General features: G+C 40.3%; 1 pseudogene; it reads right to left on the minus strand.

Annotated features, from left to right (window-relative positions):
- Nucleotides 1–23009: 23009 nt before the first annotated feature.
- On the minus strand, nucleotides 23010–23109 carry LOC138815588 (U6 spliceosomal RNA; annotated as a pseudogene).
- Between the last annotated feature and the right edge of the window lie 48980 nt (nucleotides 23110–72089).

Here is a 72089-nt window from a genome sequence, read left to right on the forward strand (position 1 = left end):
AGTCTCAGATGTCTTCTTAAGGAAGTCGCAGATGTACTTTTGATGAGGTTCCAGATGGCTTCCCAAGGAAGCCCTACACGACCTCTCAAGGAGGTTCCAGATGGCTTCCCATGGAAGCCCTACACGGCCTCTCAAAGAGTTCCCCGATGGCTTCCCAAGGAAGCGACACTTGACCTCTAGAGGGGGTCTTCAAAACAGGTTGGCAAGCTTGCCCAGACGTATCCTTAGAGGACCTAAATGACTTTTGTCCATGTTGGTCCTCTGGAGACAAACACTCGAGGTGGACTCTCAACCCTGAGTGCTGACACTCTCTCCTATGGGGATTTTTCTCTGGGGCCAAGGCCTGATGCAATCCAAATGAATTATGTCAATGGAGTCTCCAAAAATTAGGACCTCTATAGTTCAAGAGAATTCATCGAGACACAGTTAATATAATAAATGTTCTCCAAACCATCAAACCCCAAAATTATGATATCAAAAGCTCCAAACATCAAAGGGCAAGCCTTTTTTCCCCTTCACTTTGTCTCTCCTTCACAGTCCTATACTTCCTTCGAGGTCTTTCCCTTTTTCTCTTCTACCAGTTCCTTCTTCTCTTAAGGCCTCTCCAATCTCCACAGGCCTGAATTGCTTTACCTGGGTCATCAGTTGACATCCTTCACCTCCTGCTCTCCCTCAACATCCTCTCCTCCCAGGTCTTTCCCCTTCTGCTATCATACCACTTTTTTCCTTCCAGGACTTTTCCCTTTTTCTCTCCCCTTCTGAACAAGCAGCCTATATAAAGTCTGTAGCCCTTCTCTACTCCAACTGCCTAACAGTTTTCAACTGTGATATCCCAAACTGCCCACAGCCCAATCACTTCTTAACAGCTCAACACGTGGAGATTAATACACCAGCCTCTCCCACAGAATGCACCACCTTCTTTGGTGGCATACTTTGTCCTCTCCAGCTTGCCAGGAGATGGGGCCACGCTGATTATCGGACCCTATATATTATTAGGACCCTGCTGATTATTACAGTATCTTCCTTGTGAACTGGTAGCAATTGAAATTGGAAATTCGATTGTGATATTACAAACTCATTGTGACATCACAAACCCATTTTGACATCATCACCACCACGACATCACAAAGCCATTGTGACAACATTGTCATTGTTACATCATGATTCCATTGTGACATCTCAAATCTATTATGACCTCTTAGCTCCTTTGAAATCACATGCCCTTTTCAACATCACAGTCCCTTTGTGTATCCATATCCTTGTTGTTAAGTAATGACAATTGAGATCAGACATGCCACTATAACATCAAAAAGTGTTTGTGACATCCTCAACAGTGTGACATCACTTTTTCATTATGGAAACATCAGCTCATTGTGACATCACCAAACTGAATGACATATTACACTACGACAACAATTCTCTTTGTAACATCATAGACACATTGTGAATGCCTATTCTGTGATTTCATTGTATTTCAAATATGGTATGACAGTTGATATGAGAAACGCACTTTTGTGCCTACATAACCATTTTGACATCATAAACACTTTGTGATATCACAGTGCCGTTGTGCTATCACTATCACAAAGTGACATCACAAAACTCTCCTGTCCTCATAACTTTTGTGACATGCTGACACTGTGATATCTTAATCCTTTTTGCCCTCATAATTTGTTTTCAACCTCATATTTCATTTATGACATGAGATACCAGAAATCCACTGTGAATCATGACCATTGTGATATCACACACAGATGTCATGATCATCGTGTCATATTGTGACTTCACAAAAAGTTTTGATGTCACAGTTAGTTCTGATGCCATACAGATAAGGGGTAATCGTAGGTCTATGATGTCATACTTTATTGGTGATATCCAAATGGTATAAAGGATCCCATTTGTCATGAAATCACAGAGAATAAGAATTCACAAACAGACTGTGGTATCTCCAAAGGCAGGTGTTGTCACAAATGTGATGAAGTCCTAAGAGGCTTGTGATGTCACAGAGTGACACTATGTTCATGATGTCTGTCAGTATGATGTCATAATGATCATGATGTCACAGTGGATTTCTGATGTCACATATCATAACTGAAATATTATAAGGTTTAAAGCAGATTACAAGCTTATAAAGGGCCTAAGACATCACAATTGCAGCACATCTCAAGACTTATGAGTTCAGGGCAGGTTTGTGATGCCATGGTGTATTAGTGATATCACCATGGCACTGTGATGTCACAAAGTGATTATGATGCTATATATTTATGAGATCACAATGATTTTCTGATATCAACCCACATGCCACATTTGAAATAGAATGAAATAAGAGAATAGGCATTTACAATGTGTCTATAACATCACAATGACAATATAATGTCATAATGCTATGAGGTCATTGTAAATTGGTGATGTTGCAAGGAAATAATGATGTCATAATGAATATGTGGTGATGAGGTCACAAAGGATTTGTGATGTTACAATGGCATATATGAATTCAATTGTCATGTGTTCACAATGAGGATAGGGTCTGTGATGTCACAAATGCCATGTGTGTTTTCAAAGTTACTTATGGGTCATGATCCTTTATGATACACAGTTGTGATGAGGTCATCGTGGGTTTTTGATGTCATGATGATTTTGTAATATCTCAAACACATGTCCAATTTCAATTGTTAGTATTTCACAATGTGCATAAAGTTCACAGAAGGAGTTTGAATTCTTAATGGACATGAATTTTTTAAAAAGTTATGAGGTCATATTAGGTTTGTGAATAGACAATGGGACAGTGATATCACCATGACAATATCAACTCACTACATCATGTGAAAATATTCTTTTGGTGTCACAATTAGTTGATGATGCCACATTGGTGATGAAGTCACAAGATTGGTGATGTCACAATATGTTGGGCATGTCACAATGACATGATGGTTCTCAATTGTCTTTAACTTACAATGAGTATATGAGTTCACAAAGGTACTGCGGCTTCTCCAAAAGTATGTGTTGTCACAAATATATTGAAATCCTAAAAGTTTTGTGATGTCAAAATTTGGCAAAATGGTTATGACATCTGGCAGTGTGATGTCACCATGGTCATGATGTCACTGGGAATTTGTGATATCAAATATCATATGTGAAATCTAACGAGGTCAACAACAGATTATGAGGACAAAAAAGGCCTAAGGTACATGTCACAAAAGTTATGATGACAGGATAGGTTTGTGATGTCACGGTGGGTTAGTGATATCACAATGGCAATGTGATGTACAATGGGATTGTGATGTCACAATGGTTATGAGTTCACGATTTGTTTATGATATCAACCTACAGGCCACATTTGAAATAGAATGAAATCAGAAAAGGCATTCATACTGTGTCTATGATGTCACAATGACAATGTGAAGTTCTAATTCTATCATATCATTTTAGTTTTGTGATTTCACAATGAGCAGATGATGTCACAACTTCAATGTGATGTCACAATTGTGATAATTTCACAAACTGTTTTTGATGTTAGTCATGTATGATTCTCAATTGTTAATATTTCACAGTGGGGATTTGGGTACACAAAGGGACTGTGATGTCACAAAGCTATGTATTTTTTCAATGGTTATAAGAGGTCATAATAGATTTGGGATGTCACGATGTGATCCTAGTGTCAAAACAGCAATGTGATTTCACAATGGGTTTGTGATGTCACAGTGGTAATGAGGTCATAATGGGTTAGTTATGTCATGAGTTTGTAATATCACAATTATTTGTCCAATTTCAATTGCTCCTAGTTCACCATGAGGACACTGTAATAACCAGCAATGCCCCTATAATCCACAAGGAACAGATAGTCATCATAGCCTCCTGGTCTGGACCACCCGAGAGGGAAGTGCATACAACTGCAGGGGGAAGGACATGCTGCTGAAGGAGATAGGATGTCAAGCCGCACATGGTAAGCTGCCAAGAAGTGATTGGGCATGGACATTTGGGAAGTTCTGATTGAAAATGCTTATGCAGGAAATATATTCCAGTGGGGGAAGGGCACAGCCTATATATATAGGCTGCATGTTCAGAGCAACAAAGGGGAGAGAAAAAGGGAAAAGTCCTGGAAAGAATGAAGTGATTAGACTGTAGGAGGGTAAAGAACTGGAAGGAGAGGAAATTGAGGGAGAGCAGGTGGTGAAGGACGGCAACTGGCCACCTGGACAAGGCAGGGCAGGCCTGTCAAGAGCAGAGTAGCTGAAGAGAAGAATGGAATAGTGGAAGGAAAAAATGAAAAGACCTGAAAGGTAGGACAGATCTGTAGAGAAGGAGAATGAAGAGAAAGGAAAAAGCCTTGTCCTTAGAAGTGTGGAGCTGTGGAGATCATTATTTTTGGGGTTGGTTGTTTGCAGACCAGTTAAGAAATGGCTGAACTGCTCTTTGGAGGTCTGAGGGTTCATTGTTGAGACTGAATTTAGCTCTGGGCATCCAGCCCAGGTCAAGGTAGTTGCTTTTTAAAAATTTATAAAGAGAAGACAGGTTTGTGATGTTACATTGCATTAATAATATCACAATGTCAATATGAGTTCACAAAGGGATTATAACGTCACAATGGTGATGTGGTCACAATAGGTTTCTGAAATCAACCTATATGCCACATTTGAGATAGAATGAAATCACAGAATAGGCAATCACATTGTCTCTATGACCTCACAATGAAAATGTGATGTCATAATGCTATGATGTCATTGTCATTTTGAGATGTCACAATGGGCTGTTGGTATCATAACAATGTGATCTCACTCGAGATGATGTCACAAAGCATTTGTAATGGTACAATGGCATGCCTGATGTCAGTTGTCCTTTGTTCACAATGAAGACATGGTTACCCAAAGGGCGTGTGATGTCACAAACACCATGTGCTTTTTCAAAGGTGCTAAGAGGTCACAAAAGGTTTGGGATGTCACGAGGTGATCATGATATCACTGTGGTAATGTGATGTCACAATGGGTTTGTGATATCACTGTGGTGATATCACATGGATATGACATGGATAGTGATGTCACAGTGAATTTGTAATATCACCATTACATGTCCAATTTCATTCTACTAGATCACAATGAATATACGAGTTCACATAAGGAGCTAGAAGTCAGAAAGGCCATGAATTTTGTAAAATACAAGGAAATATTAGATTGCTGAAAAGGCAATGGTGAAAATCCCCTTGAAAATGTGATGTTACCATTACATGAGATAGTATTTTTTTTGAAGTCACAAGTAGTTGGTGATGCCATACAGGTGAGGACGTCACATAGGTTTGTGATTTCACAATGGGATGGTGATGTCACAGTCTCATGCCAGATCTCTAATTGACAATGAATATATAAGTTCACAAGGGTTAATGATTTCTCCAAAGGAATATATTGGCACAAGTCTAATGAGTCGTAACAGGTTTATGATGTCACAATGTGACTCAGTGGTCATGACATCTGGCAGTGTGATGTCACAGTGGTCATGATGTCACAGTGGATTTCTGATATCAAATGTCATACCTGATGTATTATGAGTTAAACAATTTATGAAGGCTGGGAAGTTGGCTCAGTGGTAGAGAGCTTGCCTTGCATGCATGGGGCCCTGGGTTCGATTCCTCAGCACCACATAAGCAGAAAAAAAGCCGGAAGTGGTGCTGTGGCTCAAGTGGTAGAGTGCTAGCCTTGAGCTGAAGAGCTGAGGGACAGCGCCTAGGCCCAGAGTTCAGGCCCCACGACCGTACCAAAAAACAAAACAAAACTAAACAAAAAAACAAAGGAAACAATTTATGAACTCAAAAAATTTATGAGGATATGACAGTTTTGTGATGTCACAGTCGGTTAGTGATATCATAATGCCAATATGTTGTCATCAAGGTATTGTGATGTCCTAATGGTTATGTGGTCACAATGTATGTCTGATATCAACTCATCTGCCATATTTGATATAGAATGAAATCACAGAATAGGCATTCCAATGTATCTGTGACATCACAGTGACATTGTGATGTCATAATGCCATGATTTCATTGTTGTTTTATGATGTCACGATGGGCTGATGTTGTCATAATGACAATGTGATGTTACACTGGTGATGATGTCACAAAGGTTTTGAGATGTTAAAATGGCATGTCTGATCTCAATTGTCAGCTCAAAATGATATGGGTACACAAAGGCCAGTGATGTCACAAAGGCCATGCTTTTTTCAAAGCTTTTAAGATCATAATAAGTTTGGGATATCACAATGTGATCATTTTGGCAAAATGGTAATGTGATATCACAATAAGTTTGTAATGTCACTGCAGTGATGAGGTCACAATGGGATATGTCTCATCAAGTTTGTAATATATCAGTGACATATACAATTTCAATTTCTTCTAATTCACTATCAGGATACTGTAATAACCAGTGGGGCCAGAATTATCTGTGGGAGCTGATAATCATTTTAAATTCTTGGCCTGGCCCACTGGAGAGTGTGGAGAATGCTGCCAAGGGTGGAGATGTCAAACCTCACATGGTGAGCTGTCAAGAAGTGATTGAGCATTGGGCAGTTTGGGAAGTGATGGTTGAAAACTGTTAGGCAGGAGTCCCGTTGGAGTGAGGAGGGTTACAATCTATATACAGGTTGCATTTTCAGAGCACTAGAAGGGGAGATAAAAATGGTAGCTACTCAGATGGAAGAAAGTGGTAGGACAGCAGGAAGGCAAAAACCTGAGAAGAGAGGAAGTTGAAGGAAAGCAGAAGTTTGGCAATTGGTCACTGGGGCAGAGTAGGGCAGGCCTGTGGAGAGTGGAGTGGCCTGAAGAGAAGAAGGAAGTGGTGGAAGGGAAAAAGGGAAAGACCAGGAAGGAAGGACAGGTCTGTGGCGAAGTAGGGAGGAATGGAAAAGTAAAAAGCCTTGCCCATTGAAGTTTGGAGCTTTGGAGATGATAATTTTTGGGATGTTGGTTTGCAGACCAATTAAGAAAGGATGCCCATTGGAGGTCTGAGGTTTGGTGGTCAAGGCTGCTCTTGGACCTGGTTATCCAGTCCAGGATAAGGTAATCACAGTCCCCTTTCTAGTGTAAATTGGTTTATTATATTAAATGTGACTCGATGGTTTTTCTCCTTGCCTCAGAGGTCATAAGTACACGAGTTCACAGAAAGAGCTTGAAGTCTCAAAGGCCATGAATTTTCTAAGATGTGATGTGGCCATAATAGGTTTGTAAAAACACAATGGGACAGTGATATCACAATGGCAATACCACAATGTCAACACAATGGGACAGTGATATCACAATGGCAATACCAAAATGTCATGTCAAAATAATGCTTTATGACCACAATTAGTTGTTGATGCCATTCTTGGGATGAAGTTACAATAAGTTTGTGTTGTCACAATGGGTTCATGATGTCAGAGTGGCATGGCAGATCTCAATTGTCATTAATTGGCAATGAATATATGAGTTCAAAAAGGAACTGTAATGTCCCCAAAAGCATGTGTTGTCACAAATGTGATGCCATTCTAACAGTTTTGTGATATCACAATGTGACACAATGGTCATGACCTCTGGCAGTGTGATGTCACAGGGGATTTCTGATATCACATGTCATACCAGAAATAGATTGAAAACAGATTATAAGCTCACAAAGGGCCTAATATATGACAATGGCAACATGTCACAAAACTTATAAGGACAGGACTGGTTTGTGATGTCACAGCAGGTTAATGATATCACAATGGCAATGTGATGTCACAAAGGATTGTGATATCAGAATAGTTAGATGGTCAAAATGGGTTTCAGAAATAGAATGAATTCCTAGAATAGGCCTTCACACTGTTAGGTCTATGATGTAACAATGTCACTCTGATTTATAATGCTATGATGCCATTATCATTTGATGATGTCACAATGAGCTGATGGTGTCATAATAACAATTTGATGTCACTGCCGATTTATGATGCTACAATGGTTATTAGGTCACATTATGTTTCTGATATCAACACACATGTCAAATTTGAAATACAATGAAAAAGTTGGGCGCCGGTGGCTCACAACTGTAATCCTAGCTACTCAGGAGGCTGTGATCTGAGGATAACAGTTCGAAGCAAGCTCAGGCAGGGAAGTCCATGAGACTCTTCTATCCAATAAAAAACACTAGAAAACCAGAAGTGGAGCTGTGGCTCAAGCGATAGAGTGCTTGCCTAGAGCTGAAGAGCAGGGAGAGCACCCAAGCTCAGATTTCAAGCTCCACGACCCACACACACACACACAAAAGATTAAAAACAGACATTCACAATCTGTCTATAACATCACAATGAAAATGTGTTCTCATAATGCTATCTTGTCACTGTAGTTTTGTGATGTCAAAAGTAGTTGATGCTGTCATAATGAGAATGTTATATCACATTGGTGATGTCACAAAGGGTTCATTATGTTACAATGGCATGTCTGATATCAATTGTCAGTTCATAATGAGGGTATAGTTACACAAAGCGATTGTGATGTCACAAAGGCCATGTGTTTTTTTCAAAGGTGCTAAGAGGTCCTAATAGGTTTGGGATGTCACAATGTGATAGTGATGTCAAATGGCAATGAAAGCTCACAATGGGTTTGTGATGTCACATTGGTGATAAAATCAAATAGTTTTGTGAAGTCACATCTCATAATCACATGTCCAATTTCAGTTGCTACTATTTCACAATGAGTATATGAGTTAACAGAAGAAGACTGAAATATAAAAGGCCATGAATTTTCTAAAATGCTATGAAGACATATTAGATTTTTGAAAAAACAATGGAACAGTGGTATCACAATGGTAATGGATGTTGCAATATGATGACTTAATAATATTTTGATACACAATTGGTGAGGCCACACTGGTGATGAATTTACAAGAGGTGTGTGAGGTCACAATAGGTTGGTGATATCAAAATGACACATGTGATCTCAATTGTCATTAACTCTCAATGAATATATGAGCTCACAAAGGGTCTGTGATGTCTCCAAAGGCATGCGTTGTCTCAAAAGTGATGCAGTCCTAACAGGTGTGTGTTGTCAGAATGTGACAAAATACTCATAGCATCTATCAGTGTGATGTCACCATGATCTAGATGTCACACAATTCAGGTATCACATTTCTTTCCTGGATTTGGTATGAGAGTATTGGAATTTCACAGTGGGTTAGTGATATCACAATGGAAATGTGGGATCACAAAGGGATTGTACTACCACAATGGCTATTAGAACACAATGTGTTTCTACTATAATAGGTTTGTGTTGTCACAATTGGTTGGAAATGTTATCATGCCATGCCGGATCTTGAATGTCATAAATTCACAATGAAGTTATGAGTTCACAAAGGGACTGTATTGTCTCCAAAGTCATGTATTTGCACAAATGTGATGAAGTCCTAACAGATTTGTGAGTTCACAATGTGATACCATGGTGGTCTTGATATCTATCAATGTGATGTCACAATGTTCATGATGTCAGAGTCAATTTCGAATATCATATGTCATACCTGAATTATTATGAGTTTGAAAACATTATAAGCTTACTGAAGGCCTAAAATATCCTAATGGCAGCATATGAAAGACCCCAGCCCCCGCAGGGTACTTTCGTCTACGAGAGTGCGCCCCAGAAACCAAGACTCCAAACCAGCAGATGCAATAAGCAAGAGGAATTTATTCGGTGTTTGCGCAAATGGACTCTCTGCCCCGGTCAGTCAGAGAGCCCCGAGCAGTGGTTACAGGCATTTTTAAAGGCAGAAACCCTAAGATTGACACATAACACAAGGCGTCTGGGGATTGGCCCGTTTAGAGGTCACTATACACTCCAGGAATCATTTTTTACTACATTTATAACACTCTTTGTAATAAAACAATTGGTGCAGGTGATCAAAAGGAGGTAGTCACTCTGGGAGATAAGGGTTAGGGAGTTTACAGAGTTACAGGTTTGTGATTGATTAACATTTGGCCTAGTTTGCTGGACTTGCCAGGTGGTCCTTATCTTGGGTCCCTATCTTGGGTCCTTATCTTGGGTCCCTATCTTGGGTCCCATCTAGCCACTTAGGGAATTTTCAAACAGGAACTGGAAAAACATACCTGTTTGTTCTTTATCTATGACCACAAACCTTGTCGCAGGGCCCGGCATCTGGGCTCCGAGACTTTTTACTCAATTCCTTATTTCCAGAAGGGAGGGGGTTTAGTGCTAGGGCGAGCAAGTTTACAAAAACAAATCAGCAGTTAGCAATTGTAAAATGTAATTCTAATTTTTAATCTTTCACATATAACACGAGTTATGATAAAAAAAAAAAACTCAAGGTCTTTTGAGCTTAAATTTCTTTCTTCGAAATTTTATCCTCATTGTGAACTAGTAGAAATTGAAATTACACATGTCATTGTGATATTACAAACTCATAGTGACATCACAAACTCATTTGGCCTCATCACCACTGTGACAACACAAACCCATTGTGACATCACATTGATGCTGTGCCTTCACAATCACATTGTGACATCACAAAGCTATTGTGAACTCTTAGCACCTTTAAAAAAACACATGACCTCTGTGGCATCACAGACCCTTTGTGTACCCATATCCTCATAGTGAACTAATGAAAATTGTGATCACACATAGCATTGTATCATCACAAATACTTTGAGCAATAATAATGACTGTGAAATCACATTGTCATCATGACATTATCATCTCATTGTGACATCACTAAACCCCAATGCACCATACCATTTTTTCTTTTTTTTTCTTCTGTGTATTATTTATTGTAAGTATAGTGTACAGAGGGATTGCAGTTACATGAGCAAGGTAATGAGTACATATCCTATCTAACATTGCTGCCTTGACATCATATTGTCATTTTGATGTCATAGACCCATTCTGAATGCTTATTCTTTGATTTCATTCAATTTCAAATGTGCCATGTGAGTTTATATCAGGAAACCATTGTGAACTCATAACCTTTGTGACATCAAATCTCTTTGCCACAGCGTATTGCCTTTGTTATATCATTAACCCACTGTGACATCAAATACCTCTCCTGTCCTCATAATTTTTGTGACATGCCATTGTGATATCTTAGGACCTTTGTGAGTTGAAAATCTGTGTTCGACCTCATATTTCAGATATGACATGAGATATCTAAAATCCAGTGTAACATCATGATATCACACCACTGGAATCATAACCATTGTGTCACTTTGGACATCTCAGACCTGTTAGTTCTTCACCTTTGTGACTACATATACTTTGGTCACATCAGAATCCCTTCCCAAACTCATATACTCATGGTGCATTAATGACAATTGAGATCCTACATGCCATTGTGACATCACCAACCCCTTGGGACATTTCAAATCTATTGTGACCCCTCATCATTATGGCGTCACCAATTGTGACCTCAAAACATTATTATAACATGATGTTGAGACATCACATTGTCATTGTGAAATCACTGTCCTATTGGGTTTTCAAATGCTATGACCTCATACTATGAAGCTTCTTCTATCACCTGGTATTCTCACATTGAATTATGAGTAATTGAAATTGGATATATCATTCTGATATTACAAATACACTGATATCACAAAACCATTGTGACCTCATCACCACTGTGACATCAAAAACACAATAAATCATCTCATTTCCATTGTGACATCTAATTTCCATTGTGACATTATGAATCACATTGTGCCATCACAAACCTATTATGACCTCTTACCACATTTGAAAACACACGTGACCTCTGTGACATCACAGCACTTTTTTTGTATCCATATCCTCATGGGGAACTAATGACAACTGACATCATACATACCATTGAAACATAACAAATCTTTTCTGACATTATCATAATTGTGACATCATGTTGCCATTATGACACCATCAGCCCATTTTGACATGTGAAACTACAATGACATTATAGCATTGTAACATCGCATTGTCATTCTGATGTCATATACACGTTGTGTTTGCCTATTATGTTATTTGATTCTATTTCTAATGTGGCATGTTGGTTGATATCAGAAACCCATTGTGAGTTCATGACCATTGTGATATGACGGTGCCATAGTAGCATCACATAGCCATTGTGATGGCACATTGCCAAATTGATGTCACAAAGGGATTTTAATGTGACAATGGTTATGACATCACAATGAGTTTCTGATATCAACCATATGCCAAATTTCAAATACAATGAAATCACAGATTAGGCATTCATAATGTAACTATGATGTCACAATGACATAATGGCAAATGCCATAATGTCATTGTCATTTTGTGATGTCACAATAAGCTAAAGATGTCATAATAACAATGTGACGTCACACTGGTTATGATATCACACAGGGTTTATAATGCTACAATGGTTATGAGGTCACAATGTGTTTCTGATATCAACTGATATGCCACATTTTAAATATTATCAAATCACAGAATATACATTCACAGTGTGTCTATTACAGCAAAATGGCAATGTGATGTCATAATGCTATGGTGTCACTGTAGCTTGGTGATGTCACCATGAGCTGATCGTGTCATAACGACAGTCTGATGTCACATTGATGATGATGTCACAAAGTGTTTGTAATGTCAAAATGGCATGTCAGATCTTAATTGCCATTAGTTTATAGTGAGGATATGAGAATGAAATCATGATGACATACACAAATGAACTGTGATAACACAGAGGCCATGTTTTTTTGTCAAAAGTGCTAACATTCCTAACAGGTTTCAGTTTTCAAAATGTTAATGATATAAAAATAGGTTATTTGTAATATCACATCTTATTTCAAATTTCAATTGCTACAAGTTCACAATGATACACGTTCATAGAAATAGCTTGATATCCCAAAGGCCATGAATTTTCTAAGATGTGATGAGGGCATAATAGATTTGTGAAAGCATGATGGTACAGTAATATCACAATTGCAATATGATGTCAAATTATGTCATAAGAGTATTATGTGACAATTAGTTGGTGATGTCATAATAGTGATGAGTTCAAAATACCTTTGTGATGTTGCAGTAGATTGCTGATGTGACAATGGCATTCCAGACCTCAATTGTCATTAACTCACAATGAGTATATAAGTTTAGAATGGGATTGTGAGGATTCCAAAGGCATTTGTTGGCACAAATGTGATGAAGTCAGAACAGATTTGTGATGTGAAAATGTGACACAACAGTCATTACATCTAGCCATGTGATGTCACAATGTTCATGATGTCACAGTATATTTCTAAAATTTCCCTAATTCTAATGACAGCTTGTGGAATAGAGCTATGTGCTGAGTCCTTCAAAGGGTGTTCTGTGATGAGTCTTGCACAGGGAGCTATGTGCAGAGTCTTTCACAGGGTGCAGTGTGCTGAGTCCTGCATTGGGTGCTGTGTTCTGAGTCTTTCACAGGATGCTCTGTGCTGAGTCATGCGAAGAGTGCCATGTGCTGTGTCCTTCTCAAAATGCAATCTTTCATTGGGTCCTTGTAAGAGCTACACACTGAGATGATTATGTAGACAAGAATTTTGAGATCAGATATGTCTCCATGGCAGGGAAAAAATTATGTATAACTGAAGACTAGTGAGTTGTCTACAGCAGACAATGGTTTTGTTCTGTTTTGGCTCAGTCATGAACCTTGAACTCAGTGCCTAGGCTCTGACCCTTACCTCTTGGGTGCATAGCTACCACTCCACCATGTGGAACCACGGACCCCCTTGCTACAGAGTGCCATGACCTAGGGGTCGATAGCTCCCTTCTCAGGAAGCTGAGATCTGAGGATCTGGGTTCCAAACTATCCCAGACACAAAAGGTCCTCTGAGACTATTATGTCCAATTGACCACTAAGAAACCTGAAGTGGAAGATTGGTAGTTTTGGTCATGCCTGTCATCTTAGCTACTGAGGAGGATGAGATCTGAGGATCATGGTTCAAAGCTAGCCTGGGCAGGAAAGTCCTTGAGACACTTAGCTCCAATGGACCACCAGAAAACCTGAAACGGCTCTGTGGCTCAAGTGGTAGAGCACCGGACTTGAGCTGAAGAGCTCAGGGACAGCACGCAGGCCGATACATCATCTACAACCAACAACAACAAAAAAGCAGAAACTAACAAACCTGAAGTAGAGGGCTGGGAATGTGCCTTAGGGGTAGAGTGCTTTGCATGTATGAAACCCTGGGCTTGATTTCTCAGGACCACTTCACTATAAAAAGCCTGAAGTAGCTCTGTGGTTCAAGTGGGAGAGAGCTATTCTTGTTCAAGAAAAACAAGGTACAGTGCTGAGTTCAAGCTCCAGGACTGGTGTATGCATGCAAACACAGGGACACACACACACACTCACACACACACACACACACACACAAACACATACACACACACACACACACACACACACACACACACACACACACACACACACACACACACACACACACACCAGAAGTGAAGCTGTGACACCAAATGGTAGAGCACTGGGCTTCTGCACTGAGATCATGTTCAGCACCCAGGCCCTGTGTTCAACCCCAAAACCTAGCCACCCAGGGCCCAACTAGGAGAGGTCAAATGTTTCAAAACATGTTGAGCTTCACCAGCCCTAGATGACAGGAAGCTTTGTGATATACGATATGTGCTTGGATTTCCCAAGGTTCCAGAAACCTAGGAGAGGCATCATAGGCCCATCATCGACTGCAAATAAACATTTCATTAGGTTCAATGTCCTAGTTTTCTGGCAGAAGGACTCCTGAGTTATATTGGGCATTGTATCTGAACACCGGAATATAGTTTCACAAAGGCAGGATAAGTGCAGGGAACTTGGCCTGCCAAGGGAGGTTACACAAATGAAGGCATCCTATCAAAACAGAGAACTGGTGAGAGAGATAGCTTGGGGTACAAAGAGGCCTTTTTCTCCTGGCCTTCAGAGCCTACCCACACTCATCCTCACTAATTGGCCCAGATGGAGTTGTTTGTTACACAGCTGTACAGGAGTGAGGCCTTTTGTTTGCCTGTTCAGACAATGAGTGAGAATTCTTCCCACAGCATGGGGTGGGGAGAAACCCTCAGGCAACACTGGGAACAGTGAGGGGAGTCCCTGAACATGCACTGTTTTGAAAGCACTCTCTATGCTATGAAATCATTGTATTAAAAACAAATTTCCTAGTTTGGTGCTGTTCATTATAACTACTCTGGAGCTACACCTAAAGTAATACATCCATACATATGCAAAGACATGGAGGTATAGGCCCTTTTTGCGGAGGCAGGTCCTGGGGTTGGATTATGAGCCTAAGCATTGTCCCTGAGCTGCTTTTGCTCAATGGTATTGCATTAACCTTCAGTCCAGCCCCACATCTGGGCTTTTCTGTGATCTCTTTTTTCTTTTATTTTAATTTTTATTTTTTGTGACCATACTGTACAGAGGGGTTACAATTACATGGGCAAGATAATGAGTACATTTCTTATCAAGCATTGCAGCCTCCTCCTTTGTTTACCCTTCACATCCCTTCCCAGCCTCCCTCCTCCCAATTCTCCCCCCCACCCATGCACCAAACTTGTAAAGTTCATTTTCGACATGACAACTTGTACTTCTCATTGTTGCAACGGGTCAACCTGTATCCTTAAATGACTTAGAAATAACAGTGTCATGGACTTTCCAATACTGGCTGGATTCAAACTAAGGTTCTCTACATCTCAGCCTGCTCAGAGCTGAGATTACAGTCAGCAGCCACTGTCACTTCCCTCTCTTTCCTTCTTCATTTTTTACTCTGGACAAGCTGACTTCTTAACAGGGTCATTCCATTGGTTTGAATTTATAAGTAAACTACCCAATGTTCTTTATAGCTGCTTTCTCTGAGAATGATTTTCTCTCCTCATCTTCTCCTCTTGTCACAGGTTTGCAGCCAAAAGTGAGAAATGAGTGTTCCAGGATTTGGGAGCAAATGTCCACAGGACATGCCAGTTCGGTCACTTAGCATTGAGCTGCAGGAAATTTACTGTCTCAGGATGAGTGGATCGAAAGCTGGAATGATCCTCATGCAGTCTGCAGTGCTCCTTTTGCCTGTAAAATGAACTAATAATTATGAGTGTTTCCAACCTTAAGTATCTAGAACACACTAGAAGCATATTCTAGTTTCTGTTTTTCTCTAATACCTCTCGAGATTTAGACTAAAGGTTTGTGTGGAGCGGTTCCTCGGCGAATCCTGAGGAAAGTTGCTTGAATCCTCCTCAGGAGATAGCCGTCGAAAGTCAGCCTGAGCAGGAGGTCTGTGAGCCTCTTTTCTCCAATAAACCACCAGAAAACCAGAAGTGAAGCAGTGGCCCAGAGAGTAGAGCTCCAGCTTTGAGAGAAAAAGCCAAGCAGGAGATACTGGCCAGAGCAGGCAGTACAGCCTGGGAGGCAATTATGTCCAATTTTTATCGACCAGATGGCTGGAAGTGGAGCTGTGGTGGTGGTAGAGCCTCAGCCTTGAGTAACACAACTCAGAATTGCATAGGGTCCTGAGTTTAAGCCCTGGGATGACCACAAAAAAAAATTCAAAGAGAGAAGGCCAAGTTATGTATCAGTGCCTTACCTACTTATGTGTGTATTACCTCCCTGATTACAAACAGACCATATGCAATGCTTCTGCTTTTATTTACTGATTTATTTTTCAGAGATGCCTGTTTCACATACTGCAACATAATCTTCATTTCAGGCCCATCACTTTTCTCTTCCAGGGTTCCAGGCCTGTGTCCTTATATGATACACACTTAGGCTCTCAGCAGGGTTTATTTACATTTTATTATGAGGCCAACACAGGAACAATCACAAATCGAGCAGGGGAAGACAAAATCAGGTTTCTTAGAAGTAACCAGTATTCAGAAAAATTAACTTGGGGACTAAAAATGGCAGCCTACTTATGTAAAAACTACCATTAAGAAAATATGAGGGTGCTGGGAATGTGAATTAGAGAGAGAGTGATTGCCTAGCATGCAAGAAGCCCTGGGTTCAATTCCTCAGTAGCACATACACAGAAAAAGCCAGAATTGGTGCCGTGGCTCAAGTAGTAGAGTGCTAGAGACAGTGCCCAGGCCTTGAGTTCAACCAAGAACTGCCAAAGAGATAAATAGGTAGGTAGGTAGGTGGGTGGGTAGATAGATAGATAGATGGATAGATAGATAGATAGATAGATAGATAGATAGATAGATAGATAGATAGATAGATAGATAGATAGATAGATAGACAGATAGATAGACAGACAGACAGATAGATAGATAGATAGATAGATAGATAGATAGATAGATAGATAGATAGATAGATAGATAGATAGATAGATAGATAGATAGATAGATAGATAGATAGATAGATAGATAGATAGATAGATAGATAGATAGATAGATAGATAGATAGATAGATAGATAGATAGATAGATAGATAGATAGATAGATAGATACAAAGATGATAGATGAATCTGGTCGTGGATATCAAGAGGGAAAAAGGGAACAATTAGCAGTCATGAGGCCTTCTGCAGTGTGCCAGGATACCAGCATCGCATTCACATAACCACAGAGCAGGAAGACTGTCTCTCTCCCACTTTTCAGGCAGCTGAGGGCCCCAGAGCCAAGAGGGAAGACCCAGGTTCTAAATAAAGTGCTTGGAGAGAGAAGAGAAATGGCCCTGCCTCTCCTTGGACTGGGGATTAGCAATAATGATGTGCAGAATAAGGGAAGGAGAATGGACTCACCGAGGTAGAAGAAGGGCCTTCAAATCTGACAGATGAAGAGTGAAAAACCCACTCCTTACAACCGGAGATCAGGGTTTTCAACTCTGTTCCTCCCCCACACACACACACACACTCACACACTAAACTGGCTCTCTATTGGTAACCTAAAGATAGCTTGAGGCTCCCTTCACCTGAGGGAGGAAGGTTAATCAATCCTTGTGTGAAGAGGCTGAGAAAAGCCTGACCCTGGTGTAACTCTAACAAATGTTTGAAGTTCTCCCCGCCCCACCCACCCCCATTGCTGGTTGTGTCTGGAATGAATGGTTTTGCAGCTCACTTCCCTGTTGAGTGAGTACATTCTGCTTCCTAATCCTGCAGGCCTTGGTCTCTTCACCTAGCCTGGATTTTGCAACTATTTTCTGTCCTTCAAATACAGTGTTACAATGGAGTTCTTCCTGCTAACAGGGCTAGGGCTTGGATCCTGAGAACTTCATTTGAACCCAGGATGGGTCAATAATGTTTCTTTCCTGCTTCTATAGCTTGAGAACTCTAAGAACAATTAGAGTGCAAGTAACCTCTCATCACCAAGGGAAACCCAGGAAGCTCTTGAATATCTGACCTTTCAGAAGTGGAAGTCAGAGTGTCATATACTTTCCTACTCTGGCTGGCTTCACCGTGATCTTGAGACCTAAGCTAGGGTGACGGGCGTTAGCTACTAATTCTCTGCTAGGTTCAGAACTGTAATGACATTGTAAGTACAAGTCACAAAGGGCTTGGGAAGCATATTAACCCTTTCAACATTGGACCTTTTAGAACCCTGTAGGACACAAGGTTATAATGCTAGAGTCTCGGAGACTGGGCATATGGATCTACTAAACTTAAACCTTGATCTCTGACTCCAATTCTGGTATACATCAGCGTTCATTTTCCAGAGAATGTTCTCTTAATTAGCAAATAGGAAAAGTACTTTAATTAACCCTCACTTTTTTCCAGTTGTGTGTCTTGAACTCAAGCCTGGGCACTGTCCCTGAGCCCTTCAGTTCAAAGCAAACAGTACCACTTGAGCCACAGTGTCTTTTGGTGATTCATTGAAGATGAGTCTAACAAGCTTTCCTTGCTTAGCCTTTCTTTGAATTGTGGTCTTCAGCGCTCAGTCTCCTGAGAAGCTAGTTTTCCAGGTGTGAGCCACTAGCATCTAACCTATTATTTTTGAAAGTCCTGGGGCTTGATCTTAGGGCCTGGGCACTCTCTCTGACCTTCTTTTTCTCAAGAATAGAGCTCTACCACTTGAACCACTCCACAGCTTCTGAGTTTTTCTGTGTATGTGACACCGAGAATTCAAACCATGGCATTCATGCATGCTGAGCGAGCTCCTTACCACTAAGTCACATTTCTTGCCCCACCCTTACAATTTTATCCCTCAACTTGCCTATCCTCAAGAAAAGGCCTCTGATCATAAATCATCTAAAGAAATCCCTATAGGAAGGTGTCCAAAAATAAAGAAGACAAAGCTCATCTGTGGGAGAGACTCTAAACATGTGAAGACTGTGACAAATGCTTCCATTTAATTATGTATCATGTTTCAACACTTAATAAAGTATAAATGAAAATGAGTCAATGTCCTAAATTATTGTGAATCATTTTATAATAGATGTAAAACATGTACTACATATTATGTGTATAATAATACTAAATACAATAAACAATAAATAAAGGAATAAAATAAAAAATAAAATACAAAATCAATAATAAAAATAATAATATGTAATAAACATACATATGTAAGTATATATCATATATTACACATGTATAGAAATATTTTTTCCATTGCAGGGTGTTCATTTGGGCCCTCAGAACTCTAGCCTGAATTTGTTTTCCTCAAAGACAGTAAGATTCACCTTCACCCATGGTGCAAAAGAGTTACCTGGAAGGTGAGATCAAATCAAAGCAATTACAGAAATACTGGCCCCAGTTCCAAGACAGTGGCTTAATTTTTTAAATGAAAGCAGTTATGTTCATTCAGTTCTATACAGAACATTTAAAAAAAGCAGTGTAGAATTTTGTACAGCTTTTGACATCCTTACCTTATCCCCAAAGTGCTTCTCTGAGCACTACATTGTTTCATTTTTGTACATTTTTATTGCAAAAATGTTGTACAGAGGGATCACAGTTACATGAGCAAGGTAATGAGTTCATTTCCTATTTAGCATTGTTGCCTCCTCTTTTGTTTTTTCCCTACCATCCCTTCCCTCCCATCTCCACAACTAGTCCCCCTGCCGAGCTCAGTGACTTTTTTTTTTATTTTTGGCTTGGCAAAGGGTTTGAACTCAAATAGTGGCAACTCTGCACTTTCCCTCACATTGCTACAGATTTACCAAGACCCTGAGTTCAAATCCCAGGCTAAGGAAGAAAACTGGCAGAAATTCCAAACCAGAGAGCTTTATTTCTTTTTAATTTAGTTAAATAATTAATGAATTTTTTATTTATTCTTTCTTTTGCCAACCACACGTCTTGAACTCAGGTTGTGGCAACTCTGACTCAGCTTTCATCACCCTAGGCTGTGGTGCAGTCTCTGGACCCATAGCCGATCCTGGGATCCTAGGCCCTGAGGGTTTGCAGGAGGAAAAAAAAGTAGGATACCACAAAAAGTGGTGAGCTTCAGAGGGCTGGGGTATTATGTCTTTTTCTTTGCACAGTGGGTCTGAATGACAAGGCTGCAAAGTGGACATGACCTGCCGTTGCTCATACATGCAAGGCAAGCACTCCACCACTGAGCCACTTTCTATTTTTTCATTCCTAGAAGAAGCTGCACATAAAAACAACACTGATCTTCATTTTCAGTCTGTACCTTTGAATACAGACGAACATCTTTCCTCTGCTCTCCATCAATTACCTACTTTCCAGTTAGAATGACTTGGAATAATAAAAATGGAAAAAGAGAAAATAAATCATCATGAAAATAAACAGATGCAGAAAATTCACTGTATTTTTCTCACAAGTTCAACCATTATAAACTATTGGGGAAATATTCTCACTGGCACTGAAAGTCTCTAGTTAGGCAATTCTGATGAAGATGAGGAACAAAATGAAAAAGTGAGGAATCGTATCAATTGCAAGAAAAAAAATGGAGTAGGACCCAAGCAAATTTCTTCTTTGGGCTGCTGAAAATAATCGGCTTACTAGAGTGTGGTGACTACTTTCCATAAAGGCCACTCATGTGAATACTAGGGATGACAATGAATATACCCCTCTTCATTGGGAAGCATACAGTGGACACTTAGATATTGTCCATGAGTTGGTGGCTCAAGCAGCAGATATTCATGCAAAAATTGTTAATGGCTGGACACCCCTGACAGTGCTTACTCGTGAAATAATACCAGTGTGGCGTCTTTCTTACTTCATCATGATGCAGTTACCAATGCCCAAACTAAATGCCTCTTGACTCCCTTGCATCTTGCTGCTGGGAATATAGATAGCAAAGATACACTGGATCTCCTTCTGTTGAACCATTATATCAAACCAGGTCTGAAGAACAACTTCGAAGAAACTGCCTTTGATATTACCAAAAGGATAAGTATGTATCACTACCTCTTTGAAGTTGTGGAAGGCTGTACAAATTGTTCTATTTAGTTGTAATGGTTTGGTTAAGTTTCTTTTCTTTTCTCTTTTTTTTCTTTTTCTTTTCTTTTTTTTTTGTTTTATTATTTTATTGTGAAAACACCATACAGAGGGGTTAAAATTACATGGGCAAGGTAATGAATACATTTCTTATCAAGCATTGTTGCCTCCTCCTTTATTTCCCCTTCCCATACCTTCTCATCTCCCCCCACTCCCCTCCCCCCTCATTACTCCTCCTTCCCGGCCAAAGTCGAAAAGTTTGTTTTTCTACATGACGTCTTGTACATCTCATTGTTGCAATGGGTCAACCTGTGTCCCTATTTAAACAATTTGTTTTTTCCCTTCCCCTCCACAAATCATACCAACATCAAATACAATGAAAGCAGGGGTTATACGGTGGGGGAGGGACATACAAAGCAACAAAGAAATCATCTTATAAATATGTTAGAAACAATCACAAGAAAGAAAAAAACATTTGAATCCTTATCTTGGTGTTCATTTCACCTAACATCAACTTATCTGACCATTTCTGCTTGTCTGAGACATATACTAGTTACAAATAAGGGAAACCATGGGATGTATGTTTCTTTGGGCCTGGCTTACTTCAATATAATTTTTTCCAAGTCTTTCCATTTTGTAACAAGTGGGGCAATGACATTCTTTCTGAGGGAGGAATAAAATTCCATTCCATAGAATTCTATTTTCTTAATCCATTCATCTACTTAAGGGCATCAAACAAGACCATACAAAAGCTACCAAAACAACTATGTTTATTGCAGCATTATTTAGCATAGCTAAGATATCAGTTACGTTTCTTAAACATCAAAATGCCAGTCCACTCTTTGTGTCCATATAAAATATTTTCAGAATTCAAATAACAGCAATATCTTACTGTAAAAATTCCGTGGAATTTTTCCAAGTGAATTGCCTGACTTTGATGTCAAATGTATTTGAGTTGTTTGTGTACATCTACAATGATTTCTGCAGAGTTTGTGATTTTTTTAATCAGAAATAATTTTATCTTATCTGTTGAAATGAGTAGTACAGAAACTAAAGATATTTCTGCTTCTTGTCTGAAAAAAGTATATTTTAAAATATTCTATATTCTGTGTTTGCATAATATCCATAATCTATTTCATTGTTTCCTAGATATACTTTGCATTCAACATTGTTTTATAATATATATATATTCATTAATAAATGTGTCCTTTCAGATTGTATTCCATATAGAAAATTTAAGATTATTTTTTTTTAGGTTCTTTTTTTTTTTTTTTTTTTTGGTCCAGTCGTGGGCCTGAACTCTGGGCCTGGACGCTGTCACTCAGCTCTTCAGCTCAAGGCTAGCGCTCTACCACTTGAGCCATAGCACCACTTCCGACTTTTTTCTTTTTGCTTATGTGGTGCTGAGGAATCGAACCCAGGGCCTCAAGCATGCAAGGCAAGCGCTCTACCACTGAGCCACCTCCCCAGCCCCTTTTTCTAGGTTCTTATAGTAGTATATTTTTTTGGATAAAATGACAATGTTAACTAATTTCAAAAGTTTTGTAAAGGTTATTCTATGTAGAGGCCTTTCTAAGGTGAAGATTTAATACACTGATGTCAAACTAATGTTTAATTCTAACACTTGCAAATATTGTTACACTTGTAATTTTGTAATCAACTTTTTAATAACTGTTTTTCATTTCTGCAACTGAAGAATGAAAAATATGGAATACTTCACAAATTTTCATATTATCCTTGTGCAAGTGTCATGTTAATCTCTGTATTGTTGTAATTTTGGTATACGTGCTGCTGAAGCATGTAGTATCCTCTAAATTTAAGTAGTTAATGATGCAATCTTTATATAGGCTTATATCCTTGGGTGCCTATTTGTAGCAAGGAAACCTTATTGTTCCTAACAATACTATTGATCTTATTTCCCTAAAATAATGTGTATAGTGGGAAAAAATTATATTGTTTGGTCGATTGCTCACATTTGCATTTTTTGTCAATGACAATTTTAAGTCTTTTTTCATTTTAGATTTGATCATACTTTGAAGCACTTACAGCTAGGTCCTAAGGTGATGACTTTTTCGAGTACTTATTTACGTAAATGAGTTAGCTTTGTGGAGCTAATAGATTCAAAGTAAGCCTTGCTTAAGAGCTACTTCTAAACTTCTGCAGCTGAAAATTTCCCAAATGAGGTCTTACTGGCACAAATGTCTACCTTTTATCCTTCTTCCACGTAGGAACAGACCAACCAAAATATCCTACCCTGACAGCATAGTTTGTCTTACTAGAACAAAACTAATCTTAGTTACAAGGGATCATAGAGAGATGAACAGTTCGGACAGAACTGGTCAGACTAGAAGGTATTTTATCAAAATTTAAGTGTTTATTATACCTACCATTTCAAAAGTAGCTAACGCCAACGTGAAAATTTCTTCATATAAAGCATTTGACAAGATCCAACACCCCTTTATGATGAAGGTTTTGGAAAAACTAAGAATACATGGAACATTCCTCAATACAATAAAGGCTGTATATGACAAACCTACAGCCAGCATTATACTCAATGGTGAAAAATTAAGCCATTTCCTCTTAACTCAGGAACAAGACAAGGATGCCCACTCTCTCCACTTCTCTTCAATCTAGTATTAGAATGTCTAGCTACAGCAATAAGACAAGATGCAGACATAAAGGGGATCCAAAGAGGGAAAGAAGAAATAAAACTCTCCCTCTTTGCAGATGACATGATCTTGTATTTAAAGAATCCCATAGACTCCACTCCCAAATTACTCAAGCTGATTCAAAACTTTGGCAAAGTAGCAGGTTATAAAATTAACCCCCAAAAATCAATGGCTTTTCTGTATGCCAACAATGAGAAAAGTGTGGCTGAAATTAGGAAAGCAACTCCATTTGTAATAGCACCACAAAAAATAAAATACCTAGGAATTAACTTAACTAAAGAAGTGAAGGACCTCTATGATGAAAACTTTAAAATCTTGAAAAAGGAAATCAACACAGAACTTAAAAAATGGCAAAACCTCCCATGCTCCTGGATTGGAAAGATTAACATCGTGAAAATGGCAATACTTCCCAAGGCTATCTACAAATTCAACGCAATACCTATCAAAATTCCAACCTCAATCTTCAAGGAAATAGAAGAGGCAATCCAAAAATTCATATGGAACAATAAAAGACCCCGAATAGCAAAAACGCTCCTCAACGGAAAGAACACTGCTGGAGGAATATCAATACCAAACTTCAAACTCTACTATAAAGCCATAGTAATCAAAACAGCTTGGTATTGGCATAAGAACAGACCTCAGGACCAATGGAATAGAATTGAAAACACAGAAATGAACCTACAGACCTATAGCCATGTAATCTTCGATAAGGGAGCTAAAACAATAGAATGGAAGAAAGACAACCTCTTCAGTAAATGGTGCTGGCAAAATTGGGTAAATACATGTAGAAAACTTAAGCTAGATCCTTATATATCACCCTGCACCAGAATCAACTCCAAATGGATCAAAGACCTTGAACTCAAAGCAGACACTCTGAAAACATTACAGGATGGAATAGGAGAAACACTAGGTCTCCTTGGCTCAGGCCGAAATTTTCTGAATAGAGACCCGGAAACACAACAAATCAAAGATAGGTTGGACAAATTGGATTGCATAAAGTTGCAGAGCTTCTGCAGGGCAAATGACATAGCTAGCAAAATCAATAGAAAGCCCACGGATTGGGAGAAGATCTTTACTAGCCATCCAACGGACAAGGGTCTCATATCTAAAATATACTTGGAACTCAAAAAATTAAACCCCCCAATAAGAAATCCTCAAAGAAACAACTGCCCAATAAATAAGTGGGCGAAAGACTTAAAGAGAAACTTCTCTGAAGAAGAAAGAAGGATGGCCAATAGACACATGAAGAAATGTTCAAAATCCCTAGCCATAAAAGAAATGCAAATCAAAACAACACTGAGATATCACCTCACTCCAGTTAGAACAGCAAAAATCAAGAACTCTAACAGCAACAGATGCTGGAGGGGATGGGGACAGAAAGGAACCTTACTTCATTGTTGGTGGGAATGTAAACTTGTTCAACCACTTTGGAAAGCAGTATGGAGGTTGCTCAAAAGACTTCACATAGAACTCCCCTATGACCCAGCAATCCCACTTTTGCGCATTTACCCAAATGTTTACAAACAAGACCACACTAAAGCTACCAGCACAACTATGTTTATTGCAACATTATTTACCATAGCTAAGATATGGAACCAACCCAGATGCCCCTCAGTAGATGAATGGATCAAGAAAATGTGGTATATATACACAATGGAATTCTATGCCTCCATCAGAAAGAATGACATTGCCCCAATTTTTAGGAAATGGAAAAACTTGGAAAAAATTATATTAAGTGAAGTAAGCCAGGCCCAAAGAAACATAGCTCCCATGGTTTCCCTTGTTTGTAATATCTAGTAGATGTATGAGTCAAGTGGAAAAGGTCAGATAATGTGATGTCAGGAAAATGAACCCTTAGATATATATTTTAATGTTTTTTTTTTCTTTTATGCATGTGTTTCTAATGCATTTATAGATTATCTCTTGATTGCTTTGTATGTCCCTCCCCCACAGTATAACCCCTGCTTTCACTATATTTGATGTCAGTATAACTTGTGGAGGAGATGGGGAAAATCCAGTTGTTTAAGGATACAGGTGAACCTGTTGCAACAATGAGAAGTACAAGTTGTCATGTCCAAAACGAGCTTTACAACGTCGATGCGGGGGGGGGGGAAGGGAGGGAAGGAGAAGGATTGGGATTGGGATTGGGGGGGAGGGGGGAGGCTGGGAAGGTATGTGAAGGGTAAACAAAGGAGGAGGCTGCAATGCTTGGTAAGAAATGTACGCATTATCATGCCCATGTAATTGTAACTCTTCTGTACAGTATGTTCACAAATAAAATAAAATTAAATTAAAAAAAAATTCTTCATATGCATGATTTCCTGATGTGTGGCCTGTCTACCTTCCAACCAGGCAGGAACTTACACTACTGCCTTTCTATCACCAAATATTTCCATAGCTCCAGGAGAAGTCCATGTTTCTCCTCATTATTAGGCCTTAAATTGGTAATGTTTTAATCACAGTGTTTCCTCTTGCCTCCAGGCTGTAAATCTACAAATGGTAAAGCTTTAGGTCTAACTCTACCTAACACTGAGGTACAGATAATGCAATAATACTTTAAAACAGAGTTGTCTTTGATATCCTAACCACAACAGAACAATGCAAAACATGTGCCCTTTTTATTATATTACATATAGTTATATATTTTATATTTATATGTGCTGATTTCTTATTTCACACAGTGAAACTCAGTAGAATTAATTGATAATTTGACAAATAAATTGATAATTATTTATTCGAATAAAGAGAATTGGAATATAAATAATTAGATTTAGAATACATACTAGAATATAAAAAGTATCAATGTAATGTCTTCACTATAAACTTGCTATACCTTCTAAGTGTTCTTGTTGTTCTGAATTCACATGGTTAAAAAAAATGTTTTCCTCTAATCTATAAGGGATTTTAATCTGCTGCTCTGTTTATTGTTTTAACTCACTGGTTCCAAAATATTTTTCTCCACATTTCTGAAGCATTCCTATTGATTATACCCAAATTTTTCTGATATGATGTATAAAAGATATTATTCTTCTGCAAGATGTATGGGTCCTAAGATCCTATGTCCCAGTTACCTGCATCATCAGATAACAGGGTCAAGACTTCTCAACTAGGCCCAGGCAACATGCCAACAGAAAGTAATTGAAGAGTCATGTCAATTTCTCATTTCCTATAATATTTCAGGGCCCCAATTCCTTGAGAAACAGGAATTAGCAGTAAGCAATAGTGAAATGCAAGTCAACTTAAAATGATGGATGAGATCACAAAATCTAAGAGAAAGTACTGCAATTCAAACTTTCAATTTACAGATGACTAGCCCATATGAGTGAACAAAATCACAAAGTGTCACAAGATTATTTTTTTTTAATTTTTTTTATTGTAAAGATACTATACAGAGGGTTACAGTTACATGAGTGAGGTAATGAGTACACTTCCACTTCCTCTTGAACATTGTTACCCCCTCCATTGTTTTCCCCCTATCATCCCCTCCCTCCCTCCCTTCCCCAAGGTTCTTTTTTTTTTTTTTTTTTGATTGTGATTAAGTGATTACTTAATTTCCGGAAATTCACAGTATTGTGGAATAATGATGCTCATTTAAAGTCACAAGTTCATTCTAACTTTCCTGGAGCAAATTGTCTACCACAGTCTGTAATATATAACGGTGCTCATATGTTATATACCATATATGTGATCAGCAGCATGGGGATATTTAGTAGTGGTTCAACCAGATGAGTGGGAGTTCTTTGTTTGTTAAGTCCTGTTAGTTTTGTCATATCACCTAACATTTTGGATTCATCATCCACTTATCAGGGAGACCATGTACTGTTTGTCTCTTCGTTCGTGGCTTACCTCGCTCACATTGATTCCTTCTAGCTCCATCCATTTCCCTGCAAATGCCATTATTTTGTCATTTCTAATGGCTGCATAATATTCCATTGTGTATAGATACCACAATTTTTGGATCCATTCATCTGTGGTGGGGCATCTAGGTTGTTTCCATGTCCTAGCTATTGTGAACAGTGCTGCAATAAACATGGAGGTGCACGTGTCCTTGTATATTGGTTCCTGTTGTTCAGGGTAGATGCCTAGAAGTGGTATGACTGGGTCGTAAGGGAGGTCAATCTTTAGCTTTCTAAGGACCCTCCAGACTGCTTTCCAAAGTGGTTGTATGAGTGTACATTCCCACCAGCAGTGTAATAGCGTTCCTCGTTCTCCACATCCCCTCCAGCATTTGTCGTTGGCTGATTTGTGGATGTGGGACATTCTGACTGGGGTAAGGTGGTATCTCAGGGTTGTCTTTATTTGCATTTCCTTCACCACCAGGGATGATGAACATTTCCTCATGTGTTTCTTTGCCATTTTTATTTCTTCATTTGAGAAGTCCCTCTTTAGTTCCCTTGCCCATTTAGTAATTGGTTTGTTGGGTTTGGGAAGGATTAGTTTATTGAGTTCCCTGTATATACAGGATGTTAACCCCTTGTCTGATATATGGCTGGTAAATATTTTTTCCCAATTAGTTGGTTGTCTTTCTAGCTTGGTTGCGATAGCTTTATCTGTGCAGAAGCTTTTTATTTTAAGGTAGTCCCATTTGTCGAGTCTCTCTCCAATTTGTTGTGACCCTGGGACTCTGTTCAGGAAGTTCCTTAGTGTGCCTATTAGTTCAAGTGTCTCTCCTACTCTGTCCTGCAGTAGTTTCAGAGATTCAGGTTTAATGTTAAGGTCTTTAATCCATTTTGAGTTGATGTTGGTGCATGGTGATAGGCTGGGGTCCACTTTTAGTTTTCTGCATGTGGCTGCCCAGTTTTCCCAGCACCAGCGGTTGAAGAGGCTGTGTTTCTTCCATTGTATGTCTTTCGCTCCTTTGTCGAATATCAGCTGGCTGTAGGCCTGTGGATTTATTTCTGGATCTTCTATTCTGTTCCATTGGTCTTCGGGTCTGTTTTTGTGCCAGTACCATGCTGTCTTTGTTATTATAGCTCTGTAGTAGAGTTTGAAGTTCGGCATGGATAACCCTCCCATATTGTCTTTATGCCCTAGAATTGTTTTGGCTATTCTAGGTCTTTTGTTGTTCCATATGAATTTTTGGACTGTTTTCTGTATTTCAGTGATGTACGTCATTGGGATTTTAATAGGAATTGCGTTGAATTTGTATATTAGTTTTGGAAGTATTACCATCTTTACTATATTAAGGAGCATGGGAGGTCTTTCCATTTCCTAGTGTCTTCTGAAATTTCTTTCTTTAACTTTTTATAGTTCTCATTAAATAGTTCTTTTACATCTTTGGTTAGGTAAATTCCTAAATATTTTATTTTTTGGGAGGTTATTGTGAATGGGGTTGCTCCCTTTATTTCCCTCTCTTCCTGTACATTATCAGTGTATAGGAAGGCAACTGATTTTTGTGGGTTTATTTTGTATCCTGCTATTTTGCCGAAGTGATTTATGATTTCTAAGAGTTTGGGGATGGAGTTTTTGGGATCGTGGAGGTATAGTATCATGTCGTCTGCAAAAAGGGATAGTTTAACTTCTTCTTTCCCTATGCGGATCCCTTTAATGTCTTTTTCTTGCCTTATTGCCCTGGCTAAGGGTTCTAGGACTATATTGAAGAGGAGTGGAGACAGTGGGCATCCTTGCCTTGTTCCTGATTTTAGGAGAATTGGTTGTAGCTTTTCACAATTAAGTATAATATTGGCTATTGGTCTGTCATAAATGGCTTTATTATTTTTAGAAATGTTCCTTCTATTCCTATTTTCTCCAGAGCTTTTAGCATGAATTAATGTTGAATTTTGTCAAAGGCCTTTTCTGCATCTGTAGCGATAATCATGTGATTCTTGATCTTGGCTCTGTTGATATGTTGGATTACATTTATTGACTTACGTATGTTAAACCATCCCTGTGTCTCTGGGATGAAGCCTACCTGGTCATAGTGAATTATTTTTTTTATGTGTTTCTGGATTCTGTTACCTAGAATCTTGTTAAGGATCTTTGCATCTGTGTTCATCAAGGAGATTGGCCTGTAATTCTCCTTTTTGGTTGGGTCTTTGCCTGGTTTGGGGATGAGTGTGATATTGGCTTCGTAGAATGAGTTTGGGATAGATCCTTCCTTCTCTGTTTCTCTGAAGAGCTTGAGGAGTATGGGTATTAGTTCTTGTTTAAAGGTCTTATAGAATTCTGCTGTGAATCCATCTGGTCCTGGGCTTGTTTTTGTTGGAAGACTTTTGATAGCTTCCTGTATCTCATTATAGGATATTGGCTTATTTAATTGGTTAACTTCTTCTTTGCTCAGTTTGGGCAACTTGTATTTCTCTAAAAATGCATCCATTTCTGCCCGATTTTCTTCCTTTAGAGAGTATAGCTTTTGAAAGTAGTCTGTTAGAATTGTTTGGATATCTTGGGTACGTGTGGTGATGTTTCCCGTGCCATCCCTAATCCTATTAATATGGGTTTCCTCTCTTCTTTTTTTAATTAATCTAGCCAATGGGCCATCAATTTTGTTTATTTTTTCAAAGAACCAGCTTTTTGTTTTGTTTATTTTGGTTATGGTTTTCTGATTTTCTAATTGGTTAATCTCTGCTTTTAATTTGGTTATCTGGCTTCGTCTAGTAGCTTTAGGTCCCATTTTTTCCTGTTTTTCTAGCTGTTTTAATTGCAACATGAGATTATTTACTTGGTCTCTCTCCATTTTCTTGATGTGGGCACTGAGGGCAATAAATTTGCCCCTCAGGACTGCTTTTGCTGTGTCCCACAAGTTTCTTTGTGAGGTGTTTTCATTTTCATTGAGTTGTAGGAAATGCTTTATTTCTTCTGTGATCTCGTCTGTTATCCAGGCATAGTTAAGGAGTGTGCTGTTCAATTTCCATGTATTGGAGAAATTTCTGCGGTATGCTTTGTTATTGAGAGCTAGCTTGATTCCACTGTGGTCAGATAGGATACAGGGGATTATGTCGATCCCTTTGTATTTGCTTAAGTTCCTTGCATGAACTATGATATGGTCTATTTTGGAGAAAGTTCCGTGAGCTGCTGAGAAGAATGTGTACTGTGTTGTTTTAGGGTGAAATACTCGGTAGATGTCAGTTAATTCCGCTTGAAGTATGGCCTCTCTTAATTCGGTAGCTTCTTTGCCAATCCTCTGGTTGGTAGACCTGTCCTTTGGTGAGAGTGGTGTGTTAAAGTCTCGTAGTATTATCGTATTAGGATCTATTTTATACTGTAAGTTTGAGAGCATTTGTTTGACATATCTGGGTGCACCAATATTTGGGGCATATAAGTTGATGATGGTTATATCCTCCTCTTGGATTGTTCCCTTTATTAATATGTAGTGTCCGTCCTTGTCTTTCTGTACTGATTTTAATGAAAAGTTTATTTTGTCAGATATCAGGATAGCTACACCTGCTTTCTTACTGGGGGCGTTTGATTGGTAGATCCTTTTCCACCCCTTCACTCTGAGTTTGTTTGTATGTTTGGCTGAGAGGTGGGTCTCCTGAAGGCAACAGATGGATGGGTCTTGTTTTCTTATCCAGTCCTCAGTTCGTTTTCTTTTAATTGGCGAATTCAGCCCATTTATATTAAGAGAAAGTATAGAGAGATGCATTGTTGTCCCTGCCATTCCATTTTCCTAAGTTTTTCTTTTTTCCTTTCCTCCTGTGCTTGCTCAGTTAGACTTTGAGTAACGCCTGTTTGGGGCAGGCCCCAGTTCCTGGCTGCTTTCTTCAGGTTGTGTGCCCCCTCTTAGAATTCTTTGTAATGCTGGCTTAATGTTTATGTATTCATTTACTTTTTCTTTGCTATTAAAAGTTTTCAGTTCTCCATCAAATGTGAATGCTAGCTTTGCCAGGTAGATCAGTCTGGGTTGGCAGTTATTGGCTCTCAGGGCTCGTATGGTGCTTTCCCAGGCTTTTCTTGCATTCATTGTTTGTGTGGAGAGATCTGCAGTAATTCTTATTTTTTTCCCATTGTAGTATAGCTCCTTCTTCATTTTTGCTGCATGCAGGATTGTTTCCTTATTATTCAGATCTATCATTTTTACTATAATGTGTCTAGAAGTGTTTCTCCTGGGGTCTTGCTTGTTGGGTGTTCGATAAGCTTTTGTGATGTAGTTAAGATGGTCGTTTTTGAGGTGGGGAAAATTTTCATTGATTATATTGTTAAATAGGTGTTGCATTCCCTTGCTCTGGAATTCCTCACCTTCGTCCACTCCAATTATGCGAAGGTTAAATTTTTTAGCATTATCTGCTTGCTCTTGAATATCCCTTTCTTTTAATTTGAGTGATTTTTCCATATCTGTCACTTTTTGGTCCAGTTGGTGTATTCTGTCTTCTGTATCTGACACTCTACCTTCCATTTCATTCACTCTGTTGACAGTGGCTTCTATTGTGGTTTGCATGGAGGAAATGGATCCCTTTATGGATTCAATGTTGGTTCTCAGAGTACTGATCTCACCTCTCAATGAGGTATGCATTACCTCTAATTTGGCGTTTATCTCACTTCTTACTGAGGTTTGTGCAGCTTCTACTTTTGCATGCATCTCTTGTTTGATACCCTGTATCTCTTTGGATAGTTCATCCTTGTGCTCTTTCAATTTCTGATCAATTTCTGGCTGCTGGCTTTTGAGGTGAGCTTGCTGTCCTGGGTGGTAGTAAACCTTGTGATTTTTCTCTGTGATTTTCGCATGGAGGTTCAGGAGACTGCTCTTCAATTTTGTTTTGGTGTGTCTGTCTTTGCTTGGTTGCTGGTTCTGTATTGGTAGAGAGAGTCTGTGCCTGATCTGGGTTCTGTTGGGAGCCTATTTCCAGCTGCTATTCTGACTTACTTAGGATTCTCAGCTTTCTGCGGTAGATTGCTGGCAGTTCCCACCTTTGGAAGGGTTGAGCAGCCTAGACTGCTTGTGTTTGCTCCTACGGGTGCTCTTGTGAAGAACAGATGCTCTGGATGCACTCTCCCAAATGCTGGAGTCTGCTATGGGCTCCTGATGTGTTTTTGTTTATTTGTTTTGGGCTGGTTGTGGGCTTGAACTCTAGGTTTGGGTGCTGTCCCTCAGCTTTTCAGCTCAAGGCTGGCACCCTACCGTTTGAGCCACAGCACCACTTCTGACCCTTTTTGCTTTTGTGATGCTGAGGAATCAGATCCAGGGCCTCATACATCCAAGACTATCACTCTATTGCTGAGCCACCTTAACAGTCTGAGCTCCTGCTTACTATCAGGTGCTGGCAGCCTGTGTTGCCCAATTCCCAGTCTAGGTTATATGGGTGGAGTTTTGGTGGGGTTTGGGCTTCTCTTGTCCTGGGCCTCCAGGTCTTTTGTTGTCACAGGCGTGCTTCCTGGGGGAGTGTTGTTTCCTGGTTTTCTCCCCTCTGTTGAGGCGTATGCTCAGCTTTTTACTTCAATTGGGAGGAGTTGGTTGTGTTGTTCAGGCGCCAGATCCCAGGGCCTGGTTCCGGCCCCAGCCTGGAGCACGCTTGTTAGGCCTGTGCTGATGTGTATACCACCTAGGTTATGCAGCCTGGAGCGCACTCGTTAGGCCTGGAGCGCACTCGTTGGGCCTGTGCTGATGTGTATACCACATAGGTTATACAGCCTGGGGGACACAGTTCAAATTTCTTCTACTGTTGGTAGTCTTGACCCGGGGCGCTGTTCCTGGCTTGGGCATTTAAGCTCCCTTCCAGGGGCGCTCTTGCTCTAGCCTGGCCAGCTGAGTGTGCTCCATGGGCTGGTGGAGCTCTCAAACAGTTCCCAGTTTTAGTGGGTCCTGTGGTCCGGGTGCAGGGGTAGGGAGTCTAGGTCATGGTCTGGGGATTCCCTCCAGCTCTGGTCTCCCTTGAGGGATACACTTCCCCTGTGGGGTACTCACCCTGGAGCTCTTTGTTTCTGTGTGGTGTAGGTCGTCAGTTGTTGTTGCAATCCGGGCTGGGTTGGGCGGTGGTGGCTCTGCGTGATTCTTTTCTGTCTCTGCCTCTGTCGAAGCTGTCGGGTCAAGAGTGTCCACGCTCAGGCAGCTTCTTCTCCGTACCTCTGGGGCCCCAGTGACCCCGCCAGGTCGTTGCGATCGTGATCGGGCGGGCTGGTGGTCTGCAGACAGGACCCTTTGGTGCGCTGCTGGTGCCGAGCAGCTTTGGCAGGATGGAACCTCTCTGCTCGGGTGGAGAGTGCTGGATCGTTGTGATCGCGATCAGGCGGGCTGGGTGGTCTGCCGACAGGTCCTTTTGTCACTCTGCTGATGCAGATGCAGAGCGGCTTTGGCGGGATGGAGCCTCTCTGCTCGGGTGGAGAGTGAGGGGTGGGGGTGGGATCCTCGTGGAGACTCCCGGCTGGTAGGTTTCTCTGTTCCTGGCGATCTGCTGTTCTGCAAACCAGTACCTGATGTTCTGAAAGCGGCCCCCTGTGTCTCTGCTGTGTCTCTACAAGATTATTTTTAATACCCCTCTCCTAATGATTAATGAAAGATTTCAGTCCAGCATAAGTGGGCCAGAAAAATAGCTCCTGGAAGGATAGATCCACAATTGGTCTATCAAGGCCAGGAAAACTTGACTTAGAAGTCAAATGTAATTCAGAAAAAAACATTAATTGAGAAGATCCTTAGTGCTTAATAACACTGTGAGATGTACAAGTTGTCATGTCAAAAACAAACTTTACAACTTTGGTGCTGGTGGGGAGGAGGATCGGGTAAGGGGGCAGGAGGAGGATGCCAAGGGATGGGAAGGGGAAACAAAGGAGGAGGCAACAATGCTTGATAAGAAATGTACTCATTACCTTGCCCATGTAATTTTAACCCCTCTGAACAGTATTTTCACAATTAAAAAAACACTGGTACTTCAGTAAAACTTGGTTCTGTGGTATAAAACTGTTGTCATTCTCAAAATATTTAATCTCTTGAAAGTGTTTTCTTTTCTTTTTCTTTTTTTTTCTTTTTTTTATACATTTCTCTTTTTTGGGGGGGGGAGGTCCGGTTGTGGGGCCTGAATTCTGGGCCTGGGCTCTGTCCCTCAGCTCTTCAGCTCAAGGCTAGAGCTCTACCACTTGAGCCACAGCACCACTTCCGGCTTGTTTTTTTCATTTTGCTTATGTGGTGCTGAGGAATCGAACCCAGGGCCTCAGGCATGCAAGGCAAGCGTTCTACCACTGAACCATCTTCCTAGCCCCAAGTGTATTCTTTTTCAAATACTCTTTGAAAAATCAAATTCGCAAACCAGGTGCTAGTGGCTCACGCATATAATCCTAAATACTCAGGAGGCTGAGTTCTGAGGATCACGGTTCAAACCCAGCCCGGGCAGGAAAGTCCGTTAGACTCTTATCTCCAATAAACCACTCGAATATCAGAAGTGGCATTGTGGCTCAAGTGGTAGAGTGCTCGCCTTGAGCTCAAAAGCGCAGGGACAGTGCCCAAGCCCAGAGTTCAAGCCCCACGACCTTCCAAAAAAAATTCACATTTGCCAAAGTAACATTTGACAAATAGATGATACTTAGTGGCAATAGAGTTACAATAGAGTTGATTTGTTTACCCAGCACTAATGCCAATCAGGTTCAACCATTCATTAAACTGTAGAAATAGTGCCACTCACCAATTGTGTTGTTCATTAGATGCCTTCCAAAATTTGTTAAATATATCAGCCTCCCATATTTCAAACCGAAACGTTAGCTAATAAAGTAAATTTCATCATTTAATAAGGTACATTTTAAAAAGTCACAAATAGTTGCCTTATAATATGTTATTTTATGTTTTCCCTATCTGTCTAACATAGTAAGTCTTGAATATGGGTACTCATCAGAGATATGACAAACATAAAATCTGTCTTCTATTTTTATCATATTCCTCTATAATAGTACATTTTAATTTTCTTTTTTCAAAACTTAAATGTAGTAGAAAATATTATCCCATTGGGGGCTGGGAAGGTGGCCCAGTGGTAGAGTGATTGCCTTGCATGCATGAGGCCCTGGGTTCGATTCCTCAGCACCACATAAGCAAAAAAAAAAAAAAAGCCGGAAGTGGCGCTGTGGCTCAAGTGGTAGAGTGCTAGCCTTGAGCTGAAGAGCTGAGGGACAGCGCCCAGGCCCAGAGTTCAGGCCCCACGACTGGACCAAAAAAAAATACAAAAAAAAGAAAATATTATCCCATGTAAAATAAAATGATTACACACCATTGTACAAAGCCATTTATAAAAATTGGTAGTTTGGAATACATTCTAAACCATTTTTAAACTTTCTTGTTGACTAAAGATTAATCTTCCAAATGGATGAGAATTAAATCATGTCTAGGTGCTTCACGCCTCCAGTCTTTCAAATTATTATTGCAGATGAATGAATTATGGAAATATAAGCTGACATAAGTTCAAGTATATGCAGGATTGAAACTCCATGGAATGTATATAAACCTTTCAAACTTTTAACAGACAGTTTAACAGGTTGACTATCAGGAAGTTGAAACCAGAGAGGAATAATAGTAAATACATAGAATGAATGAAAAATAGAACAAGGGGCAAGTACAGCTAGAATATCAATGTGCACATGTGATAAAGAAAGTGGTTAATCTGAAATAAATCTTGGAGAAGGAGTTGGTTGACAATGATGGAAGGAGTGAATCTGATCCATGAGCATTGGACAATTAGATGGACATATTTAATTGTAACACACTTGCACAACTTTTTGAAATTCAGTGAAAAAAAAACACACAAAAATTACAACCAAACAGCAATCTCTAGAAAGTATGAATATGACCTCTCAAATTTTTAAGCAGTTAATGAAGGGCAGTCTTGGGAAAAACAAACAAAACTATTCAAAGAGGGTATTTGAGGTAAGGGAGAAATTTGAACAGATTTAAATAGATTGTCTCAGGTTATAAACCAACTATATCTGCTTCAAATGTTATCTTCCTTCTGTGAGTTCTCTCTGACTGAACTGGATACTCCAGTCCTGAGCCACACTTGATAGCTTGTGAAGATAGAATGGAAGAGAAAAATATCACGAACCCATTACTCCGCTGGAGAGAAAACAATCCTCTAAGTTTTCTTTCATCGCTCTTCACTACTCTTTCTTCATACTTTTAAGTCAGTTGATTTTGAGTTATATATTTCCTTCTTTGTTCTGGAAAAGTAATTGGTGAAAGTAATTCACTAAATATTATTTGCCATTTTTTTATCATGCTGTTTACTTGTTCAAGGGAGTCCATTAAACTTCACCCCTGCATTTGGTTGCCATAAAAACCCAACATTGATGTTAATCAGGACAAACTCTAATGTAAAACTTTGTCTCCAAAAAAATCAGTCCAAGAAACTGTGATCATAAATATTTGGATATCCGTTTTTCTTTTTTCTTTTACCTTGAAAGTCTTCTTGTGTCGGGCTAGGAAGGTGTCTCAGTGGTGGAGCGCTTGCCTTGTATGCCTGAGACCCTGAGTTTGATTCCTCAGCACCACATAAGCAAAAAGAAAAAAAGCCGGAAGTGGCGCTGTGGCTCAAGTGGTAGAGCGCTAGCCTTGAGCTGAAGAGCTGAGGGACAGCACCCAAGCCCAGAGTTCAGGTCCCACGACCGGAACCCCCCCACCCCCCCAAAAAAAGAAAGTCTTCTTGTGTTTAAAGTGCGCACAAACATAAGTACTCCACCACTTTTTGGTTCAATCACTTCTAACCTCAAAGATATATTTTGCTAACAAGATGCTTAGAGGAAACCACAGATTACTCCACTTTTATCTTCTCTCTTAAGACTCTCCTTAGATACCATATCAGGAACAGTGAAGTTATTCTTTGCAAAATTATTTCAATAGATTATTTTTCTCTTAGTCTTGCATTTGCTCAACAAGATGTATGGAAGAGAATAAAGTTAAATCATCCATACCTTGGATGACAGTGTCTGTTACAAAGGACAATGCTTCTATGTCCTACTTCTATGTCCTCATCTTAGCTCTTGCCTGATTTCCAATTAATCACAGCTTCTTGGCTTCAAGTCTAGTGAAGCTGAAGGACTATAAGGCCTCCCCCACTGCTACATCTTCATGGTTTCTCCTTTAAAACTCTTTGAAGTTGCCTCGTTTGGATGTGGGATTTATTTTCATGTCTTCATTCAATCAGTTCTGCATTGTAGTGAGCCAAATAGGCTCTGTAAAATCACTTTAGGTAGCAAAAATATTACAATCTATATCAAAAAGTTTTGGGCTCCCTCCACTGCTAAAGCCAATTTGCTTAGCTAGGGCTTCTAAGAACACTGATTTCTTACCTTTTTCATGTGCTCAATTTTTTTCTGAACCCAAAACTTTTTGGCTTATGTAATAAGCTATCTCATGTTAATAAGGATATTATATTTGTGAGCCACTTAGAAATGTGAAATCACTGGTTTGAAGTATCCAATCAGATTTTTTTTCTGTGTTTCAGTGCTTCACGTGCAAAGACATTGCGGAAAGTATTACAAACAGAAAAGTGTAAACCCAATACCTTTTTTCATTGTGGAGGACACTTTCTCTCTAAATATTTTGACCCAAATTATCTTTTTCAGAGAATTACTGTTTGGTAATTAAAGGTCAATTCACAAATTTTGATGTCTTTTTTTTTAAAGAAATTTGAATTAAATTGCACTATAACCTTGTTTCACAAAGTGAGAGTATATTTCCTGGGTAAGGACAATTTTCAAGGGAAGCTACAGGATTTACAGCAAGGTTTCTGAGGTTTGTTTGTTTAGTGTGAAAATGAGCCATCTTCACTCACATTGCTCCCTCTCCACTAAGTCTCCATGGATTTCTTTGCATGAAACCCTATTTTCCCAGGAAATTTTAAATTTTCTTAATAGGCTATGTTGTTAAAAAGTTTGAACAATTAAAATATACATGTCATAATTTTAAAACTTTTGAAATTCCTTCATCAGAATCGCGAATTCATCAATCCTAATTCCACCTTTACCATCAAAAACTGTTAACATGTTGTTTTCATGATATAGTGTCCATGCAACTATTATTTTCCAGTGGCTTCGTTATGCGTATATATGACCACATAAGCTGATGCTGAGCAAAATGAACTCCAAAATATGGAATCAGAGATTTTTATTTGCTGTTGTTGTTTTTTATGTATTATGTGATTTCTATTTTCTTTGGTTTTTCCCCTTTGGTTTATCCCTTGCTGTATTTGATTTTGGTACCCTGTGTATTTTGTATACATTTACCTTTATTAGGGAAGGGAAAAGGAACATCACAATGGTGACACAAATGACAAAGGGCAAACCAATGCATTAGCAATACTCACAAGACAATATGTTGGGAATATATATTACAACTTATGAGGGGTACTGAGGTGAAGGAAAACTGTGAGAAAAGTGAGGGAGGGAGTAACAAGTTTGAAAAGTTATGTATTCACTACCTTACAATTACTGAAACCCGACTGTACATCATTTTGACAATAAAATTAAATTTAAAAAATAAGCTGCATAAAATAAAATTTCACTGTATTGGTATAGTTAATATTATTCTTTATGTAGTAAAAATTTAAAAATCAATTCTATTTGGCATCTAATTTGATTTAATTACCCTTTATCAGAAGGTCGTCAACTTGAATATTATCCAACTAGACAATATTTTCACAATATACTTGCATATTTTGGAAAAAATAAATTTAGCGCTTTCACACACATAAAATCGAAAACAGTTTAATTCTATGGAAACCCATAACTTTTAAAATTAAATAAGTTGTTAGGACAGAATACATGTGTTCTTCAAAATTCCTATGACTAATAACTACTCATTTTCAAATTCTAAACATTCCATACCTGAGAGATTCAAAACAGTACTTGTTTTCACGTTATATAATTCTGCAATAGATGCAGTTTCCAATGGGGTGTTACAGATTGAGAAATCAACAGAAAAATAGCCACATTCTGGTAGAGGATAAAACTATGAAGCATCTGTAATAATTCTTCAAGAGTAAGCAATCCCAAGCTTTATGCCATAAAGTCATCCTAGCCCAACAGTTTCCAACTTGTTAGTTGCACCTTAAAATTCCCTTAATTCACAACATGAATAGCTTATCTCTACTGTGAAAAAATGCTACACCTCTGGTATTGTGATGCCCTTATTCTGCAAAGAACACCACAATAAACTCAGTTGCATCAATTTTCCCCCAGTGGTATTCTTGAGATCAGAACACTTGCAAATATTATTTATATTTATACTTTTTAACTATCATAGATATTCAGGATACTAAGATCAGAAGATTATGGTTCAAAGCCCATCCAGGCAGGAAGGTCCCTTAGAATCTTATCTCCATTAAACTTCTCAGAAAAAGCTAGACACAAGTGGCACTGAGGTTGAAGTGGTAGGGCAGGAGCCTTGAGCTCAGAGACAGAGTCCAGGCCCAGATTTCAAGCCCTAGGTCAAACCAATAAAACAAAAACAAAAATTGGGCTGAGAAGGTGGCTCAGTGGTAGAGAGCTTGCCTTGCATGCATGAGGGCCTAGGTTCAATTCCTCAGCACCACATTAGCAAAAAGAAAAAAAGCCAGAAGTGGCACTATGGCTCAAGTGGTAGAGCGCTAGCCTTGAGCTGGAGAGCTGAGGGACAGTACCCAGGCCCAGAGTTCAGGCCTCATGACCGGACCCCCTCCCACAAAAATAAAATAAAAATGAACCCAAACCTAGCATTTTTCTCATTGTATACAGAGGCACATAAGGAAATAGCTTCCTGTGTAACATATAGGTAGAAGAAGAAAGATGTCACACAATTATTCTCTTCATACCATGTCATACCAAATCCTCAAAAAATGCTTTTTCTAAATTTATAAATTAATATCATCCATTTGTTGGCAACTCTGTCTAGATTATTCACATTATCATTTTATACATGAACTGTTGGAATTATCTATTAACTAAGTTCTAATTATAACTCTCTTGAAAGAATATTCCAGGGAAATAGAATACCAGAATCATTTGTGAATTTGTCAGTTAAGACCTCTACTTAAAAAGAATTTTGTAGTATCCTATAAAATATAGAATTACAAAAAAAACCAAACTATTTATTTTGAATCTGAATTCTAATTTTGCAAGGTCCACAAAGTCCTACATTAGACAAACTGTGCTATTTCTCCAGGCTTAAGTTTTGTAAACCTTCATCATTTCTTTGGCATCCAACAGAATGACGCTTACTTACTTTTTCAAATTTTGGATGGGAATCATGAGCTATTTTACATCTAAGAATGTTCTGTAATTAGGAAATCATTTAAAACACAACTGAGGATTATATATCAGTTGCATTTCAATAGGAAACTTGACTTCTCAAAACATAATGACAAAATTAGCCCAAACTTCGAACTCCGTATTCCTTTCTTGTAATTTGGTTTGTTTTATTGAGACAAAATTATACTATCTGGTCCAGGGAAGGTATCACTATGTAATTCCACTCTCTAATCTCCTGTCTTAGTCTGAGTGCTAGAATTCCAGGCTTGTATCAAATTGCCCTGCCATTGTTTGTTGGTTTATTTAATCTAGAAACACACTAGCAATTCTGAACTTCTCTGATGATCTTATCCATTGAATGCTCAGACTGTTTATGTACAATTTTGAAAGATGTTCTAACATTTGACACAGGATATGAACATTTTCAGATGCACATGCAGGGGTCTCTGATTCATTCCTCCATGGATCCGATCCCTTTAATAATGATTACTTGACTTTCTTATTATCTCTGGCCCCTACCTATGTAATAGTCTCAAACTTCTTTGAAGAAAGTTCACTTGAGGACTTTTTAGTGTTAAAATTTATCACTTGATTCTAGTTTTACTCAGGACATATTTTCTATTGCTTTCTAACTTTTCTACATATTCTGAGAGTTGTTTCATTTGTGTATTCATGTGTGCACATATAAGTGCCTCTGTGTGTAGGCGTATGCTTGTATGTATGTATGCAAAAGCCTCAAGCTCTTATTCAACAATTTGCTCATGAGTGGTATTCCATCACTTGAACTGCTCTTCCAATGCAGCTTTGGCTGGTTAATTATAGATAGTGTCTCAAAGACTGCTCTTCCCAGACTCCTTTACATTCTTAAGTTTTATTTTTCCAGGAGTATCAACTTTTAAACTACAAACATTTTTTGTGAGTGTGAAGTCTAACCTGTAGCCCAGATTTTTAACTCAAAAATTCATATAAAGATAGATGAACATACACATTACATATGCTGAATGTACACTGTTAGAAATGTGATCTTAAGCTGGGTGGCGGTGAGATCTGAGGATTGAGGTTCAAAGCCAGCCCGGGTAGGAAAGTCCTGGAGACACTTTTCTCTAATTAACTACAAGAAAATTGGAAGTGGCACTGGGGTTCAAGTGGTAGAGCACTAGCTTTGACCTGAATAGCAGAGGGACAGCGCCCAGGGTTCAAGTGCCACAACCAACAATATATAAATTCCTATATATATAGGAAATAATATATAAATATATATTTATATATATATATTTTATATATATTTATTTATATATTATATATATTTATAAACCTATATTTATTTATATATTATATATTTTTATATGTAAATATATATATAGGAAATAAAAAGAAATATGATCTTTGCCTCCGGTTCATTGCTAGTATAATCCCTTCTCTTTCAAGATGGACTTTTTTCCATTAAGTCCATTCGCTTATATCTGACTTGCATGGAACCAGAATCATTCTTCTATTCTACTTTTTACAAATTTGCATGATTTGAAGTGTGATTTAGAAAGGGAATGGCCTCATACTTCATGTTCCACTTAGGAGAAATGCTTTCTCTATATCACTTCTGTAAATCTACATACTGAACTTGGCTTCATTGTTTCAATGTTGTCTTATTTGTAGAGTCTTCTATATTGTATTGAACCCTTAAACACAGAACTTCTCTTTCTCCTATTATTGCTATTGTTTCTCTTATTGTTAACTCTTGTACACTTGGAAAATAATGCACAGCACATACACTCACAAAAAAATTATCTGAGAACCTTCTTCCCATTTAAAATTCACCTTAATTTACAGAGCACTTATGATGTTTGAACTCAATGTACTCATGGATAATGTATTTATAAGCAATTTAAATTTCATATTTTCTCTTTACCAAGTTGTCTCTGAAAAACTGCTACATGATGACCAAAGGTGTCCTTGTGCTATTTCAATGAAGCCAGCAAACATTCATTATACCTCAAGCAGCACCGTAAATTGTTACGGGAAATAACTATTACTGAAGGTGGAAACTGATCCCAGGAGAGGAATTGAATGTAAAGGTATGACAAAGTTCAAGTTAATTTGTGCTTTCCTTTTTACTGTACAAGAAAAGGATCCAAGGATTGAGGTAAACTCTGTCCCTGACTTTTCGAGTGTGTATTTTACTCATATAAAACTTGTTTGTAAACTTCTGGTCGAGAATATTACAAAAGGAAATAATGTGCCATTTGAGGGCCAGCATAGAACAAAAGAAAATAACGTTGTTTTAAAAGTGTTCTACTGCAAAGAAAAAAAGACATGGAGATTTTAAAGTGCTTTATGGATGGATATTTCACTCCTGAGATGATTCTCTTGTTGCAGGATTTAGTTATCCATTCCTTTAGTCTGGTCCTGAGTTCTCCATAGCAATAAGAATTCCACAAAAGCAGGATTCAGTGAGTATAATCAGCAAAAGCAGTCTCTTCTCAGACCAGTTCTCCTTTAAGGAGGGTCCCAAAGAAATACCTGTTTTTTTTTGTTTGTTTGTTTGGTTGTTAGTTCAGTTTGTGCTGATTCTGGGGCTTGTTCGCAGAGGCTGGACCATGTCCCTGAAGAGATGTCTTTCCTGTCCACCTGCCCCCAAAGCTAGTACTTTACTGCTTGAGCCAAACCTCCACTTCTGGACTTTTTGGTGGTTAATTAGAGATGAGAGGTTGACAGACTCTCCTGCCTGGGTTTGCTTTGAACTGAGATAGTAAGAAAACCAAGTGATTTGGGCTGAGAAGGTGGCTCAGGAGTAGAGTGCTTGCCTTGAATGCATGAGGCCCTGGGTTCGATTCCTCAGCAGCACAAGAGCAGAAAAAGCTGGATGTGGTGCTGTGTCTCACGTGGTAGAACACTAGCCTTGAGCTGAAGAGCTTAGGGACAGTGCCCAGGCCCAGAGTTCAGGCACCATGACTGGCAAAAAAATAAAGCCAAGTGACATCAACTGTATCAAGACTTCTGTTTTGAACCAAGAAATACTAAATGAAGTTTATTATAAAGCTAATATTTGACAATTTTTAAAAGAAGAGAATATGTCCAGCCAAGAAGCCATAACTTAAATAACTCAGCAAAAGTAAGTGCACTGTATTATTTTGGTATTATTTTTTTCTGCTTTGGAAGATTACTATTGACCTTGTCCTTCCTTTTGGGGAAACTTAAAGTCATATTTTCACTTTTTGTTGGTCCTGGGGCTTGAACTCTGATCCTGGGTGCTGTCCCTCAGCTATTCAGCTCAAGCTCAGTGCTCTACCACTTTAGCTATGTCACCACTTCTGAGGTTCTGGTTGTTAATTGAAGATAAGAGTCTCATGGACTTTGCAGAGCAGGCTGGCTTTGAACCACAATCCTGTGGTCTCAACCTCCTGATTAGCTAGGATTACAGGCTTAAGCCACCAGCACCCAGCTCATATTTCCATTTAGTGCACTTAATGACACTATGTAGACAAAGAATGGAAATTTGAATCAAATGATGACATGGCAGCTTTCAGAAAATTGAGGTAGCAATAAATAAGTCCTCCTATTCCATTTTGTTACATTAATGACTCATGAGCTATGGGACCCTTACATTAGCAACCCCTTGCCATCTGTGTAGGTGTATTTAGTATCAGGAAAGACTGTGATTTTTAGAAAGCAAAAGAGATCAGGTATGGAAAAACAGCATAGGAGGAGATACATTTATCACACAGAGATTAAGAACTAGCCTAAGATATTTAGAATGCTAAAGGCAATGAAGAATAAGCCTGGCTGATAACTAGTTCTTCAATAACCAAAAATGGTTCCCTAGAATGGTTTCTGGTATGCATTAGTTACTATCATTTGTTTCTTCCATCTAGAATTATTCCTTCTCTTGTCCCAACTGATAATTTGCCTCTGCCTTTTTGGTGCCATGACTGACCAAAAAGATTTCCAAATCTCACTTAGACTATCCTTCTCATTGTGATTAGCAGTGACCACTCAAAAGCCTGGAATCTTTGAATTTCCAGAATTAATCTTCACCTGACATCTAAGCACATTCCTAGCATTAATTGCTGTGACTTAATGAACAAAACTTTTTTTTCAACACAGTATCCTAATATAGGTAAAGTACATGAATTAGGGAGTATTGTCAGGTATTAGTATGGAAGAAGCAATATATATTCCAAGTATGGATTATTTATTTTGCATTTACTAACTAAATTTTTTTATGTTTTTGGGTTTTTTTTTTTTGCCAGTACTATAGTCCTGGGGCTCAAACTCAGGGCTAGGGAATTATTGCTGGGCTTTTTCTTTCTCTCATGGCTAGCACTCTACCACTTGAGGCACAGCACCACTTCCAGTGTTTCTTTTTCTGTTTATGTGGTACTGAGGAATTGAACTCAGGTTTTCATGCATGATAGGCAATCACCGTACCATGAAGCCACATTCCCAGAGTTCTAAATGACTTTCTTAAGATGGTATTATATTTTCATTCCATAACTATGCATCATAATTTTGGCCAGTTGCTAGAAAAGGACATAGAAAACAATACTAAGTCCAATAAGGCTGGATGGACAATAAGGCTGGACGGTCTAGCCAGGGCACAGAGGGGTTTACCTCATGGGGCTGGTTCAACAGGCTGAGTGAGACAGTTCCTGACCCACAGCCCACCTCCAGAATGAGAGGGCCACCTTAGGTTCCAGCCACATGGGGACACTGGGCCACCTCTTCAGCACCGATTCAACCAGTTCCTGTGAGAGAAAGAGAGAGAGAGAAAGAAAGCCAGAATTACAATTAAGCCGGGTGCCGGTGGTTCAGGACTATAATCCTAACTAAGAGGCTGAGATATGATGAACATGGTTCATAGCCAGCCCAGGTGGGAACGTCCATAAGACTGTTATATCCAAAGAACCACCAGAAAACTGGAAGTGGCACTGTGGCTCAAGTGGTAGAGTGCTAGTCTTGAGCTGAGGAGATCAAAGACAGCACCCAGGCCCAGAGTTCAAGCCCCACGACTGACAAGAAGTGGACTTCCCACCACAAGAAGTGTACTGAATACCACTCATTCTCCTAGGGACCATGGCAGAGAAGTCAGGTTGAGCTTTCTGTCAACTGGAGGTCATGAGTTGGTCACCTATCTTCTCCGTGCCTCATTTTCCCCAGCTACAAAACTGAACACAGTGAAGGATCTCCTTCCTCATGGGAATAGGATAAGGATGAAAGAGAACCATGTTTTGTTTCATAATCCTGTACATGTCACACGACTAATAACAGGCCCCATCTGAGCCCTTTCCCAGTTATCTTCTTGTCATATGCTCCCAGAATTGCCAAGAACCATATCTGACAGCCGCTCCCTCTGTGCCAGGCCCTGCTCCAGAGATCCCCCTATATTGATCCCTTGTTTCCTCACAACTGTCCCAGGAGGAGACTGAGGTACAATGGTGGAGGCCCAACCCAGAGCTTTACGGCTGCTGTAAACTAAGTTTAGGACAATCATCTAAACGGATGACTGAGCATGGCGCTATATGTCTACCATCCCAACTAAGGAGGACCAGGCCTCGTGGCACATGCCTGTCACAGATCGGAGGACCATGATCCAGCCCAGCCTGAGCACATATTGAGTGAGTCTCTATCTCGGAAATGCCCAAGACAGAAAGGCTTGGCTACCGTGGTAGAAGACCTGACTGGCAAGCCTAAGGCCTTGAGTTCAACCCTAATACACCAAAAAGAACTAGAGTCCCGGTGCCAGAGGATCATGCATATAATCCTAGCTACTCAGGAGGCTGAGATATGAAGATCACAGCAAAAGATTTAAAATAGGTTTGGCCTCACCCATCAGAAGTCAAGATGAGAAAACCCGGAGTCTGACATATGCTGGTGCACTCCATACCAGCAGGGCTCACCTCCTTACTAAGTGCTGGCCATGCTCTCTGTCCCCCTTGGAAGCCAACCCCTGTGGGCCCCATCCCCAGGTCCTCCCAAGCTCCAGCTGCCACCAACCAGGCCCAAAGGAGTAGAGAGCTCGAAGGCACACAGTTCCCTTGGTCTTATAATTTAATGTTGCTGAGTCCCCTTCAAGCATCTCACACTTCCAGGCCCCCAGACCTCAGCCACAAAGCCCATGCATCCCCCAAATGTATCAGGCACAAGTTACAAAAGGACCCAGCCACCTTATTACAACCCACTTCTACACACACGCACACAAATCCAGACCAGTGACAGAAGACTCGTCCATGCAGCACCTGCAATTTTCCAAATGATCACTCACCTGAGCACAGTCAGGTTATACAAGGAGAAAGATGGTATCTCTCTCTCCCTCTCTCTCTCATGCACACACACAGACACAGACACACACAGACACACACACACACACACATACACACACACATACACACACAAACAGACTCAGAGTAGTGCCTCTTCAGAGTTTGTTGGTTCCTCATCTGGCACAATGTACAAGCTAGTGCACGGGGCTTCCCTTGGAGGAATCAGGAGCTCCAACCCAAGGGGAGCACCACTCTAATGATGCAGCACCACCCTGCCTATCCCTTTCTCCAGGGCCAGACCCTTGACTCCCCATTCACCAAAACCCTAGTCCAGGACGCTGGGTGAAGGAGTCCCAAGACAAGCAGCTCCTCAGAGCCAGGAGAGGAAACAAGCAGGGGGTCATGGTGACCCCAGAGGGGTGTCTGACCCCAGGTGGGGGTGGTGTTGGGGAAATGGATCGGGTCCTAAAGGCTACATACATGGACTTACTCCCTACTTCCAGCCTACATGCTTCTGGGCCACATGGCAGATTCTTGGGAAGGACAAGGAGACCAGATAGACTGGGAGCACCAGCAGAGGCTGGCAGAGCTGGGAAATGTGATCACTCTGTGAGAACTGTTGACAGTTGGGGGGAAGGGACAGGCTGGGTGTATGTGTATGTGAGTTTGTGGGGGTGTTCCTCCCAGATATTCACATTCTGCTCTGACCCCCAGCACTGTCACTTCCCTACTGGGCTCTTCTGGGACCCTCTCTTCAGGTGAAAGGGTGACTGAGCACAGAGGACAAGGGCTCACACAGCAAGAGAGACCTATTTTCTGCATCCAACACCCCCAGCCCTCAGAAAAAAGGAAAAGACCCAAGAAGGCAGGTGTGGAGGTGCTGCTCCCCACCTCTGACTAAAGCCACCAGGTTCCCACCAGGAAGAGGAAGGGTGTAGATGCGTGGCTGTGTGGTTCCCACTGCTCCAAGCCAGGGTCTCTGTGGTGCCCCCTCCTCACCCATCCCTGCATTTCCCTGTTTCCTGGGACACTGGCAGCTAGGGATGGGCGTGGGATCCCCTGGTCAACACCCACTCCCACCCCCACCCCTGGGGCACATTTGTTGCAGCGCCCTGGTCAGACTGTAGGGCATAGGGGAGCCGGAGGTCCAGTCGGGAAGGGGGGGGAATCGCATGGTGTGGGGGTCATAGGGTATGGGCCCAGGAGGAGGCCACTCACATGTGCTGCTGGGAGAAGCTGTTGGAGGCAGCTCCTGGTGGGTTCGAGCAGCGAAGGCAGTAGCATGGCAAATACTCAGGCCTGGAGCAGAGACGGGGGGCCTTGACCAGGTCAGGGCCACAAGCCTGCCTGTGGTGTGCCATCACCTGAGGACTCCAAGAGGTACCATGGGTCCAAGCAAGCAGTGCTAGGTTTGAAATGCAGTGCCACGGAATGCTGAAGGGGACCGGGGCGTGGGCAGGTGTGTGGCAGGGCTGAGCAAGGCCTCTCCTCCTACAGCTTGAGTCTTGATGACCACTCAGCCACCTCTACCTTCCTCAACTGTTGGTAGTGTTGTCAACCAACAGAGTAATCCCAGTGCTATCAGGCAGCATGGAATGGGGTGTGACCACCATTCTTATATCCCATTGGTCAGAAAGAACCATGAAAGAATGGGAGTATGGCCGGAATCCAGTGATGCAGGCAGAATGGGCAGAGTGAAGATGACAGTGGCTCCCCAGCCCCTTTCCCAGGGAACTGTGTCTAATTCAGTTGGGGACAAGAGGGTGACCAGCTTTAGATCGTTGTGTATGTCTGTTTGTTGCCAGTCCTGGACCTTAAACTCAGGATCTGGGCATAGTCTGTAAGCTGCTTTTGCTCGAGACTAGCCCTCAACCTCTGGAGCCACACAGCTCTACTTCTGACTTTGTTGGCATTAAAATTGGACAGGGGTCTCAAGGATTTCCTGCCTACGGTGACTTTGACCATTGTCCTCCTATCACAGCCTTGTAAGTATCAAGGAGGACTGCTGAGAGCCACTGGTGCCTGCCTAATCATTGGTCTTGCTGATGTTCTGGCACAGACCTGTGAGTTCCCTATCCTGGGGTTGAAGTGGTGGGAGCTGGAGCTCACAGTTGGAATCCTGGTCCTGCCACCTCCAAATGGCAGGGGAACCTAAGAAACTCATTCTTATCCATAAGATTACCAATGGAATGTGATCAATGTCAAGATTGAATGAGTAGTTCTTGAATGATTCTAGGATCAAATTATACACAATTATATCCTAGGACACCGATCAATTTTAGTTAATACTTCATTAAACATTTAAATAATCACATTCATTAAATGGAGGCAGAACGAAATACCTAAGAATTGGACCTCACATAGGTGTAATTTTTTCTGCCAGGATTGGGATTTGAACTCATTGTCTGGATAACTCTGTTGCACTGTGTGGAAGGGGAAGCTTGCCTCCTTGAAGTCAGGAAATTCAAGTCTGTTCCTTAGGCCTGAAATTGATCCCCAGCACTAAAAAACATCCTATTAATGTACATTTTAAATATATGATTTATATTCATATACAAATGTTCACTCCATATTACACTCAGTATAGTTATTCATTTTTGTTTTTCTTGTATTGACCATTTATTTTATTGACTATTATGACACATAGAACATTGATTACATAGAATTATAGGTCTGCATATGTATTTCACTTTATGCCTGACACCCAGGACTTTCACAGAAAAGGAAAAAAAAATGTGTCACCATCAGCTTCTTACTCCACGATTAATTGTTTGGGAGTGCTGACATCTGAACTCATGGCCTGCAAGACCAAATTCATGAATGAGTGAGTGTCAACAAGCCATCCTGGGGAAAATTGAGCTGACAGGCAGTTTCCAGGACCTGAGATCGAGCCCCAGGGGTTGACAAAATATGAACAGATTGACATGTGGATGACAGTACACTAATAAATATATATGTTTATAGAGTGCCAGAGATGTCTATACATTATTCAGTTATATAGACTCATTCCTACAAATTCTGGGGTATTTATTATGCCTCCATGTAATTAATGTTATTGTTTTCATCCTTAATAAACTATTAATTAAATCAGTGTCCTGAAATTATTGCATTCCTGTAAATAATAGTATTCTTTTAATGTTTCATAAATATTAAATAAAATCAATCAGCTTCCTGAAATCATCTTGTCTAATTTTATAGAAGAATCATTCACTATCAACTCATTCAACCGTGACATTGATAACATTCCTATGGATGGGAACGAGACTCTTAGTATCTCCTGCCATTGGTAGGTGTCAGGACAGGGATTTGAAATCAGGGCCTATGTTGCCACGTAGTCCTATGGCTTCCCCGATAGTCCACCAGCCTTCAGCAATGGAAGGTAAAATACCCTTTGCAATAGTGTCATTCGGACTCAGGAAGGTCACCTCACAAAGGAAGAAAACATAAAAAGGCCATCTTGCCACATTTTTCCTGTGATTTTTTTTCCCCTTCAAGGCCTAGGGATCTAGGATCCCAGGATCAGCTGTGGGTCCAGTGGCTGCACTTCAGCCTAGGGTGATCGAAGCTGAAGCAGAGTTGCCACGACCCGAGTGCAAGCCCCACTCTGGGAAAAAATAAAATAAAATAAATTTAGCTCCCTGGCTTGCAATTCCCACCATTTATTCTGCCAGGTTTTGTATTTGAACTCAGGGTCTGGGTAAATCTGCAGTGGATTTGAAGATAAGAACTTCAGGCTTCTTGACTAGGACTGAATTCAAGCCCCAGCCTTTGAAAACATACTATTTATATAAAGACAGGCTTTGTACTTACCTATAGATGTTCAGTCCATACAAGTTTGGTGTGGTTTTTCCTTGTATTTATTGTTGTATTCATTTATTTACCATTGATTTTACTGTCTATGATGACACCCATTCCGTTTATTACATTAATTCTATCACATAGCATCTAGATTTGTAGACGTGTTCTCCATCATACCTGACACCCAGGACTCTCAGAGAAAAGGAAAACAAGTTTTACACTCAGCTTCTTACTCCATGATCCAATTGTTGGTAGTGCTGGAACCTGAACTCAGGCCCTAGCACGACTAATTGGCAAATAGGTCAATGTGAACACACCATCCTGTGAGCAACTAAGGAGGAAGGCCATTCCCAGGATATGACATTGATCCCCAGGGTGGGCCAAAATAGTTATAAATTCATTGTTTAAACATAGGATCTATATTTACATATATGTGTGGACAGCATCTCGTGTTCGGTCTACTTCTTATCCATGGAGGTATTGTGTATTTTACTGCGTATGGTTACAGATATAACAGTGTTTACATGGATGACAACATATTGCCATGTCTATAGGGTTACTTATGCATTCTCCATCCTAGTTGAGACCCAGGACATTCGCAAGACAGGAAAATATGTGAATCGATTGGCTTCTCACATCAGGATTCATATTTTGGCTGTGTTGGGGTTTGAACTCAGAGCCTAGCAGGCCCAATTGAGGAAAGGGTCAATGTGAGGACACAGGTCTGTGAGCAATGAAGGAGATAGGCCATTCCCAGGACCTGACATCGAGTGCCAGAGAGGGCCAGATAGTCATAAATTCATAATTTAAACATAGGATCTATATTTACATACATGTGTGGGCAGCATCTTGCATTCAGTGCACTTCTCCTTATTTTGTTCCTAATTCATGGAGGTACTGTGTATTTTATTGCTTATAGGTATAACTGTGCTGACATGGATGGCAAGCTGTTCCCATGGTTATAGGGTTGCCTATGAATTCATTCTCCACCCTAGTTGAGACCCAGGACTTTCACAGGAGAGGAAAATATTTGCAATGACTGGATTCTGACATCAGGATGAAACTTTTGTCAGTACTGGGATGTGAATTCAGGTCTGGGTAGCTCTGTTGAATTGTGGTGGAAAGGGAAGCTCACCATCCTTCAAGACTAGAATGTCAGGCCAGGTCCCAGGTCTGATTTGAAGCCCCAGCAATGGACAAAATAATAAGCCCACCTTTTTAAACATAGGATCTCTCTTTACCTACAGGTGTGTTATGCAACTTGCATTCAGTGTAGTTATTCTTTTTGTTTTGTGTCTTATTCATGATTATTGAGTATGATGACAGATATAACTGTGATGACATGGATGACAACCTATCCCCATGTCTATAGAGCTGACTATATAGTATTCTCCATCTGTGCTGAGACCCATGACATTCACAGGACAGGAAAACAGATGGATCAATTGGCTTCTCACATCAGGGTGAAGCTTTTGGCAGTACTGGGATTTGAACTCAAGGCTTAGCAGGCCCAATTGGTGAATGGGACATGGTGAGCACACCAGCCTGTGAGCTACTAAGGAGCTTTGCCGTTCCCAGGACCTGAGATCAAGCCCCCCAGGGTAGGGGCCAATATAGTCATAAATTCCCAATTTAAACAGAGGACCTCTATTTCCATACATGGGTGGGCAGTACCTTGCGTTCTGTATAGTCATTCTCATTATTTTACCTTATTCATTGATGTGGTGTATATTTTCTTGAGTATAGAATGACAAATATAACTGTGTTGACCTGGATGACAACCTATTCACATAAGTAGAGAGTTGCCTATGCATTCTCCATCCTAGCTGAGACCTAGAACATGCACAGCACAGAAAAAAAGGTGCAAAGACTGGCTTCTCACATCAGGGTGAATTTTTGGCAGTGCTGGGATTTGAACTTGGGGCCTAGGAGGCCCAACTGTCCAATGGGTCCACGTGTGCACTCCAGCCTGTGATCCATGAAGGAACTAGGCAGTTCCCAGGAACTGAAATCGAGCCCCAGGGATGCCACAATAGACATCAATGCATCATTGAAACATGGGATGTACATTCACATCTGTGTGTGGACTGCATCGATCATTTAGTGTAGTTATTCTCTCTATTTTGTATGCTATTCATGGATGTAGTGTGTATTTTCTTGTGTATATGATGACAGGTATAACTGTGCTGACATGGATGACAACCAATTTCCATGGCCACAGGGTGACTCATGCATTCTCCATCCTAGCTGAGACCCAGAACTTGCACAGGAAAGGAAAACAGGTGCAACGATTGGCTTCTGACATCAGGATGAGTCTTTTGGCAGTGCTGGGGTCTGAACTCAGGGCCTAGCAGGCCCAAGAGGTGAATGGTCCACGTGAGCACACCAGCCTGTGAGCCACTAAGGAGCTAGGCCATTCTCAGGACCTGAGATTGAGCCCCCAGGTGGAGGGTAGGGGGAGGGTGCACAGCAGTCATCCATTTATAAGCTGAAGATAGTATGCAAATAAGTACATATTTGTATAGAGTAGGAGAGATGGCCACCTATGATGGAATCGAATCTGCTGTGTGACTACCGATTCTTGGATCTTTCCTGATGCCTCCATTTCACAACTGATGATTATTGTCATATTTCATCAAATCTTCATTGCAAATAAGCAATACCCCATGATTCTTGCCTGTCATTTCCTACTCCCATCACGCATGAACTACTGGTTCAAAGATGACATCAATCGCATTCCATGACTCTTCCTAGGTCCATAAACTAATATCTAGGGATCTCCCTCCATACCGTTTTAATATGGTGGCTGAATTCAAGCCTCAGGCCTGGAAAACATACTCCTTATATGCATTTTAAAGATAGCACTTATACTTCCATACAGATGTTCAGTCCATATCGTGTTTGGTGTGGTAGGATTTATACTTCCATATAGATGTTCAGTCCATACTGTGTTTTGTGTGATTATTCATTTTATTTTTTGTTTTATTCATTTATTTACCATTTATTTTATTGACTCTGATGACACCTATACCATTTATTATATTGTTTATATTCTATCACATAGTATCTAGATTTTTAGATGTGTTCTCCATCATGCCTGAAACGCAGGGCTCTCCCAGAAAAGGAAAACATGTGTCACACTCAGCTTCTTAATTCAAGATTAAATTTTCACAGTGCTAGGATATGAACTCAGTGCCTAGCAGGCTCAATTCATGAATGGGTGAGTGTGAGCCTGGCAGCCTCTAGCCAATGAAGCTGTCAGGTGGTTCCCAGGTGTTCATAATGAGCTCCAGGTTTGGCCAAAACAGTGATACATAGATAGGCAGATGGTGATATACAAATAAATATATATTGGTAAAAAGTGCCAGAGCCGACTATGTATTATTGAATGACATCTACTACTTTCCTACGAACTCTTAGGTATTTATTATATGTCCATTGAAGGAATATTATTCTTTTCATGCTTAATAAACTATTAATTAAGATCAATCAGAATCCTAGGATTCTTGCATCCAATTTTAGACTAAACCAATGCACGAACTACTTTTTCAATCAGTATTCCTATGCATAGGAACGAGTCTCTTGGGATCTCCGCCACTGGTAGGTAGGTGTCAGGACAGGGATTTGAACCTGGGGCCTATGTTGACAGGTGGGCCTATGGCTTACCTGATAGCCCGCCAGCCTTCAGCAATGGCAGGTCAGGTTCACTTTGCAGCTGTGTCATTCAGAACCAGTAGGGTCACCCTGCAAAGAAAAAAAATATAACCCCCCACAACCCTCTGCAGCTCACTACTTTTGGTGCTGTTCCACTTTTTTTTTTCTTCCTGCAAGCCCTCTTGGCTTGGGATCCCAGGATTGGCTTTGGGTCAAGAGGCTGCAGCCCATCCTAGGGATATCAAAGCTCAGGCAGTGTTGCCATGATCTGAGTTCAAAACCCGTGGTTGGCAAAAAAAGAACAAACAAATAAATAAATTATTTATTTATTTAACTAAATTTAAAAAATAAAGCTTCCTGATTTGGAATTTCTGCTAGTTTTATTTTCTATCCTGGGATTTGAACTCAGGGTCTTGGTAAATCCATACCAATGTGAGGCAAGGTGCAGAGTCACCACTACTTTAGTTCAAACCCTGTGCCAAGCCAAAATTTAAAATTAAGTCACTGATCTTGGCAGGGGGAGGTAGTTGTGGAAATGGGAGGGAAGGGATAGTAGGGGGAAAACAAAGGAAGAGGCAACAATGCTCAATAGGAAATGTACTCATTACTTTGCTCATATAACTGTAACCCCCTGTACATCATTTTTACAATAAACATCATACAAAAAATAAACAATTTAGTGCTCAGAGAAGGACTTTGGGGGTAAGGGAAAGATGTCTGAATAGCTGTACAAAATTCTACACTGCTTTTTTTTGAAATGTTCAGTATGGAACTGAATAAACGTAAGTGCTTTCATCAAAAAAAAATTGTCACTGTCTTGGAAATGGGGCCAGTATTTCTGCCATTGCTGGGATTTGATCTCACATTCCAGGTAACTCTTTTGCACCATGGGTAAAGGCAAAGCTTACAGTCCTTGAGGAAAACAAATTCAGGCTATAGTTCCCAAGGCCTGCAGTAAGGCCCTGCAATGGAGCAATATTTATGATATATACTTACATATGTATGTTTATTACATATTATTATTATTGTCATTGTTTTTTATTTTTATTTTATTCATTTATTCGTTGTTTAATGTATTTAGTATTATTACATACATACATAATATTTATTACATTTTGTACATCTATTATAAAATTATACACAATAATTTAGGACATTGAGTCATTTTTCATTAATACTTTATTAAGTGTTGAAATATGATACATAATGAAATGAAGGCATTTGTCACAGTCATCACATGTTTACAATGTGTCCCCAGTATAAGCTTTGTCTTATTCATTTTTGGACAACTTCCTATAGGGATTTCTTTAGATGATTTATACTCAGAGGCTTTTTCTTGAGGATAGGCAAGTTGAGAGATAAAATAGTAAGAGTGAAGCTGGGAATGTGGCTTATAGGTAGAGAGCTTGCTCAGCATGCATGAATACCAGGGTTTAAATCCTCAGTGCCACATACTCAGAAAAAGCCAGAAGCTGTGGAATGGCTCAAGTGGTAGAGTGTTATCCTTGAGAAAAAGAAGCTCAGAGACAGTACCCCGGGACCTATGTTCAAGCCTCAGCACTGGCAAAAACAATAGGCCAGATGCCGGTGGCTCACACCTACAACCTTAGCTAATCAGGAGGCTGAGACCTCAAGACCACAGTCCAAAGACAGCCTAGCCAAGGAAAGCCTGTTAGACACTTACCTCCATTGAACCACCAAAAGACCCCACATGGAGCTGTGACTCAAGTGGTAGAGTGTTCACCTTGAGCTGAAGGGCTTAGGGATAGTGCCCAGGCTTGAGTTCGAGACACATATCTGGGAAAAAAAGTGAGGGTTAATCAAAGTACTTTTCCTATTTGTTAATTATGAGAACATTTTCTGGAAAATGAATGCTGGTGTACATCAGAATTGGAGTCAGAGCTCAATGTTCAAGTATAGCAGATTCATATGCTCAGGCTCTCTGTCTTTAGCATTATAACTTTGCTTTCTACAGGGTTCTGAAAGATCCAACGTTGAAAAGGTTAATATGCTCCCCAAGCCCTTTATGATGAGCAGTTGACTTGTATTTTCAATGTCATTACAGTTCTGAACTTAGCAGAGCAACAGAAGCTCATGCTTGTCAACCTCGCTTAGCAGTCTGAGGTCTGAGGATCACAGGGTGAAGACAGCCAGGGCAGGAATGTCTATGAGGCTCTGACTTCCACTTCACCACAGACAAAGCAGAAAGGGACTCATATGGCAGAGCGCTAGCCTTAAGCCAAAGGAGCCCAGGGACAGAGCCTAGATCCACAATTCAAGCCCAAAGACCTGCAAGACATTTAAAGCAAAGGACAGAAAAAGAAGGAAAAAGCCAGTAACTCCCTTTGGGTTTGATCAATCTATTTCTATCTTGGAAGCTCCTGAGGAGCTAGCAGGACAAGGACCAAAGAAGGAAATGGACTAGGAGAGCACGCCGAGTTCAAGGTTCAAGTGTAGCAGATCCATCTGCCCAGCCACTCACGTGAAGATTGTAATCATCTTGTGTCCTCCAGTGGGCTTCCGAAAGATCACATGTTCAAGAATTCCTGGGTTTCCCTTGGTGATGAGAAGTTACTTGCATTCTAAATGTTCTTAGAGTTCTCAAGCTATAAAAGCAGGAAAGAAACATCATTGACCCATCCTGCTAGCAGGAAGAACTCCAATGTAACTCTTTATTTGAAGGACAGGAAACAGTTTCAAAAAAACAGGCTAGGTGCAGAGACCTAGGCCTGCAGGATTAGAAGGCAGAATGTATACACTCAACAGGGAAGTGAGCTGCAAAACCACTTCATTCATTCCAGGCACAGCCAGCAATGGGGGGGAAACCTGAAATATTTGTTAGAGTCACACCAGGGTCAGGCTTTTCTCAGCCTCTTCAAACAATGACTAATTATCCTTCCTCCCTCAGGTGAAGGGAGCCTCAGGCTATCTTTAGGTTACCAATAGAGAGCCAGTTTAGTAGGGGAGAGGGGAGGAACAGAGTAGAAAAATACTGCTTTTGGTCTTAGGGAGTAGGTTCTTGACTCTCTATCTGTCAGATTTAAAGGCCCTTCTACCTCTGCCAGTCCATTCTCCTTCCTTCATTCTCCACATCATTAATGTACATCCCCAGTCCAAAGAGAGGCAGGGCCCTTTCTCTTCTGCCTCCAAGCATGTGAGCTAAAACTTGGCTCTGCCCTCTTGACTCTCGGGCCCTCCACTGCCTGAGAAGTGGGAGAGAGACAGTCTTCCTGCTCTGTGGTTATGGGAAGGCAATGCTGGTTTCCTGGCATACTGCAGAAGGCCTCATGGTGGGGAAGTGTTCCCTTCTTTCCTACTGACATCCAAGACCAGATTCACCTATCATCTGTCTATCTATCTGTCTCTCTGTCTCTCTGTCTCTCTGTCTCTGTCTCTCTCTGTCTGTCTCTCTCTCTCTCTCTCTCTCTCTCTCTCTGTCTATCTATCTATGTCTGTCTGTCTGTCTGTCTGTCTGTCTGTCTGTCTGTCTGTCTGTCTGTGTGTCTGTCTGTCTATGTGTCTGTCTGTCTGTCTACCTACCTACCTACCTACCTGGTATCTCTTTGGCAGTTCTTGGGCCGAACTCAAGGCCTGGGCACTGTCTCTAGCACTCTGCTACTTGAGTCACAGCACCAATTCTGGCTTTTTCTGTGTATGTGCTACTGAGGAATCAAACCCAGGGCTTCTTGCATGGTGGGCAAACACTCTCTCACTAATCCACATTCCCAGCCCCCTCATCTTTTTCTTAATGGTAGTTTTTACATAAGTATGCTACCATTTTTCGTCCCCAAGTTAATTTTTCTCAATGGCTGTAATAACTATGAACCCTGATCTCTTCCCCTGCCTGATTTGTGACTGTTCCTGTGTTGGCCTCATAATAAAATGTAAATAAAGGCTGCTGAGAGCTTAAGTGTGCATCATATAAGGATGCAGGCGGGGAGCCCCGGAAGAGAAAAGTGATGTGGGCCTGAAATGAAGAGAATGCTGCAGTATGCGCAATGAGCATATCTGAAAAATAAATCAGTAAGTAAAAGCAGAAGCATTGCATAGGGTCTGTTTGCACTCAGGGAAGTAATATACACACATAAGTTGGTAGGAGGACACTGATACATAACTTGGCCTTCTCTTTTTGAATTTTTTTGTGGGCATCCCAGGGCTTAAACACAGGGCCCAATGCATTCCTGAGCTGTTTTGCTCAAGGCTGAGGCTCTACCACCGCCACAGCTCCACTTCCAGCCATCAGGTTGATGATTGAACATAAGCGCATCCCAGGCTTTACTGCCTGCTCTGGACAGTATCTCCTGCTTGGCTTTATCTCTCAAAGCTGGAGCTCTACCCTCTGGGCCACTGCTCCACTTCTGGTTTTCTGGTGTTTTATTGGAGATAAGAGGCTCACAGACTTTCCTGCTCAGGCTGGCTTTGAATGGTGATCTCCTTAGGAGGATTAAGCGGCTTTCCTTAGGGATTCACTGAGAAGCCGCTCCACACAAACCTTTAGTCTAAATCTCAAGAGGTTCTAGAGAAAAACAGAAACAGGAAGATGCTTCTAGTGTGTTCTAGATACTTAAGGGTGTAGACAAAAAAAATTCATAATTTTATAGACAAAAGGAGCAATGCAGACAGTATGAAAATCGCTCAAGTTTTCAGTCCTCTCGTCCTGAAACAGTAAGTTCACTGCAGCTCAATGCTAAGTGACTGAACTGGCATGGCCTGTGGACACTTGCTCCAAAATCCTGGGACACTCATTTCTCATTTTTGGCTTCAAACCTGTAGCCAGAGGGGAAGATAAGGAGAGAAAATCCTTCTCAGAGAAGGCAGCTATAAAGAACATTGGGTAGTTTACTTATAAATTCAAACCATTGGAATGACCCTGTTAAGAAGTCAGATGTCCAGAGTAAAAAATGAAGAAGAAAAGAAAGGCAGGTGCCAGTGGCTGCTGACTGTAATTCCAGCTCCTCAGGAGGCTAAGATGTAGAGAACCTTAGTTTGAATCCAGCCAGTGTAGGAAATTTGACACTATTATATCTATGAAATCAGAGAAAAACCCAGAAATGGGGCTGTGAATTTTAATGCTAGGGTTAATGTCCAACCCCAGGACCTGCCCCCCACCAAAAAAGAAAAAGATGGTGTAGCTCTATGTATTTGTATATGGATGGATGTATCCCTATAGGTGAATCTCCAGAGTAGCTATGATGAATGGCACTGAACTAGGAAATTTGTTTTCAGTACAATGATTTCATAGCACAGACAGGGCTTTCAAGACATTGCATATTCCAGGGCTCCCGTCACTGTTCCCAGTGTAGCCTGAGGGTTTCTCTGCATCCCAGGCCTGTTGGAAGAAGTCTCTCATTGTCTGGACAGGCAGACAAAAAGCCTCACTCCTGTACAGCTGTGTAACAAACAACTCCATCTGGGCCAATTAGTGAGGATGAGTGTGGGTAGGCTCTGAAAGTCAGGGAAAAAAAGGCCTCTTTGTACCACAAGTTATCTCGCTCACCAGTGCTCTGTTTTGACAGGAAGCCTTCATTTATGCCACCACCCTTGGCAGGCCAAATTTCCTGCACTTATCTTGCCTTTGTGAGACTAAATTCCGGTGTTCAGATACATTGTTCAATATAATTCAGGAGTCCTTCTGGCGGACAACTAGGGCACTGAACCTATTGAAATGTTTAATTGCAGGCAATGATGGGCCTATGATGCCTCTCCTAAGTTTCTGGAACCTTGGGAAATCAAGCACATGTCGGATATCACAACGCTTCTTATCATCTAGGGCTGGTGAAACTCATCAGGTTTTGAAATATTTGACCTGTCCTAGTTGGGCTCTGGGTGGCTAGGTTTTGGGGTTGAACACAGGGACTGAGTGCTGAACATGAGCTCAGTGCAGAAACCCACTGCTCTACCATTTGGTGTCACAGCTTCACTTCTGGTGTGTGTGTGTGTGTGTGTGTGTGTGTGTGTGTGTGTGTGTGTGTGTGTGTGTGTGTGTGTGTGTGTGTGTGTGTGTGTGTGTGTGTGTTTCCATGTGCATTCGTGCATACACCAGTCCTGGAGATTGAACTTAGGACCTAAGCCATGTACCTAGTTTCTCTTGTACAAGGATATCTCTCTCCCACTTGAGCCACAGAGACACTTCAGGCTTTTTTCTAGTGATGTGGTCCTGAGAAATCATGCCTAGGGTTTCATATATGCAAAGCACTCTACCCCTAAGGCCCATTCCCAGCCCTCTGCTTCAGGTTTGTTAGTTTGTTTCTGTGTTTTTCTTGTTGTTGTTGTTGTCTGTTGTAGCAGTTAAAGTCTGGACCTGGGTGCTGTCCCTGAGCTCTTCAGCTCAAGTGTTGTGCTCTACCACTTGAGCCACAGCACCACTTCAGGTTTCCTTGTGGTTCGTTGGAGTTAAGTGTCTCAAGGACTTTCCTGCCCAGCCTAGCTTTGAACCATGATCCTCAGATCTCATCCTCCTGAGTAGCTAGGATGACAGGCATGAGCCACAAACACCAAACTTCACTTCAGGTTTCTTAGTGGTCAATGGAGATAATAGTCTTCTGGGACCTTTTGTGTCTGAGATAGTTTGGAACCCAGATCCTCAGATCTCAGCTTCCTGAGATGGCAGGATGACAGACCTCAGCTATAGACCCCTAGGCAGTGGCACTCTGCTGCAAGGGGTTCCTTGGCTCCATGTGGTGGAGGGCTATCCTGAGCCCAGAGGTAAGGGTCAGTGCCTAGGCCCCAAGTTCAAGGTTCATGACTGAGTAAAAATAGAACAAAACAATTGTCTGCATGAGACAACTCACTAGCCTTCAGTAATACATAATTTTGTCCATGCCATGGGGACACATCTGAGCCACAATATTCTTTTTTTAATCAAACTCCTGTTTTTCTTTATTGTGAAAATACCGTACAGAGGGGTCACAATTACATTGGCAAAGTATTGAACACAATTTTTAGTAAGCATTGTTGCCTCCTCCTTTGTTTCCCCTTCCTATCCTTTCCCCCTCACTCCCCACCCCCCAAGTTGTAAAGTTCGTTTTTAGACATAATGAATTATACATCTCATTGTGGCAATGGGTCCACCTGTATCCCTATTTAAACAATTTGCTTTTTCCCTTCCCCTCCATTAATTATACCAACATCAAATACAGTGAAAACAGGGGTTATACTGTGGGGGAGAGACCTACAAAGCAACAAATAAATCATCTTATTAATATGTTAGAAACAACCACATGAAAGAAAAAAACATTTGAATCCTTATGGTGTGGTTCATTTCTCCTAAGAGCAACATATCTGACATTTTCTGCTTGTCTCAGGCATATACTAGTTATTGCAAATAAGGAAAACCATGGGACCTATGTTTCTTTGGGCCTGTCTTACTTCACTTAATATAATTTTTTCCAAGTCTTTCCATTTCCTAACAAATGTGGCAATGTCATTTTTTTCTTATGGAGGCATAGAATGTGATTATATATATATATATATATCACATTTTTTGTCTGCAAAATCATCTCAGTTGTGGAGATCTTACAAGGACCAGATGAATGAATGTGCCCTATGAAGGACACAGCACGTGACAATCTTTGCATGACTCAACACACAGCACCCAATGCAGGACTCAGCACACTGCAACCTGTAAAGGACTCAGCACATAGCACCCTGTGCAAGACTCAGCACAGAGCACCCTATGAAGGGCTCAGCACATAGCTCTATTCCACAAATTGTCATTAGAATTAGGGTGGTTTCATCAGTATTACCCCTCTTTGAGGAGCATTTCACAAACCACACAAGATCACATCTAATGGCTTAGAGGGGTGTTTTTTTTGTGGGGGGTTAACCATGGGGCTTGAACTCAAAGTATGTGGATACTGTTCTAATAACATTTGCTCAGGGCTAGAGCTCTGCCACTAGGGGCCACATTTTAAAGAGTCTAACAGACTTCCTACCAGGGCTGAGTTTTAAAGCTCCCAAACAGTTAGGATGATGGGGTTAAGCCAGCCATCAGCGTCTGGTTCCGTGCAGCTGGGTTGCAGCCGTTTACATATATCTAAGTCAGGTTAGGTGGCAGCTGTCAGCACCAGACTCCTAGCTTGCTCTGTGCTGATGTATTTGAAGTCCTGTCCTTATATCATTGCAGGTGGAACATTCTACCTTTTTTTGGCGGCAGTCTTGGGGCTTGAGTAAGGGCTTAGAAAATGTCCCTAAGTGTTGGTGCTCCAGGCTAGCATTTAATTGATTGAAAAACAGCAGAACTTCTGGATTTTCTGTTTATGTGGCACTGAGAAATCCAACCCAGGGCTTCTTGCTTACTAGGCGAGCACTCAACCACCGAGCCCCAGGAGTGAACGAGGTATAAATGGGTAGAGCTTCCTGTATATAAGTATTATATACACAAAAAGATAGATGTCTGTATATTATTGAATAATAGATAATATTACTACCAATTATTAGGTTTTAAATTATGTCTCCATTTAATGATGTGTCCCAGTTGAACAATTGATAAAGCATTAATAATTACTCAATATCCTGTTATTATTTATCATATATGTACATACATCCATACATATAATCACATATTTTATAAATGAGACAAATTAAATTATGCATCGTGTGTTACTACCCATTATTAGGTATTTAATTATGTCTCCATGTAATTTTTATTCTCTTAATGCTCAATAAAATATTAATTAAACTTAATCCAAGTCCTATATTTATTGCATTGAATTTTATCCCAGAATGATTCACTACTAATTCAATCTGTTTTTCTTCCACCTATGTCATTTCTTACATTTATGACATCCTATTGCATAGCATATAGATTTGCATACAATTTATACAAGCTACCTGTCACCGAGCACTTTCAAAGAAGAGGAAAACGTGTCACACTTGGCTTCTCACTCCATGATTACATTTTTGGCAGAGCTGGTATCTAAACTCAGGGCCTAGAAGGCTCAGTTCATGAATGGGTGACTGCCAGCACAGCAGCCTCTAGCCAATTCAGCTGCCAGGCAGTTCCCAGGCCCTGAGATCGAGCCCTGTATGTTGACTCCATATTGCATTTAGTGTAGTTATTCATTTTATTTTTTGTTTTATTTTATTTATTTACCATTTATTTTTATTGACTGTTATTACACATGAAACATTTACTACATTTATTACATAAGATATAGATTTGTCTATGTATGAAACTTCACACCTGACACCCAGGACTTTCACAGAAAAGGAAAACATGTGTCACCATAGGCTTCTTACTCCACCATTCAATTTTTCTGAGGGCTGGCATCTGCACTCATAGCCTACATGGCCCAATTCATGAATGGGTGAGTGTCAGCACACCAGCCTGGGGCATATAGAGCTTACAAGAAGTTCCCAGCACCTGAGATCAAGCCCCAGGGATTGACAAAATAAGAACAGATTGACATGCAGATGGTACTACACAAATAAATATAGATCTTTAAAGAGTGCCAGAGATGTCTATACATTCTTCAGTTATATAAACTACATTCCTAGCAATTCTTGGGTATTTATTATGCCTCCATGTACTTAATATTTTCATTTCCATCCTTAATGAAATATTGATTAAATCAACTACTGTCCTGAATCTATTGTGTCCATGTAATTAATAGTATTCTTTTAATGTGTCAAAAAATATCCATTAAAATCCATTGGCCTCTTAAAATCACTCTGTTTAATTTTATAGTATTATCATTAAGGAACAACTAATTCAACCTTGACATTCATAACCTTCTATCGGTATTCCTATGTATAGGAACCAGACTCTTAGCATCTCCCTGCATTGGTAGGGGTCAGGACCAGGCTTCGAACACAGGGCCTATGTGGCCGTGTTGGCCTATGGCTTCCTTGGTAGCCTGCCAGACTTCAGCAATGCCAGGTTAGAAACACTTTTCAGCCATGTCATTCAGACCCAGTATGGTGACCTTGCAAAGAAAACAAATGTAAAACCGGCAGCCATCTGCAAGTTGCTGATTTGTTTTTTTGTTTTTTGTTCTTGTTTTGGTTTTTGTTTTGTAAAAATACTGTACAAAGGGTTACAATTACATGGGCAAGATAATGAGTACATTTCTTATCAAACATTGTTGCCTCCTCCTATGTTTTCCTTCCCATCTCTTCCCATACCTTCCCTTACCCCTTAACAGATCCTCCCCCCCCCAGCAATGTTGCAAAGTTCGTTTTTTGACATAATGACTTGTACATCTCATTGTTGCAATGGGTCCACCTGCATCCCTATTTAAACAAGACCCTCAGGTTATATTTTATTTTTCCATTTGGAGTGTGAATGCAGGCCCTGAGATCATAAGCAGCATCTTGAAGTGTATGGACAGCTGTATTGAGCTACAAGACTCACCTCAGAAAACAAGCAGAGGAAGTGGGATGCAAAATTGACTGAGAGTCAATTTCCACATTAAAGGCATGAATACAAGGGTGAGTCCATTTGAAGAGAGGTCTCCAACAATTTCATGGGACCCCATGGACAAGCCTGGCAGGAAGACACGTGTGTGTGTGTGTGTGTGTGTGTGTGTGTGTGTGTGTGTGTGTGTGTGTGTGTGTGTGTGTGTGTGTGTGTGCCTGAAGGCTGGGCAGGGGCTCAGGCTTCTCTACAGCTCCACTTCTGGCTTTTTTGGTAGTTGATTGGAGATGAGATTCTGATGGACTCTCCTACCAAGGCAGGCTTCGACTGTGATATTCAAATCCCAGCCTCATGAGTAGCTGGTATTAAAGAAGTGAGGCACTGGAACCTGTCAGGAATCCTCTTAAATACCAGAGCTATTCTTAGGGAGACAGGAAACACCTCAGTCCAAAAGATGGTGTTTTTTTCATGCTTTAAAGAAAAAATGCACTCAATACTAAAGTATGAAGTAATATTGAAGGAAAGAAGACAGCAAACTTTCATAAATCTGGCGTTGTGAAAGCCCATCAGACATGAGTCTTTCATATAGGAATCTATGTGGCAACATTGAGACTCACCCATGTGGTCATGTGAACTGGTTGAAGACCTATTCTCACACTGACATACCTTCAAAAGTCTGGGGTTCTGCTCTGTGGAAGATGTTTCCCAGTCACACTTGTAAGTCTCTTAGTTTTTCACACTTCTCATCCCTCATTCTTAGTATTCACCAAGTATCTTTTCCATTGCTGCTCCAGAAGGTGTTTTCAATGTCACTGTAAGGATTAATCTAATAAGAGAAACATGTTTGAAGAACTTTAATACTTATATTAATAATATCATTACTAATAAAGAGTATTATTCAAGAACTACTTTAAGATAAATAAAACATGATTTGGAGCAGTTATGTAGTTTGGATATTAAATATGATAACACACATATATTCTTAGGCCATTACAAATCTGTAGTTACTGCAATCTTACAATACATATATTCTTAAGAAAGAAAAAGTGTTGATAAGATAAGCAACCCAGTAGTTGTTGAATGAGATAAATATAGTGAGGACTTCTGTTGAGCTAGTACACACTGGTTCTTGCTCTGAAAGCATCACCTATCTGTTCTGAGAGCCAGTCAGGCTTAAGTAGGACACATGCTTCCAGATGACAGACCTGCCTGGCATTCACTGCCTAAGTCCATTCAGGCCCACAGCCCATAGAAAATATAGAACAACCTTCAGAACAGTCATCCCGACTTTAAAGCTCAAGCCTAGCTCATCAGCAGACTGATGTCTGAGGATTGTGGTTCAAAGTCACCCTGGGCAGCAAAGTCTGGAAGACCCTTATCTCCAGTTAACCACAAAAAAGCCACAGTGGGAGGGATAAACTGAGAGCAAGGGAAGGGGTGTAATTATCCCCCAAAAATGTATTCATTACCTGACAACTGTTTAATTTAACTGACTTAACTGTTACCCCTCTGAACATCATATTCCTAATAATATTTTTTAAGAAAACGAAAATGAGGCTGGGAAGGTGGCTCAATGGTTGAGTGCTTGCCTTGCATTCATGAGGCCCTGAATTCAATTCCTCAGTACCATATAAGCAGAAAGAAAGCTGGAAGGGACGCTGTGGCTCAAGTGGTAGAGCACTAGCCTTGATCTGAAGAGATGAGGGACAGTGCCCAAGCCCAGAATTCATGCCCATAACTGACAAAAAAAATAAAGAAAAGGAAATAAAAAAGGAAGAGTATTGCTGCCAGGCTCAGTGGCCAAGCCTGTACTCCTAGCTATTCATAAGGCTGAGGATCAGTGATTGAAGCCAACTTGGGTAGGAAAGCCTATACGAATTTTATCTCAAATTATGTACAAAAAAAATCTAGAAGTAGAGTTGTGGCTCCAGTGGTAAAGCAGTAGACTTGAGGGGAAAAACAAACTACAGGTATAGTATCCATTTCCTGATTGCAAGCCCCAGAAAGGCACAGAATAAAAGAAGGAAAGACACTATGAACTTGGTTTATCTGTACCTGAGATGACTTTGTTAGAGACGATTATGGACTGAAACTCTGAACAGGGCATACTAGGTCTGGCATTTTTTCTACACAAACTGTGTGCACAACCATCTTAAGTCCTTCGCTATTTTATAGTTGCAGGTTACATTATCTTCTCACCATGGAAGAGGTCCAGTATTTACTTTCCCTAGGGTAGCTGCTTCCTTGTCTTCTGCTCTTTACTCATGGACAGCAGTATTTTAACTGAGAATGCAAGGAGGAGGATTGGCAATGCCTTGAAAAAGGGAATATTCTAGAAGTGGGTGAGATGGTGGTGATAATGCCCAGGACCAGGTGAGCATTTTGGTGATGATTGGGCATGGTGTGTCATTCTTTATCAATATGCTGAGGGGCCATGGACATGAAAAGGAGGCCTCAATGCCTCCTGGGGTCATTCAGACTACATAGATATAAGCCAGCTAATCTTCCTCTCACTTTCCCAGCATGGAGTTATGGGCCCTGGCTGGAAGGGGACTCATGCCCAAGTATGGACAGCTATCCATACAACATCCAGTTGTGTCCTCTACATTGTTACTACATTGAGAGCAGTGCAGCACAAATCACATGGAGCATGTCTAAATCATTAAAGGGATGGGAAAGTGGTTCTATGTTATATGGACCAAGACAGACAGAGAACACCATATAAATTCCCTTTCAGAGACCCCCCTTCTGTTCAATGGCCAAGAGAACATACAGGAAAACCTGCAGAAGGAGGAGCTATGTTCCTAACCTGGACCCTTCACTGCATGATTTCCCAAAGCTTATGGATACAATGAAACTAAATCTCTCCAAGATGAGGCACGAAATCTCTCAGAGACCATTGCCCACATCTGTGAGGAGAGCATAGGAGGTAAAATGGACTGTCAGGGGAGGGGAATAGCCACAGAGTGTCTCCATGACATCTCTGGCATCCAGTATTCAGATAATTAGGGAAAGGTTATGAAAGCCTATTTGGTGTGGATAGTGAATCTTTGCAGCAGGTGGCACAGAGGATGGGAAAGCGAGTTTAGGAGTACATGGGTCACATCAAGTCTCAAGATGTGCAGATCTACCATCAAGAGAGCTGGACATTATGTTGGATATGTTACATGATAGCCTTTGCTAATGCCATCTTAGACACATGTTATACTACAGTGACTCTGCTGTCTACTACCACAAATGCATGGAAGAGAGATAGAAACTTCATACAGTTGCTGACATCACCAAGATCATCCTAAGGAAGAACTTCATAGACATTATCATCTGATTGTGTGTGGGGTCTGGGGTGGGGGGGGTGTATGTGTGGACACTAGGGATTCAACTTTGGGCCTGGACAGTGCCCCTGAGCCTCTTTTGCTCAAGGCTTGTACTATAGCTCTTAAGCCACAGACCCACTTTCAGCTTTTTTGATATTTTATTGGAGTCTCATAAGTATTTACTTACAAGATAAACTTTAATTATGAGGTGATATGATTTTAAGGATGATATACTACTATGCAAATGCAATAAATAAAAATGGGAGGTAAAAAGACACTCTAAGGAGTATATAGGAAGTTTTATGAAATCCATGAAAGTATATCTTAAAAAAGTGTTATTAGTGACTTAAACAGCAGTGCTAAATTTTTTGTCCTGGATAAATGAATGCAGTCAGTTATTTCTGTTTAAATGTATAATGTTATTTTTATCTTTTTACTGTTTGTAATCTATACTATTAATATTAATAGGTGTAGGAGACTCGAGCTGAGCTGTTGAACCTGGAAAAGGTTTGAGAGGTTGGAACACCACCTCAATAGTACTCAGAAAGCTGAGAGCTGACCATGCAAAGGTTAAAACACAGCTCTGTGAAGTAAGCCAGGCCCAAAGTTATTTGAAATAACTAGTATATGTCTGAGACAAACAGAAACTGTCAGACAAGTTGATGTTAGGTGAAATGAACCCCAAGATAAGGATTCAAAGTTTTTTTCTTTCTTGAGATTGTTTCCAACATACTTATAAAATGATTTCTTTGTTGCTTTATATGTACCTCCCCCATGGTATTAGCCCTGCTTTCACTGTATTTGATGTTGGTATAATTTGTGGAAAGGAAGGGAAGAAAAACAATTTGTTTAAATAGGGATACTGGTGGATCCATTGCAACAATGAGATGTACAACACATTATGTCGAAAAGCGAACTTTACAACTTTGGGGTGGGGTAGGAAGAGCGGGAGGGAGGGGTGTGGGGAGGGATGGGGGGAGGGATGGGAGATGGAAAGGGATAGGAAGGGAAAACAAAGGAGGAGGCAACAATGCTTAATAAGAAATGTACTCATTATCTTGCCCATGCAATTGTAACTCCTCTGTATGGTATTTTCACAATAAAAAATCAATCAATCAATAAATATATAAATAGGGTTACAGGTGACCCCATTACAACAATGAAATGTATAAGATGTTATGTTGAAAAACGAACTTTACAACTTCGGTGGGGGGTGGAGGGAGAGAAGGGGGGTTGAGAAGGGAAGGGATGGTAAGGGGAAACAAAGGAGGAGGTAAGAATGCTTGATAAGAAATGTACTCACTATCTTGCCAATGTAATTGTACTCCTCTGTATGGTATTTTCACAATTTTACAAAAAAGCACAGCTCTGGAGAGGGTTAAGCTATTGCCCCCTTCCATAGTGCTTTAAAGGCCTTGAAGCCTGGGAGGTAAAAGAATTGACAACTTAACCTAGGAAGCTAGATAAAATAGACCAAATGTCTGGATTTTCTCTGGGTTGCATTCTCCTTTCTCAAAACAAAAAGGGAACCAGTGTTTCTCACTCACTGTGGTGGCTCTGATTGCAATATAGAAGCTTCATTTTTGCATGTATCCATGGTAACATTCCCAGCGTGAATTCAAATAAATATGATTGCTTGTGTGACCTGGGGCCCAGGTGCCAGTAAGCCTTGGTACCCAAGGTCCTCATTGATTTTTTTTTCTTTTTCTCTATACCTGTCTGGTATTTTCTAATTTTCTTCAGCTTGGTATCCTATTGCACTGCCTTGGGTTGCAATTAGCAACAAATATGAATATTCTTGAGTTGTAAAACATAAAAGACTTACAAACTTTCTTATCCCAGATGGCTTCAAACCACAATCCTCAGATCTAAGCCTTCTGAGTAGTATTACAGGCATAAGCCACTGGCAACCAGCATGCATCTGAAGAATTGATATCAGTGAGATCTTTCTTGGGGAATGTCTGCACATCTCAGTCCTCCTCAGCTCTGTTCCTTCCTGTTGCCCAAACAGAATCAAACACTTTCACTCCTTTATGTTCAAAATCCTTGAAGTTAGTGAACTGACTTGCCTGCCATGTACCTCCTTTCTATAAATACAATAGTGGGTTTTACTTCTTACCATCGATTAACTAAATTAACTGGGATCCACACAGAGGTGACATGTCCTTTTCTGGATTTCACACCGTACACCTATGTTTTACTTTATCTAATAAAGTTAACATAACTTACCTTGTTTGAGGTTTCTTAGTTCCCATATTTCTTCCTTCTCATCCCTCTTTCCCTTGCACAGAAGGAAGAACAATTTGGAATTGTGAAGAGTGAGTTTTTAGTCATTTTCTGAAAAGCTTTGCCAATGGATCCTGATTTCCAAGTCCTGAGTAACTGGCCTGTAAAGCCTTGTTCTTTAATCTCTCCTCAGCTGACACAAATGACCATATATATCTTAAAAAGGCTTTGGGAAATGAGTTCAGGTTATCAGTTAGGAATCCTAATTACCTGGTCACTGCGCATAAGTTGTTTTTGTTTTTTGTTTTGTTTTGTTTTGTTTGAATAGTGTACAATTAGTACCAGAATTAGACTTCCAAGTATTTTTTTTTAAATTCAAAGCTAGCAGGCTTTCTTATTTGAACCACAGATCAACTTCTGCCCCACTCTCTTTATCTTTTGGTGGTAAATAGGACAGAAGTGTCCCACAGGAATTCAAGGGCACTACACAGTATCCTCAAATCTGAGGACTGTGGTTCACAGCCAGCCTGGGCAGGAAAGTCAATGAGCCTCCTATTCCCAACTAATCAGCAAAAAGAAGTGGAACTGTGGCTGAAGTGGTAGAGCAGCAACCTTGAGCCTAAAAAAAGCTAAGATAAAGCTAAGAAAAAAAAGTTTTAAAAAAAGGTAAGTGAAAAACAGATCTAGCACTAAGACAACCACAAAATAAATTTTTAAAAAAGTACAAGAGAGCACAAAGAGTCTTAGAAATGATAAAAATTAACAAGAAACTGGTGGCTCACACTTGAAATTCTAGCTACTCAAAACACTGAAATCGAGCATTACTATTCCAAGCCAGCCAGGACAGGAAAGCCCATTGTGTGTGTGTGTGTGTGTGTGTGTGTGTGTGTGTGTGTGTGTGTGTGTGTGTGTGTAAAAAGCCCATTGTGTGTGTGTGTGTGTGTGTGTGTGTGTGTGTATGAGTGTGTGTGTGTTCCTTTCTGGGATATGATCTACAAGTTTTTGCTTGACCATTTCCAATCTTTTGGAGGTTAATTTGAGATAAGAATTTCATGAACTTTCCTTGTCCTCTGACAATGAACCGCAATCAGTATAATTCAGGACCTTGTGGGAGTGTCTATACTTCCCTCCTACTAACCACCAAAACCAAAAAATGAACCAAATTGTAACTGTTACTAAACTTTTAGAGCATTCTATCCTTCAGCAAGATTGGTGAGGCCCTAAAAACAAGAGAGAGAACCAACAAATAAATGTATGTGAAGAAGAAAAGAGCCAATTAGTTTTTTATAATATAGACTCATATCTTTAATCCAAGCTGAAATGTAAAGATTACAGTTCGAATCCAGCCTGGGCAGGAAAGTCCAACTAACTT

Source organism: Dipodomys merriami, unplaced genomic scaffold (genome assembly GCF_024711535.1).
Source record: "Dipodomys merriami isolate MVZ:Mamm:240054 unplaced genomic scaffold, mDipMer1.0.p SCAF_652, whole genome shotgun sequence".
Taxonomy (NCBI): domain Eukaryota; kingdom Metazoa; phylum Chordata; class Mammalia; order Rodentia; family Heteromyidae; genus Dipodomys; species Dipodomys merriami.